Source organism: Odontesthes bonariensis, chromosome 8, assembly GCF_027942865.1.
Source record: "Odontesthes bonariensis isolate fOdoBon6 chromosome 8, fOdoBon6.hap1, whole genome shotgun sequence".
NCBI lineage: Eukaryota > Metazoa > Chordata > Actinopteri > Atheriniformes > Atherinopsidae > Odontesthes > Odontesthes bonariensis.
This window is the reverse complement of record NC_134513.1, coordinates 10389783-10449576: the sequence shown is the minus strand read 5'-3', so window position 1 is coordinate 10449576 and position 59794 is coordinate 10389783. Positions and strand designations below refer to the sequence as shown.

The window sequence follows — 59794 nt, the reverse complement described above, 5'->3', positions numbered from 1 at the left end:
GATCATGTAAAACGGAGGGTATATACTGCCACCTGGGGGATACATTAATCAATTGCAGATTTTATAAACTGAAATTTGTGCATACGTTTTTCCAGTGTAAGGATGTACCAGTTGTAAGGACCCTTGAAAAAATATATCGTTCGTCGTGTTCAGTAAAAAAAATAATTAAAAAATAAATGCATACGAAAGGGATGATCTATCAAATAAAACATACAAGAAAAAACATACAAGTAAACTCATAATTACGGATAAATGGTCAATTCAGTGTAATTACTAATTACTAACAATTTCCCACAACAAGTGTGCTTACCGTGTTGTATGAATTTTGTTCCCTGTATGTCACATCCGTAAACAAAACAGTCCCACGTGAACGTATGAGAATGGGTGGAACGTACCATTTCAACTAAGAGCGATAACGTCTATATTATTAGCATAACCTTTTTTCCAATTTATTTTGTTAAGCTATATTTACATACCTGTTTGTAAAATTGAACACAAGTTCTAAAGAAAATTCTTTCCAAAAAGATTCTTATAATTCCTGTTTTTGTATTAGTTTGGCCTTCAATTCCCCCTATGAGTGAGATGGTTTTCCCTGTTTGTTCTCAGAGAAGAGTTGGACTAGAGAAGGACCTTTAAACGTCGAGTAGAGCAGAAAGGGTCGTTGCTGGGACTTTATTACAGAGCTGTACTTGTTTTTGTACCAGTCTCCGTTTTCGGAGACTTGAATAAGGTAAAAGTCATTTGTTTTAAACACATTTAACGGTTGCGAATAGTTAACTCGCTCTTTTGCTAACTTTACCGTTAAGTCTCGCTTGATTGTGGAGCGGAAATATTGGAGTTAGAAGTACAGTCAAGTAGGTATAGACAGCAAGTCTGTGTAAATATGCTAGAGGAAAGTCACAATAGCCATGATTAATATTCGGCTATATAACTAGAGGGTTTGTAAAAGTACTAAAGACAAACATATAAGGTAAACAGAAGTGTTGAGTTTGACAGTTAGCTTCGGCATATCTGTCAAGCAGAGCAGTATGCAACTAGGCCAGTGTTAACACTGGTTCTATCCTTAAGGTACTGCCCTTCAGGTTTTCCTTGTTTGTCTGCTCCAGCACACCCTCAAATAAATGGGCCTGCTTTCAGCTCTTTAATCTTAACCGAAGGCCGAAGAGATATTCTTTTGAATCCGGTGTGCTGACGCAGATAAACATAGAAAACACGCTATTATGTCATGATAAAATTAAATGTGGTATTCTGAATATACACGGGCTGCTTGTTTTGGTCAGCAGCTTTGATCACGTGTACCCACTTCTTACGCGTGTATGGATTTCTTTTTTTTTTTATCCGCGTGCAAAGGTATGTAGCCAAATGTTTTCCTTTGAGGGTGATAGACGGGCCTCAACAGCCAATAACGAGAGTTTCCGTGTAGCTAGCCCCGCCTTCCTGATCCATTGCTTTGTTTACATCGTACTGCAGTCAAATCCGTATCTTTCAGGGCTGTCTTTGTCTCTGCGGGGGTTATTATAACCGTATGTAGTCTATAAAATGGGTATCATGAGTATGGAAACTACATTTAACTTTCTGAATATGTCTATTTTAGTGACATGTCTAGTTTTATCATCCTGTTTTTGCATTTTTATATTGCTCTAACATAATGATGCTTTTTATTCTCAGACTGCTTACAGAGGCTTTATCATGAAGCAGCACATTACAGAGCACACCTAATCCGTAATCAGTTTTCTGGACTCCACCGCTTTAATCCCTCGAGATCAGTATTTCCCAACCGCAGTCTTCAAGCTACACAGCTCTGCATGCTTTCCATGTTTTCCTTCTCGAGCATTCCTGATTCCAATGAATGGGTCTTCATCGACCTTCTGCAGAGCTTGAAGTGCTGACCCCATTGTTTGAATCAGGTGTACTGGAGCAAGAACACATGGAAAACACGCAGGGCTATGTACCTTGAGGACCAGGATTGGGAAACACTGCTGTCGGTTATCAGAATCAGAATAACTTTATTAATTAATCCCTTGCAGGAAATTATTTTGTTGCAGTGCTCTTATTACAGGAAAAAGAAAGATTAATAAGAATAAGATAGGGAAAAAATAAAAATAAAAATATCGATATGTCCAAAAATACAATAAACAGTATTTACAATGCTACTCAGTAGCTAATTATTATTGTTAATTGTTGTTATTGTTATTAGGCTGGCTGCATTGCTTTAACCTAGCTGTCAAGTCTAGCAGATGATGTAGTTGCTGACATAGCAGGAGCACACATTAGTCGCACACTCCCCCCACCCTTCATTCTCACTCCTGAGCTATCTTTAAACTGCAAAAGCTGCGTGTGGGTTCATTTTTGGCAGAGATAACTGAGACGAGGCACAGAGACACTCAAGGGTCATCCTGCCAGCTCTGTATGTATGAGATAATGTTAGAAAGGCAAAGGCCTCGGTTTGCAGGTGTTACAGTGGTAAAGGACTTAATCCAGCCAAGTATGGGGATAGTTTGAAGTTATAGGATGATGGGGATGATGTGCACACCCCCCTGTTCTTTATCATGCTGGTTTGTTTCTGTGGAAGACATCCAACACATGGTCATGTGTAACAGGATCATTTTGACCATTAATAAGCCCTTTGCTGTTCATGTTGCCTTGGAGACGTAACTGATCTTCATAGACAGATCCAGTGTCCCTCTTACCTCAAGGGACACAGGCCTTTGTATAAACCTTGGTAAAAATAAGGTCCTATTGTGTCCAGACTTTATATACTGTCGTAAACAATCACTTACCTCATGCAGGGCCAGTGAGTTTGATAAGTGTTTACTTAGAAACTCAGTGCGGTAAGGTTGCTATCTCTGTTACCATGGTCACTCGCCAGCCAGCTGTGTTTTGCAGGCGTTTTGTTTCAAACACTGCCTGAGCAACAAAAAATATGCTCTCTCACACTCTCTGACAGTCACACTTTCTACAGTACAGTAAAGGTAAAGTTGTTCAGGCGACTTTTCTTGATTTACGGCACCACAACATTTTATGTGTGTTTTTTTTTTTTTATAATGAAGGAATGTGTTAGCCATTGCGAGCACAGACAACTGTAGAGCTCTGCGGCACCGAGAACGAAGCCTTTTGGTAACACAAACACTACTCAGTAGGATGAAATTCTGTTTGTTTTGGTCTCTTATTTCTAAGATTTATTCACAAATATCCCTTTTAATTGTTCGACCGTTTTGCTGTTTCCGTTGGAAACTGTGACTAAGATTTTTCTCATAGTTTTCCAGCAACTTTCCAACTTCTATTCTAAACTTGTTTTAAAAGGAATTCCTGAAAAAAGAAAAACGGGATAAATGTCCAATGATTTGAAGCTACTGAACAGTCTGAGTGAGACACATCTTTTTGTTTTTTTTAACAACTTCTCATGTGCAGCTGTAAGCCAAGATGCCTCTAAATGATGAGCGACCCACATCCACATCCAGTGGGGAGGACCAAAGCAGTGATGTGGAGTCGTGCTGCGACAGCATGAGGTCGGCCAGTGACCAGGACGGCTCGCGTGACAGCTTCAACAGCGACAGCTCCAGCAAGCATTGCACGCCTTCCTGTGAGTTCGACTCATCATAAACTCATCGACAATCCTCTCTCTCAGTGTGTCCACGTTTGTGTCCGCGATTGTTTTCCTTTCTCAGAAAAGGGTTTCTAGTTGGCCTGATTTCTGCAAGGACGTCACTTTAAACTTTAATTAGATTTACAATATTGTATTTGTGTGTGTTGTTCAGTTTCAACAAATGTAATCGCATTACCATTGCTGTCATGCAGTTTTGATAATCAGATGTTTACGAACTTACCAAGTTTGTTCTATATTTGTTTCCCACAGCAAGCCCACCCAAAACCTTAACTTTAGATGAGGTCATGGAGGCCGGAAGAGAGCTGTTCAATCTCAAAATTGCACATGAGATTGTCATGAACAACAATATCCTTATGAACAGCAGACCACGGGACAGGTATTCACTGAGACATGCATGAAACTTTACCTGTCTGTGTAAGGTCTTCTAGCTTAGTATGGCGCTTACCAACATCTGGGGGGTTAAATATTAATAGGTAAATGCCCCACAGTTGGTGGCCCTGATTGTTCTCTCATGTGCAATGTAATGTAGCAGATTGAGGGGGAACATTTAAATTACGTAACGTAAAAAAGAGCCATTCGAACCTCAAATGGCAGAAAAAATGTGGGAGCAATGACTGAAATACTGTGCAACAGTTCTGTCAGTTTCATCCTGACATTTTGTTGAAGAGATGAATGGAGACAAGTCTAATGACTGTGCAAAATGATTGCGGTCATCTGAGATAATTGGGATCAGGTAATTATGTAATATTCGTGACAGGCCTACTATATCTTGTATGAATGTAATTATTTCCTGTGTTGTAAAAATAAAAAAGGTAATCTTCTTGGACTAAAACTGTCAACACCAAGAATACATTTTTAATGAATCTAGTCATGTATTGTCTTAAATTTATAGGTGCAAATTGTTTTATGTGAACCATTCCTATTAATATATGAGCACTTCGTGGTCTCTTTAATTTGACAACTGGGGGAATGAAGCCACAAGTCTATTCAATAGATGGAAAAATGTATTCATTTGAACTAAAATCCCTCCATGTTTTTTTCAGTTTATGGAATGAGGTGAGAGATAATCTCCACAAAGCCTTCTGGGACATCCTTGAGACTGAGCTGAACGATGACCCACCAGAGTATCAATTTGCAATCAAATTACTGGAAGAGATTAGAGAGGTTAGCACGCACAATCTAGTGTTAACAGCTTCATACTGTACATCAATTTAAAGGACCCCAATGCTCTGACTAAACACGATAATTACTTTAGAATATATTAGATTAGAAGTTTTTAAGATGGTATGCTTTTTTGCATGATCTATTTAGCATTTTGCACAACTTTTAAAACTGATTTCCCCTCCTTTGTGACTGGTACTGGTGGAAAACATCCAATTAAATAATAACTCATGACATTGAATTAAACTTTCCTTCAATGGACAGATCTTACTGTCATTCCTTAACCCGGGGGCCAACCGGATGCGGACCCAGATCATGGAGGTGCTGGACATGGACCTGATTCGTCAGCAGGCTGACAATGATGCTGTAGACATCCAGGGGCTTGTCTCATACGTCATCACCACCATGGGCAAGCTGTGTGCTCCCATGAGGGACAAGGACATCAAGAAGCTACGGGAAAGCACAGAGAACATAGTCACAGTCTTGAAGTAACTACAAGCTTTTGGTTTAATGCATTTAAAGACATTTCAGTGCTTAGTTCAAACAGTTATATCAAATTTGTCTGGGAGAATACATAAACAGGGTTAGATTTTATTGTTTGTTGTTTTATTTGGGGTTTTTTTGTACACATTAGGGAGATATTCTGTGTGCTGGACCTGATGAAGGCGGACTTTCTAACCCATAACATTGAAATGCTAAAGCCTGTGCTGCAGAGGAACTGTGTTGAATACGAGAGGGAAACATTTCAGAGCATCTTGGACAAAACACCCAGTGAGTAAAAAGATGATGCATTGTAAGAATATGCAGTGCAGGGATAAACCATCAGTGCACTTCAAAGTGAAAACTGAAATACTGCTACTATACTAAACTGCTGTGAAACTTTCTTCAGCTGGTTTAAACCGCACCACCTCCTGGATCCAGTCTGCACTGGAGGAGCTTCTGTCAGCCACAGAAAAAAGCAATGACTGTGGGCAAGGACAGCGAGCCATGCCTGGTCCTTTCAAGCTCCTCAACGCTGCCTATTTCCACATCCTCACATGGGACTACTCAAAGAGCCCAGTACCTGAGGTATTGAGATGTACTTGTATCTGTAATTAAATGAAAGAGGTTCTTGTTACACGGCAGTGTCTCTGCTCAATGTATGGGTAAGTTCATTAAAAAAAAATTCTGTGTTGCCATCCAGCTATTTCTTTTTATTCCATTTTCTTTGAATTTTGAAATTAACATACAGAGTATGTTGGTTCTACTTTAGACTTGGATTACAGATGAGGCCCGTCTGCAGGAGATTCAGTGGCAGCTTAAGCAGTGTCAGGCCGTGAATGAGGTGCTGCTCATTGTGTACAGCACCGTTGGAGAGCCTGTCCAGGGTCTTCCTTCCCTCTCTGACCGCCTGAAGACGATGATCAGCGTGCTGTTGGATGGGATGCACAGACCGTCAGTTCCCTTTCATTATATACCTTTTGTTTAAACATTTAACTGACCATTAAATGCTAAATACAATCTTCCTTACATTAAAAATAAGCCTAAAACTGATTTCACAATTCTCCCTTGAACGATAGGGACTTTAACCTAGAAGAGTCACTAGAGGGCGTCAGTGCTCAGATCTGCTGTGAGCTCAACAAGTCTTTGACAGAGAGAGACTACCCTGCACTGACCCCGGAGCTGCGGGCCACGCTCACAGGACAGATCTGCAGCATCACCCAGAAGGACAATCCCATTCGCACTCTAGTTGGTAAGAGATAGTGAAGTGGACTGTTTGAAAAACCCACCTGGTTGGGCATTGCCTAATCTTGTTTTATCTGCTTCCCTCCTTTGCAGAGGATCGCGTTCAGCAATATTTTATGGCGCTCATCTCTGACCCCAAACCTCAACTCAAACTTGAACAGGTACCAGCCGGATTGACTGCTATCAAGTCTGAACTGGCACTGATTGCAAAAAAGTTCATCTCCCTAATCAACTACAACAGGACTGTCTATGGACCCTTCTATGTGGACATCATCAAGAAGCTGTTGTTCAGCAGCAGTCCACCAACAGCAAGCTTTCCTCAGGAAAAGGCTCACGACTCAGCATCACGTGAATAAAAGAACAATATGGCTCCTGGATTTGAAAAACATTACTTTCAGTGTCAGACATAGCTAGAACTGTGGAGATGGGGTGTGTCTGTAGACCAGCAATGCAGAAGATGCAAATGTTTTTGGAAAAGTAGCAGAGTTGCATTTCACATTCTTTGACTACACAGTGTTTGTCGTGTTTTGTTACTACTACATACAAATATTGTTCTATATGGTAAAATTGTGCATAGCAAGTGCCACATTTGAAAATATTAGTGCAAATCTTGATAGAGCCTTTTATTCATAGAGTTCACACATTTATTGTTGTACCTTACTGTTTTGTTAACCAGCCAGAGAACTAAACTCGATTCTGGGTTTTCACCTCTCAGAGAAAAGTAGTGAAACCTGTCTGCATGAGTAGTCTTTTGTTGAAGTTTGGTCATTTTAGTTCTTACTTGAGTAATTGTTGTATTTGTCAAATATTCTATATTTCCTCTGTACTGTTGCTGATCTGCCAGCGGAGTACTTGTTGTATTATTATTATTTTTTATTTTTTATGCTTGTTACATTGTGAGGTGCAGCAGTTTTTACAGTATTGTTGCGTTTGCTGTTAGAACGTGTTGGGAAAACAAAGGTGCTGAACCCAAAAGTGATTTTGTCAAAAGATTTCTAAATGTGAAGTTTTGGTTCATTAATGTTCCACTAATAAAACTTGAAAATTAAGCATGAATTTTTCTTATTATTTCTTTTTTATATATAAAACTAAAAAATACAATAAATAAACAAAACTTTTTAAACAAATATGTTAAACTAGAAGATACAACCTGTGAAATGTATCCTTTGATTTTACATAAATCAAACAGAACCTCATTGAGGGATTTCCCTGAGAAAGTTGTTGGCGTTAAGGAATTTAATAATTGTCTCCATCATGGGAAGAAAATCTTGATTTCTATCATTTCACAAGTAACAGATGACACAATTAAAAAAAATCGAATTCCCATATTTTTTTCTTTTCTTTTCTTTTTGTTATTCAGAAATTAGTATCGTCTTGCAGGTCTGATGTCAAGCTTTTGCCCCATTGCATAGTCAATGTATTTAGAGCTACTCATAATTGCATTATCAGTGCAGCATTGTGTTGTGAGATGAACAACATGCTCTCATTCCTGTCGTCAGGCAACACCGCTACCTTTACGTGTAGTCGGAATTTTAAAGAATTACGTAGTACAATTGTAGTTGGAATGTTTAGACATTCGACATTTTGGCAAAATTTGTAATTCATCGGCGTAAAGTATTGAAACGTTATCTTGAATATTGATAGAAAATACTGCGCACAAAATTTTGACAAATTAACAAGAGAGTAGAAAAAGGATGCACACATGTCCTACTTTAGGTCACAATAGCGCCTTATAGCGATATATTCAGGTATTTTGCAATTTAAAAATACATATTGCTTGTAGTATAATATTGTCTGAAGGTGATGGTTTTGTAAATTGTCAGCTAAGTGAAAAAAAAAATGTAAAAAGTAAACCTAATATTACCAAAAGTAGAGCAGTATTTGAATGCATCAGTTTGCCCGGTTACAGATTCGTTAACCGGATGATCTCACACGTCACGTGGTTTAAAAGTCTCCAGGCGATTGGCTGCCTCGGAGCGAAGTAGTTGTTTTTCTTCTGAAGCAGGAAGTTCATCTCCTAAAATTGGGCGTGTAATATCACTGTTTTATAGAAATAAATGGTCTTTTCACACATACAGTTCTTTAAAACGTGACTTTTCGTGACAGAAGTATATTTCACCAAACAGTTTCCTCGTTAAACAGAAGGAGCTAGTCGTGAGTACCTTTTTTTATATACTTTCTTTGTTTGTCTCTCTTTTAAATTAGAGTGGTGAACTAGTCGAGATAAGACAGGCACTGGCATGCGCGCTCAGTATGCCAGACAGAATCTTACGACACACCAAAGCAATAAGTTTATCCCGAAATGCAGTATCTATATTTTTGTTCGCATTAACTAACAGGCTTAGCAAAACTACTTGAAGCAACTTGTCGATACTAATAGAAGTTGATCAGTGGTTAAAAAACTGAACTTTTGCCTCTGTGATCACCTCATTTGACCCTTTTATTTTCACTTCCTGTTCCCTGAGGTAAATTAAGCGAATAAAGAAAATGGATGGATGGGTATCTTCTTATTCCTCTTATTCGTTTAGTATTATTTCCACATAGTTACAGGATCTCTTTATAAACTGTGTTCACGCTATTTTGTGTAGCTGTATTTAGGATTGCAACCGACAGTTAACTTCAGCATCAGTTGATCTGACAATCACAGTAATTTCTCGGTTTCTTAATTAACATGGAAATCATCATCACAAATTCCCTTTAAGAATTACACCAACCCAGGTAAAGAAAATGTTTTAACGTAAGTCCAGCACATCAGAGGAAATAAAAATGGATCATATATGGTGTGAAAGACACTACAGAATCTGCCTATTCCCCACTGGACCAAGAGCTGGCACACCAAAAGCAGGCCAGTGCCAGAAGACAGTCTAGCATGGCCTGATTCAGCTGACTCTTTTTTTTTTTTTACAAGAGTTAAAAGTAGAGATTACAGAGAAGAAAGTGTAAGAAAAAAAAACAAACATCCACAGGTCAATAAACCTCCATGCATCTTTCTTTAATGATTTTCAGAATCTGCATGGTTGATTTCTTGTGCGGAGATGGTGCTGGAGGAAGGAGCTCGGAGCTGTCTAGTGCGCTTTCGCCGCAAACTGGAGCAGGACATCAAGCCTGCCTACCTAATGGACCACATGATCAGTGATGGTGTCATAAGTCTGGACGAGGAGGAAAAGATCAAGACTCAGGTGAGCCTTAGCAAACAGGGAAAAAACTGCGTTACTTTGAGCTCATAGTATTCAACTCTCTTATGTTTTGTTTTTTTGTTTTCTCCTAATGAGTTTTAAGTTGACTTTACCTTTTTAATTTAAACTTGCATGTTTTGAAATTAATAGTACCAATAAAAAAAGTTTGATGTTATTACTCTGTATTACTATCAAGCTGACCCCGAACACAACTTTCCTACATCACTCTACCATTTATTGCTTTGATAATGCTGCTCTGACCTTGGGACCGTAACTACTTATTTCCTTGTTTGTTATCAAATTTTACTGACTTGCTGTTTGGAAAAGCCTCACTTTCAGCCTACTGTAAAACTGTAAAACAGAAAATCTTTTGTTTCAGTGTTTGATTCAAGAAATATAAGAGAAGGTGAGTGTAATCTTTTAAGTAGCATAGTACATAGTATACAACAGAGGTGAGTACACCGTTATCTATTGTAATATCACTTTTGTCTAATGATAGAAATTGTATCACGTCACAGTAATTGTCAGTAATTCACAATCAAAGACTAGCAAAATCAGTTTGCTATATCAGGATCTCCTTCTTCACCCCCAACAACTATGGAATCAGTGCAACACACTGACTTCATGTGTCCACTTTACTTTTTAATATAAGACTATTCTGCCAAGTTTCTGGAGATGTTGAGTCCCCTTGTTTGTTGGACATTATTTTTGCCTTGTATAGTGACGTATATAGAAATTTCACCTCCCTCCCACCCGTTGCATTCAAGCAGCCACGTATCATCACAGTACCACCTCTGTGCTTTACTGTCAGGTCAGTGGATTCACATGGGTGGTACTGACTACTCACGCCAAACACGCTGGACCCCATCAGAGCCAACAAATGAATCTTTTCTCATCTCACCTGACCAAACCACAAGCTTCCTGTATTCATCTGGCTTCTTTTCATGTTCTTTTCAAATTGGGGGAGGGTTTGTTGTAGGTCCTAATCCACTCATAGTGTTTGATGTTATACAGTCCTTTGCATTGTTTGAACTATCACAGAAACTGGTGTTCACTAATAACTGCCGTGCTGAGCCCTCGCATGTCTAATGTCCAGAATCTTTTTTCCCCATGTGGTGCCATGATGCAGACCTGCAGATAGGCAGAGCCCATAGGCCCAAAACTGGGGAAGTCATGGTGATCACGGATGATCATTTTATAACAATATTCATGTCAGTTAGCCTAATTGAAAATCAGTGGTTTTCTCGTCACAGACGTGATGACACGTGTATTGAGCAAGTATTTGTCCCTGATTGTCTAGAATTGCAAGTGTGTTACTTGTCAGCAGAGAAATAATGTGCGATTATTGAGAGGCAATACAGTTTTGAATCATTTGATATTTAGGAAATTTTCTTGAACAGGGCTTCGCTCACTTCTGTTTTATTCTTTTTAATCATTATTAGAGTTTAAAGACTTCCTCAGATATTTCTCTAGTATACTTATTGTAAATCAGTTGATGTTTTCACCAGGTAATGTGAGAGTTTTAAAAAAGCAACATATTAAAAGCATGGTCCATCTGTCTTTTCTGATATTTGTCTTTGCAGCCCACCAGGAAGGATCAGGCTGTAGCTCTGCTTGAACTCTTGCTGAGGAAGGACAATCATTCCTACATATCTTTCTACAATGCATTGGTTAAAGAGGCATACGATGATTTGGCCATTCTGCTCCACGATGACCTCCCACCTGTCTCATTTAATGGACAAAAGGGCTTTTCTGACAGCTTCACATCTTATGGTGAGAAGTGGGAAGTTGTGGCTTGGGAGTGTTGAGGTTTGCAAAGTTTTAGTATCAGTGGGTAGGAGTCCACGAAAGTTATCTCAAACGTGTGGCTCCTGTTTTGGTTACCAGTTAATTTTTCCTTTTATTGGACACCTTCGAGTATTTTTTTCTGGAAAATGTTGGACACATTCGCAGTTAAAATACCTGAGTAGAATTCATGTCACTCTCCTTCTGGTTTGCCTAACAGTCCAGACTATGCTGAGTGAAGGTGGAGTAACGCAAAGACCCGTCGTGTTTGTCAGCAGACCAGAGCTGGTGAATCGAGTCAGAGAAAAACTTTATCAGCTCCAGAAGAACCCTGGCTGGGTTACAGTCTTTGGCATGGCTGGCTCAGGCAAGTCTGTCCTTGCCTCTGAGGCTGTCAGACACCATGGACTCATTGAAGGTGAATGATATTTTCTTGTCAACATATGGACCTAGTGATCCAGAAATAGTGCTTTGTATTAAAAAATAACAGGATGATGTGTGTTGAAATAATGTTTTTTTTTATTATCTAATATTCATCTATTCCCACTTTGCAGCCTCTCATTTCTCCCTTGCTTGACTTCTGTCTGTTTCTTCTCCTTCCACCTCCCCCTTGCCTGCAGAGTGTTTTCCTGGAGGGATCCATTGGCTGTCCATCGGCCAGCTGGACAAGCCAGACCTGCTGGTGAAGATCCAGTCATTGTGTTTTCGTCTGGAGCAGGGCCTGGATTCACAGTCACTCCACCGGCCCCCCAACTCGCTGGATGAAGCCAAAGAGCGTCTGCGCTTCCTCATGCTGCGCAAACATCCGAGGTTAGCTAGATATTATCAGTGCTGCCAGTTCAGGATGCAGAATTGTGACACAACGGAAAACAGTTCAAGTTGATTTTAACTTGAAATAACACGAATGTGAAAACTGAAATGAGAGCTTGGTAACTTGTGTAAGAGTTACGTGTTGTCATACTTGCTGAAACTGTCTTAACATCTGTACAGCAATGCACAATATGTGGAAAAAACAGGTTCTTCTGTTTCCTCCCTGTGCTTATGATGGGATTTTCATGAATCCACTGTGTCAGAGTAACTATGTTAGTTGCTGCCAGTTTCCACCTCTTTTAAAGGTTTAATCTTCAGTCGGTGATGACGTTTCTATAAAATAATTAAGAATAATTTTTCATTGAAGGTTACCTTTTTATTCGGCGTTTGTTTCAGTCAACAGCAGATGTTTCAGTAGATGTCTTTTTAAGGCCAGATTATTCTGTGGTTAACATCTTTTTCTGTTTTTAAAAACAATTTCTTAAGGTCTCTACTGATTCTAGATGACATCTGGGACAGTACAGTGCTGAAAACGTTTGATATCCAATGTCGGATTCTTCTCACCACCAGAAACAGAAGTCTTGCTGATTCTGTCAGCGGTATGTACCATGTTGTGACCATCGCTGTGTGCAAAATACTTTCTTATACCGTTAAAAAAAGGCCTTTAAGCGTGTTAAGTGTTTGCACTGCTGTTGTAGGTGCTAAACATGAGGTGGAAGTGGAGAGTGGTCTGGATGAGAAAAAGGCACTGGAGATTCTGGCTCTATACACCGACATGAAGCCAAAGGGACTACCTGAGGAAGCTCGCAGTATTGTTAAAGAATGTAAAGGTCTGTAAATTGACAGTATTTATATATATATATAAGTTAAGTCCATTTTTAAGTGAGTCTTTAACATATAAAAACAATAGCTTAGATCATGTTGTTGTGTTGTGATTGTTATTAAAAGAGCAGTCATTTTTTTCATATGTGAGGTTTCAGATCTAGTGTTTTCAGGGTCAAGCCAAAAATTGTGTTGTTTTTTTTTTTGCCTCCTGTCAGGCTCTCCTCTGGTGGTGTCTCTGATTGGCGCTCTGCTCAAAGAAAAACCCAACCGTTGGTCTTACTACCTTCGCCAGCTGCAACAGAAGCAGTTCAAGCGCATAAGGAAGTCCTCCTCTTATGACTATGACGCCCTGGATCAGGCCATGGCTGCCAGTATTGAAGTCCTTCCTCACGACCATCAAAAGCTCTACAAGGACCTCACTGTGCTACAACAAGACATCAAAATCCCCGCTAAGGTTAGCCTCTAGTACAAATTATACTTTTGTTACATGCCCGGTGTCTGAAGGACATAATAGTGGTCTTCTTTATGCTTTCCAGGAGGGTTTTATATCAACTTCATCCTGCTTGGGGCTAACAAAGTAAATAACTCTTATAATGTTGTGTCCTCTTCCAGGTGCTTTCTGTTTTGTGGGATCTACAGCCAGAGGAGGTGGAAGACATCCTCCAGGAGTTTGTCAACAAGTCTCTGCTTTTTGTGGACACTCACACTAAACCCCAGCTGTACTACCTTCATGACCTGCAGCTGGACTTCCTGGTGGAGCAGAACCGCAATCAGCTCGAGGTCGGTCTGGCTTTGCATTTTGAACTCGCGAGCAGTTAATTAAGCAGAAAGACCATGTTTGCGGTCGCAGTTTTACAACACAACAGTTTTACAACACAACAGTTTTACAACACAACAGTTTTACAACTTGATTCTTTCTTTCATTCTACTGCTTTCCTGCAAAATATACACGGTGAATGTACTGTGTGTGTTTACGGTACGCATTTCAGAACCTTCATTTGAATGTGGTGCATCAGTACCAGCATTTCTACAGAGATGTTCCTCCCACCTCTGGAGATGAGGAGTGTCTTTATTGGATCAGATTTTTGACCTACCATATGGCCAAAGCCAATCTCTCTAAGGTAAAACACACACACACACACACACACATTTCAGTCCTTTTCTAAGTTTAAGGGAACGCAGCACCTTATCCTTACTCCTACTGAAAACTAGCCTTGAGGGCTCAAACAGTCCTTAAAGCTTTTAAGACCCTCCATTTTAGTCCCCCAAAGCACTCTGATCCCTCAGTGATCTTCCAGCTTTCGAATCCCACAAATATACTGAATGTATATAGTGCGGCCCTTTATACATCATGTATACAGACCTGTTGAGACACTTGTGCATGAGACAGAATTTATAGCACTGTTTTATTTCTACAGTCTGTGTATATTTTTCTTTTTGCTCACTGTGTCTCTGTGTCTTTCTCCGGTTTCCTGATGACTTTTTTTTTTCTAGGAGCTTTACTCCCTTATGTTCTCATTGGACTGGGTCAGCATCAAGGCCAAGATAATGGGTCCAGCACATCTCATCAATGACTATGTGGAGTATGGATCCATTTTGGACAAAGAGGTCAGCAGACATGAAATGGGTTATGAAATTAAAAAGATTTGGTTTAGTATTAGTGTTTTGGTTTTGGTTGTTCTAGAGTCACAAGAAAGACTACCTGAAGGGTGTGAGTGCTACCCATTCCCCTTCTTTAAATTGTGATCTGTGCTCATGAACGTCTCTCCTGAGAGAACACGCAAGTTTACAAGTTCAGCTGTCTTTGTTGCATTTGACCTAAAACTTTGCAAATTTAATTAAGATCGCAACCCTCTTTTATTTTCCCCCAAGTTGTTTCAGATCATCTCATTCACAAAGATAACTTTATTGTCCTTCAGTGTTTTGGCTGTCCCTTGTTCCCTTTCCAATTTTCATAATTGCGGTGCAGCAGATTTGATTAGTGGCAAATGGTTTATTAGACAAAAGCAGAGGCGCATGGGCCTGTGATGCGTAACTCCCACACCTGTTTTGCAAGGACATGCATCATAAGAAGGCAGCGCTCGGCTCTGGAATGTCTAAAGTAGCAGTAGATTTTGATTTGCAAGCCTGAGTTACAATTTATTCTTTTATCGGGTGTGCGTATGTGCTGTCAAATTTTCACTGCTAACTTTCAAAAATCTATCTGATAAACTGGTTAAGCTTTAGGATGATGAATGTGTAAACAGGCATTGCAATAATCATCTCCTAAAAATCAGATAATTAAAAGACTAAACGTTTGCTTTTGGAGTATTTGAGCAGTAGTTTCCCTCCAGTGTTACTAACTGCTTTCTGCCCTTTTAGAGCAGTGAAGTGCGCAGTCAGTTCCAGGAGTTTTTGTCTCTGAGTGGCCACTACCTGGAGCAGCGTCCTTTCCCTGATGTCGTGCAGCTTGCTCTCTCTCAGCCGCACACCTCTGAGGTCTACAAACAAGCTCGAGTGCATGCGCTGAACCGGGCGAACAACGGGAAACTCTACTTCGACCTAATGTATGAAAAAGAGCATTTTAATAATGGGTTTTGTAAGAATAAAAGAAAACGTTGCTTCAAGCTGGCCGTCCGTTCTAAGGATCAGCTGTGTTTTTGACAATTCCTTCTGTGTTTTTTTTTCCAAATGCAGAAATAAGAGCGGTGTAGACAGTCTGTCCCGTTTGGTGATCCACCCTCACCAGGGCTCCATTTACTCCGCCTGCTTTTCCCATGACGGAACCAAAATCGCCTCATGCGGAGCAAGCAAGACTCTTAAGGTATTTGGGCAGAAAATGCATAATTTTGTATATGAAATTATCATGGGCAAAAATTGCCCATGGTAACAAATTACTGGAGAAAATGAAAAGCAATCCACCTCTACATGTAGAAAAAGTTTAAATACAGCATTGTTGTTAGATGGACTGTACCTCGTCAAAATGATGACTTAAGGGGTTATTTACTCTGCAATTCTTCGCTTTAATGGTGACGTTTTAGTCCTCTGGAATCTCTTGTAAGTTTAAGTAAAATGATGTTTCTAATATGATAATATAGTACTTTTGCATCTCTGTATTGTTATTAATCAGCTGTCATGTACCTATGTGCTCAGATGTTTAAAACTACCTCAGGTGAGAAGCTCATGGAGCTCCCGGCCCACGATGATGAGGTGCTCTGTTGTGCCTTCTCCCCCGATGACCATCTCCTAGCAACCTGCTCCAGCGATAGGAAAGTCAAGGTGTGCAATTCACTGGCCCTTGATGACAAACTTTATCACAGAAACAAATAATATCAACAAAAAAAAAAGCAAATGAGAAATAGCACAGCATGAGACGTTAAATACAAAGTTTTATTGTTCTGTGATTAAAGTTTTGATGTGTCTTTTTAGGTGTGGAATGCAGAGCAAGCAAAGCTGCTGAGGGTGTTTGAGGAGGAGCATGAGGAGCAGGTCAACCACTGTGTTTTCACCAACACAGCTCGACTCCTTCTGCTGGCTACCTGCTCCAACGACAAGTTTTTGAATGTCAAGGTGTTTGCTTATGCTTTATATTAAATAGTTTTGTTCCTGTATGACCTCACTTCTCTTATTTTATTCTATTTCATTGTGTCTTACATCACACTCATCTTCTTTCTATAGCTGTGGAATCTCAACAAGCCATCCTCCCAGAACACCATGTTTGGCCACTTTGAGCCTGTGAACCACTGCTGTTTCTCCCCTGATGATAGTTATGTGTCCACTTCCTCCAACGACGGCACTGTTAAGGTGACTGCTCTTCAGTTTGTGTCTCTTAAAGCTGTTCTTAAGTTAATGCTCATTAAACTTTACACTATTCATATGAGTTGGATGGCTAGCATATTTGCTATTATTTGGCCATACTATTTCAATTTCAAACAGAACAACACATCTTAAATATTAAAGTTGTATTGCTGTGGTTCAATTTGCCCCTGTTTTACCGGTGTAACATTCTTTTATGTACACCTGGCAAATAGAATAACTGCTTTCCTGCATGATAGCTTGTTTATCAAATTTACCGTACTTTCTGTACTACGTGCCTTCCCTGACAGTTATTGTGTGTCCCTGCATCCATGCAGCTGTTTCAGGTATCAGCTGCCAACGAGTGGAAGACAATCGATGTGAAGAGCATGTTTACAGACAACGATGATGAGGAGGTCCTAGTCAAGTGCAGCACCTGGACTGCTGACGGCAAACGCATCGTATGTGCTGCCAGAAATGCTGTTTTGGTGAGTATTTAACATGCAAATGAAATATGAGAGAGTGTGTGTTCACATTTTACTTCGGTGTTTATTGACTTGATATAAATGGTTTCAAATTTGGAGCAGCACCCTGCCATTGTTTTTCATTAAAGGACGCAGGAAAGAATGGGTACTTCTTTCTTCTAGACAGTGAAAAGAGTGTGTGTCCTGGTTATGGATATGTCCGACTCCTCCCCACTTAAGTTTTTCAAAATCATACAATGAAGTACTGCTATCAGTCTGTTTGCCTTCTCGTCACCTTCATTCTGGGAAACAGCCCAACTTTTGGAGATGCCTAAGCTTTTAAGCAAATTTGCCTCAGATTTGGATCTTAATCAGTCATTATGCCATTAAGTTTTTTATTGAAATTACATCCTGTTACATTTATGGCTTCTTAAACACCTTTATTAACAATCTTTTTTTTTTTTTTTTTTCTGTCCTTCTGTTGGTGTTTCTCAGGTTTTCGATGTGGAGACATCAGAAATGTTGTTGGAGATCAAGACCAATCGTCTGAGCACAGTGCAATACTGTCACGCCTGTCCTACCAGTAACCTGCTGGCAATAGCATTCTCAAACTATGCCGTGGAGGTATAACGCATTCTCACACACAGAATTCATACTTTGTTCTAAAGTGGACAAAATGTCACGTGTAAAATCTCTGTCAATCTACTCTTTCTGACTTATTTTACATTATTGTCAGTTAAAAAAAACAATATTTTACAATAAAAGTGTGAGTTTTAATGTCTTTCATGTGCCTAAAATAGATTTTGTGGATCACTTTGAAATATTGTGTGTGTGTGTGTGTCTTCCAGCTGTGGGATCTCGAAGAGAGTAAGAAGAGGGCTGACTGCAGTGGCCACCTGAGTTGGGTCCACCGTGTGCAGTTTTCTCATGACGGCTCACAGCTGCTCTCCTGCTCGGATGATCAGACCGTTAGGGTAAGACTAAATGTGTATTTGATGTATCTATATCACGTTGCCAGAGATGATGTCAGTACTGATCTAATTACTTCCTCTGATGGTAAAATCATGCTGTTATTGAACATCCCAAGTTTACTAATTGAGCTCTGTTTACCCCCTGCCAGCTGTTACTTTTCAGTGGCTAACGACGAAGGCTCAGGGGTGATGTTGCCTTAATGTAAAATAAAAAAAGTGATCTTAACTTTACTTTGTTTGAATGTCAGCCATGTATTTTCCTTCATATGTGATGTTTTTATATCGAGGTGACAACACTTTGTTTTTGTTTAGATGCTAGTGAACCTCAATACTTTGACCTGAACAATCTACAGGACAATCCAAAGCAACCACTGTGAATTCTGTGCATGCTACTTGCAATGACTTTATTTCACTGAGTACAGTGTTGTAATAAAACATGTTGCTAAATATGAGTGTCCCACCAAAAAGAAAATCTAACTCATATGACTCACTGCAAACTAAATAAGCCTGCCAATTAAATGGGATGCAATGTCTTGCTTCTTCTCTGGAAGTTTACATTTAGTTCTCTTCAGACTTCACAGGTCTTTTGTTTCTTGTTTTGTAGTTATGGGAGACCAAAAAGGTCCACACGTCCTCAGCCATCTGTCTGAAGAGAGACTCTGATGTTATCTTCAACAGCGAGGAAATCATAGTGTCGGCCGCAGACCACTGCAACAGACTGCAGGTAAGTTGCAGAGAAAATAGATATACAGAGGTGGACTACACGTTTAAAGCAGGAATATGAAGGTGGGATGTGTGTTACTCTGTGTGCTCGCGTGTGTCAGGTGCGCGATGGCAAAACGGGATCGGTGCTGTTTCAGTCGGAGGAGAAGTCATCCAGGATCCGATGTACCTGTTTGTGCAGGCAGCCGTCTGCTGTGGCGCTGGGCCAAGAGAACGGCACCGTGCAGGTAAAACAGGCAGCCATAATGTGTGTTCAGATACCTGATAAAGCGATATCACAGGAATGAAATATGCAGTCATTCAAAAATCCATTCTTAATGAAATATCTCATCCAAACAGTAAGTAAACAACACAAGGTCCGCAGTGACGGCTAACTGCATATGCAAGTGCTAATACTGGCTCTATTATTGTCCAAACCACTTTACTGTTATGTGTTTTCACCCTCCGCCTCACTTAATTGCGTTTCTGACAGTAGGCCTACCGCCAAGTGATGTCATCGTAGCTGTCTCATTGTGCAGAAGAAGTAGCTCACTATTTCCACTTTGTTCTCAAAGTTGTTAGAACAACTGGAGTTCAATCGAGTTTCTGTACTCCATGGCGCATTCTTTCTGGGGAGTAACTGTACATTTATGTGCACCACTTTCAGCATTACTTCACCCAAAAGTAAAAAACATAAAATCAATACAATCCGAAAAGCTTCCTTGCTCCAACTCAGATTTAACACGGCTATATAAACACTCAGTGTGAGTGTGACTGATCAAGGCGAATAATTCTGACATCCCTGCACAAAATGTTTTAACATCTTTAAATAGTACCGACAACTCCTAATCAAGCAAAGATGCAAATTAGCATAATTATTGTAAATTCTGACACTGGTTTGTGTGTGTATTTGTAGTAGAAGTGAGCCTTTTGCTCATTTATGCCTGTCAGTATATGCGTGTGTGAGTGTGTAAATCTCCCGCGGAAGGTGTTTTTTAAGGCCGTGTTGAGTCATGAGATGTGACATCACTTCTTTCATCTTTTATCTGTCCTGTCATTAACACGTCGGGTCATCTCCAGCAGCCTCTTTCATCTTCTTTATCTTCCACTGGCCTTAGTTATTTCTCTTTTTTTACCTGTGATTTATATTCGACACACTCTCTGCTCCTGCTCTGATTTGATATCTCTCCATCTGTGCCACAGACTTTTCTTTTATTCTCTCTTTTGTTTTCCTTTATCTCTCCTCCTCCTCCTCCTCCTCCTCCTCCTCTGTTCTGATCTCTTTGCTCCGCTGCTCTAAGTCTTAAATAGTTTTTAGGCAGTTACTTTTCCATATTTAAAATCCAAACTCAAGCGTCCCCTGAGACGTGAGTCCTGAGGACGGGCCAGTGTCCGACAGCAGAGAGCAGCTCTAATTAATTAAGAGGTTCTAATGTCTTAATGAACAGAGGAGTTAATGTGCCTCTCCTCTTGGTTCTGGTCTCAGAGATAAGTGATGGCGGGGGGGATCAATGTAACAGCAGCATGTTGAACTCACTGCTCATATAAGTCCGCAGATGGAAAAAACGGTCAGTCGCTATTCGAATGAACGACCAAGTGTCCTGAGTTTCCAGAGCCCAAGAATCTGTAAAATACACGTAAAACTCAACAAGTACAGGATACACATAAGACTAATTCTGCCCTATAAATACATGCATTAAAAACACACTCTTAGAATTTTGGTATGATCATTTTCCTGACTTTTCACACACAGTGGGTTTTAAAAGAAAAACTGTGTCCGTGGACCAAATAATGCGTCTCTCATAATAAGGTGTTGGAGGAAGTTTGGTTTTGTCATTTCTGACCAAAACATAAGTATTAAATTGGTTTTGATATTGAACATTTTACTTGTTACTCAGCTTTCTTTCTGACCTTTATGAACCGAACATTATCTTCAGTCCTCTATGTATGTCTTAATTATTTTCATCCAACACGAGGATTTGAAACTATATGTTCATTTAACCTGTAATAGTCTTTCTGTGGGAAAATATTTAGACAATTTTGGTCCTTTCACTACTCGTTTCCACTGAGCTTTTGCCGTTGCTGTCCCTTGTGCTAACACCAGGTGGCGCCCTGTAACAAAGTCCTGGAGTCTGTGATTACTGCTGCACATTCATTTTTTTCCCCTCCCTTATCATTTATAACCATTGTATTGGGAGAAAATCAGTAATAATCTTGCGAATGCCTCGGATGCCGGCTTTGTTATGCTAAAGTAAAAAAAAAAAAAAAAGTTGACAGCTTTGTGAAAAAGTGTGCAGCAGATAGACACTTAATGACTGAAAGAGTGCAATTTTGTGTTTGTGTGTGTGTTGTGTGCCAGGAGTCAGGGCTGACAGTTAGTCAGGTGCTAAGGACCATTGGCTGCAGGATCCAACGACTGCTGACCTCCTACTGGGGGTTGGTGCTGGCAGTAGCTTATTGCACAGGCAGCGTGCAGGTATTGTATGGTAGGGAAAGGGTTTGAGTTTCAGAGCAATCAAGTGTCACTAATTCCTTTTTGTGACTGTGTATGTGTGCGCATATTATTCTGCATGTGTATTTTAGGAGTAATAATAGAATTGGCTGCGAGTTATTGTTTGCATCAGATACCTCGTGCCATCAAGCTGGATTAGCCTCTTTACTGACTAACTCGTCCTTTAATTTGTCTTTCTTCTTTGTTTCTTTGACTCTGCATCAGCTCCGCAGTGAGTCACTGGCTCATTTAATCCCTTGGTTGTGGAATTACGCAAGTATAAAAGCAGGCTGATGTAAAGAGCAAAGATACGAGCCCTTGTTTTTATTTATTTTCCTTCTAAATTCTTTTTACTCTGACGTATTACTTCTTGCACAGTGCCAGAAATCATTGAGCCAGATGTGTAACGCTGGCCGAGACGTCCTCGCTCAGCCTTTGAAACCTATCATGAAGCTTGACAGACATGGTTGCCGTGTCCTTAGGCTTGTTCTGCTCAGACATTTCAACCCTGTCATCTGAGACCTGACTATTTTAGTGTTAAAATTCCAAGTGTGGTTTGGCTTACTTAAATCCTCTCAAAGCTACAGGTGCTGTTCTGCGTTTGTTATGTTTTATCTGATCACTGCAGTGAGGCTCATTTTTTTTGCGAGTTAATTTTTGTTATTTTAAGTAATCAATTATTGAATGTGACTGGGTACTTTGGGACGTTTGTGCATTAATAAGTTATTTATCTTCAAGATGGCCAGGAATGTGGGGAAAGAGGGCAGTGAACTGATATGACACAAAGGTCCAGTCAGCTGGGATTTGAACCAGGGACTCAGTTGCTGAGGGGATTTTTGCCCATACGGCATGCTTCCGGGACTTGGGTATCAGGTCAACACAAATTCATATTTTTGATCAATAAAACCAATTAAAATGTATGTTTGAGTTTTCTGCAGAATATTATTGGCACAGATCTTCATTCTAATATTGTACAGGCACGCCAACAGCTTTGTGTGATCCTAGGACCCAATTTATGCCTTTAACTTATGCATGACAGCAAAGCGTACTTCATGTGTTGAAATGAGGTAAATGGAATACCTGTTTCCCTCTTTCTGCATATGCCGAAGCTCTGCATGTACATGTAATATTTCCTCCAGGCTGATATGTTTAGGACTGGCATCTGTAGTGGCCGTGTGTGTGTGTGTGTGTGTGTGTGTGTGTGTGTGTGTGTGTGTCTGCAAGCGCTTTGAATTCATAAATCTGTCTTGAACCAAATATTTCCATTCTCAAAACCCTTCACTAAAAACCTCAAATGTCACCCTCATGGTTGCTCTGCAGGAAAAAGTCTCCTTGTCAACAAAAGTTGCTCTCAGGGGGCTGTGACTGCCTGTTTTCAAAAAATAAAAAATCTGTTGAAGAGATGTTTTAGTCAGGACAGAAGTGTTGGGCCAAGAAACAAACTTTGCCATTCAAAGAGCCACCCTACCAGTGTGACTGGATGTTTGTGGAACCTCATTTAGGACCTGTTTTAAATCTCCAGGCGATAGTGTACCATGCAGGTATACCTCTGTACAGCTGCAAAACCAACTTTGAAAACTCTGTAAAGATTTTCAACTCAAGATGTTGTTATAACATGGTGCCTCTGCAAAAACCCAGTGATAACAGACGATGTTCTCAAACTTTGACCTTTTTGACCAACTTTTACGAGACACCTCAAACTGGAGGTATGCGTTGAAAATGATCTCATACCTCACTTTGTAGCATAGAACACGTGTGGCCAAACGCTGTCTTTACCGTACTTAAAATTGTGCTCGAGTCCCAGCTCTTGCTGTTCACTTGAATATCTGTGCTTTTACTATTTGTTTGTTTCGTCCTTCCAGGTGTTGGAGTTTCCCTCCGGGAAGCTTCTAGCATCTCTGCGGGGACACACTAAGCCTGTGCTTCACTGCCAGTTCAGCCAGAACGGCCAAACGCTCATCACATCCTCTGAGGACACCACCATAAGGGTAGGCGAGACTCCTCTCCTCCCTCTGTTGCTCTTTTTCTCTCTTCATACTTTTTGTTTCTTTGTTTTTGCATTGTAATTGTTTCTCCTCCTCCCATTCATCTCTCTGTCCCTCACCCATCCCTTACCTTCTTTTCCTCCCTAATTGATGGCATATTCTTTCACCTGCTCCCCCAACCTGCTTCCCATTTTTCTTCTTAGCTATTGATTATTCTTCTCCCTCTGTTCCCATTCTTCACCTTGAGTAAAAATACCTGCTGTTGTGAATCATTCACCCTGGCAGTGTTTCGGGTCTCTGTGGTGTTTTCACCTTCCCCTACCTGTTACACCTTACCAGCTCCTCTGGGGGCCTTTTCACCTCTCTATTCTTCATCCCTCTCTTCTGTCTCCTCTCCTTCCTTTTCTGTCTTTTTGCCTCTGGCTACAGCTCTTTATCTCCCTCCTGCTCCTGTGCTGACCGCATGCAACTGTCTGTGTTTGTGTGTGAATACTGTATGTGTGTGTGTATCAGGCGGTTATGCTCTGTCAACCCCACCATTCATGCTCTGTTGCTTATTTCCCCTTTCCTCCACCCCCTGCTCATCTCTTTCTTCTCCTTCTTCTTCATCTTTTCTTTTTGCCCACAGACCTGTCCACTGCAGCACTTCCTTCTTTCCCCAACAGCACAGCACCTCATTCTGTATTCGTGTGGTTGCTGCCTACAGCATCACTATTCTCACACCATCCCCGGGTTATTCAGAAACTATTCAGATTCATTCTGTTTGACAGGTGCTGGCCAGGAAATGGAAGTGTGTATTTAGATGTTAATGCAAACGCAGAGTGAATGTGAATGACACCAATGTTTTAGTTTGTATTGGACTTTAACCTTCAGACCAATAACTGGGGGAAAGGTGCAACATTGCACACAAAAACAATGATTGAAGGATGATTCAACCCAAATTCAAGCTCAGATTCTTTGCTGTTCCTGCAGGTTTAATGGCTTAAATGCACAATACAGGTACTCTGGAGGCGAAGGGTCTAGGGTTTTAACAGATATGTTGGCTTCTACCCAGCACAACTGCATTATAGATGGAAAAGCATGACATGGTGTGATTTACAGCCCCATCATAACAGTGTCATACAGCTGCATTTCTGCATTCAGGACTTTACTTAAATATTTTAGCTATATATACAAGAGGCCACACTGCCTCATTCATTGATGAGTGCTTTCTTGTCATTACATTACTGTGCAAAGGTCAAGGCCTCGACATTTTGTGCTGTTCTTGTTCTGTCTCAGTACTCGGAGGAAAATAACTGATGCAATCTGCTTTTGTTTCCTTGATTATTTCTATTTTTAATTCACTACATGTGTTATAGAGATTGGGAAATGCAAAATAGAATGCATTAGATAAAAAAGTATCTGCACAGTAATGACATTAACAGGTTTTTTCACAGATGACCGCTAAGACATTTGACTTCATAGCAGGAGACTCTTGGCATAAAATGTGTTCACATGACTGTTAATACTCTCGAGTGTCCTCTGGACGGATTGCACAAGAGGCAGCGTACAGCGCAAGATGTACGCTACGTAAATGTTCGCAGCACTTTGACAACGGCAAATGAGCTTCACATAAAATGATCACTGTTTTTGTGTTCGCATCCATACAGTGTGGATAGATACCCACAGCTCTGCTGGCCCATTTCAGGGCTCCACTGCATGTATGAAGTACGAAAAATGCTTAAGATTAGGCTGATGATATACTTGCTTTTTAAACTCGCATTTGCAGAAGCAGCAAAATTCCGCGGCGGAAGCAGAATCTGAATATCCCGATGGTCCGTAATAAACTAGATGAATGTCGAGATGTGTATATATCTGCACAGCGATTTCCACAGTGCGATTTCTGCATCACATGCTGCCTCCTGCGCCCTCCAGATAACCGTTTCCTGCACCTGCACCTGCACCTGCACGTGTCCAGTCGGGAGGGCTCATCTCCGGCAGAAAGCTTGTTGCTGGGATGTGTTTGTGTGAATGGCAAATGTAGAAAAAAAGATTGGATCAACTTGTCCACACATTCTGCTGAATATCTCTGGTGTTCATGTGAGAACAAGTTGAAAATGGGGATCGTTGAGCCTTTTTCACAGTTTTAGCTCGAGCACTTTTACAGATCTTCACTCTGCTTGGTGTGAGTGTGGAATTTGTTAGAATGTTTCAGAAATTGTCAGACACACCCTTTCAGTTCTTGTGCTCGATATATTTGGGGAGTTGGTTATAGGGCTATTCGACAATTTGAACTGTACTAGTAGCTAAGAGACTGCTCTCTCTGTTCCCCCTTATAGGTGTGGAGGTGGCAATCAGGGGAGTGTAAAGTGCTTCAGGGTCACCGAGAGCAAGTCAGAAGCTTCTCTCTTCTCCACGTCTCACCAAACGAATCAAGACTGTTGTCATGGTCCTTTGATGGTACCGTGAAGGTGAAACTCATCCACTCGCACCACATCGAACAGCAGAGTGAACCAAACTGTAAATAACCTGTCTCTCCTTTGCTCACTGTCAGATGTGGGACACAGAAAATGGCGAGAAACTGCAGGACATCGAGGCTCATCAAGGTGCCATTCTGTCCTGTCATGTCTCCCCAGACAGCTGCCTCTTTGCCACCGCCTCTGCTGACAGGACCGCTAAGGTTTAACACTTACACAAACACACATACTCGTGAGATGAGATATGTCTATTTGTGCCTCCAGTAACAGCTTGACCTATTACACATCAGCTTCTCCTCTCAGAGCTCCTTCTGAAAGGATTACCTACGGCATACACACATGGATGTGTTGCTAAACAGGATATCTGAGGTTAAAAGTTCCTCCTGTAGAGAGGCAGGAGACTTTTGAGATTAGCATGCAGCAGATGGCTTTCGGCCTGGTGAGTTACTGACAGGTCAGTCCGTCCTCCTACATGCAACTCGTGGTCCTGCTGGCCAAACAGCCCCGCAGGCCGGCTGACCATAAATGACCCAACTCTGTCAGGATGTAACTTTTGCCAGGTTTCTGTTTACCCATACCACTGCGCCTGACTTTGGCCTGACTTTGGTAAGACTTTGGTCTGGGCTGAGTGAGATGCATTTTTTTACACATGACTCTTACACAATTCCTTACCCTTCATCCACTTCACTGCATACACCAGGAACTGTGCTTGCGACTGCATCCTCGTGACGCTGACTTCTTTTAGGTGTCATTCATTTTTCTACTGTGTGAATATGAATATCCATCTGTTTTTCAGCCGTGAATGAGAGTTGTTGTCCCATTATAGAAGCAATTCAAAGCTAATCTGTCTGGCATTTGTTAAGTCATGTGATCAAGAGCCACTGCCACAGAGTTTCACACAGGAATTTACATTTGGTCAACAGTCAACCTGGCTTCTGTCAACAAATGATAGAGGGGAGACATTGTGTGTTTTATGGATTTGGCAGAGACTGTAAATTAGGTGTGTGTATTGTTGGGTTGGTCAGCAGCCAGTCACATAGTCCTTGCTCTTCAGAACGAATCAGGGCTGTGCAAACTCAAAGCCACAGTGAAGTCCGTGGTTTCCATCCATCTAGAGGTCAAACCAAAATGCTTGGCTTTAAGTGTCTTTGTGGAGCGCCACAAAAAGAAGAGGAGTGCTCTGTTCTGTTCCTTTTCTTATCCTTCCCACCCCTTTTTTCCATCTATCCTCTTCTCCTGACCTTCAGATGAATGGAGCTTTGTGTGCAGAGATAGTTAGCTGTCTGCCAAATGAAGTGTCTAATTATGAGCCAAGTTATTTTCTGTGCAACACAGGATGTGACCGGGACAGATGGGGGAAAATAGTAAGAGAGAAAAAGGAAAGAAGGAGTTTAAAAAAGAACAATGGATGAGAGATCGACAGTGGGAAACGTGTGACAGAGATCACCCAATAACAGACAGCTATTTTCACTTCTATCATGAACATACACAGCACACACTTTGCCCTCTGAATCTGCAATTCAGCTTCCTTATTTACAAAAGGTATGCTGATTTAGTTGTGACCAAATCAATATTTTCTTTCATGATTGGTTCCCCAATTTCCTTTTTTCATTCTTTTTTTCTCTTAGTTGTGGCGCTGCGAGCCCTTGCAGTGTGTCTACACGCTGAGGGGTCACCAAGAGTGTGTTCGAAGCTGCCGATTCTCATGGGATGGCCAGCGCCTCGCAACAGGAGACGACAATGGAGAAATCCGGGTGTGTTTTCACAGCATTCAGCCTTGACTTTTTTTTTTACTTTGGCCACTGAAACTGTTATGGTAGAAGGGATCCAGAGTAGAAAGATTTAGGGGTTTTATGGGAAAAGGGCAAGGTAAAGAAAGAAGTTTAGGGAATGATGGAAATAAATTTTGGGTGTCAACACACTACGAGAAGCGGTGACAACGCCTTAAGCCTTCTAATTTGCTGCACAATATACAATAAACATGACCACAGACGACATTCATTTCCAGAAATTACCTCCTAATTACATGTCACAACTCATTTGGATGAAGTGCTGACTAATACATTATGATTACTTCAGTGCATAAAGAAAGAATGAGATAAAGGGGAGGAGGCAGTTCTCCATCTCAGGAGGAGGTGGAGTGTAAGCAATTGAGATGAAGAGAGCGGGAAGCGGATATGTCTGACTGTAGGAGGTGAAGGAGAGGACTCAGGATGCCAAACTGGATCTCCAAGTTTCAGTCTGAACTGTTTGTGCCTAACATTCATCGTAACTCTGAAGTTAAGCTGTCTTATAGCAACAAGCCTGCAGCGGAAAGTGACGCAGCATCAGTAAATCAAAGGTCAATGCCCTGTGGTGACCTGTGAGCTGAGCGGCTCCATTATTTAGAAAATACTGAATCCATCAGGTCCAGTTACATAAACCACTCTGAAATCTCACCCCTGTTTCTATGGAAACAAATGTGAGTCAGGCATGCTAAGAAATAAATATAGCTGCACATGTGATAAACATAGCAGTTGCATAACAGCTGCAAACAGATATGATGCACTGCACAAGTAATGCTTCATTTATAAAGCATTATTTCATTTTATGTAGTAAATCCCGCATCACATAGTATCTGAGTTCGTTTCTCACTGTCTGTACACCATCTGTTCCAGAGCAATATCTGGATGCGTCGGCCATGTTATGTTTTAAGGGTGGATGGAAGCCCATAACATTTCTTGCACACCATAATATGTTCGTTCAGGAGAATGAATGATCAAAAACGTATGACTTGCAAAGGGAAGAAACAATGTAAGATGTTTACATATTTGAATGCTTATGCTTCGGTCTTCTGCACCTTTGTCAGCTGAAGTTCATGCAACAGCACACATGCAGGCTACAAACACACAACTGGGAATGTACCATCAACAGGAGAAGACCAGAATGTCTTGAATTGAATTTCTTTGCTTTAGGCTTAAAGTGCAACCAAACACAAGCCGTGGGCAGCCTTGTAAACAACGATAAAATCCTAACTTTTCAGCAATCTTTCCACACACTCTCAGATATCCCAATTCCCAGGGATGATAAGATGCCTGATTTTGATAACACTTTTGTAGACACAAAATTATTCGGACTGGATGCTAGTACAAAGAGATGTATATCTTTTTCTATATATATACTGTATATATATGATCAAACTTCCCATTTGGGCAGTTACACAGTTCCTCTTGTGATTTGTTAAAGAGAAAATTCAATTTTCCTTTGATAAAAATCAGTTTTAAACTATAAATTCAATTAATTGATTTATCGCTCAGGCCTAATATTAACAAGATATGGGTACCTTAAAGAGGTTGATTATGCCTTTTTTGGTTGGTCATGTAAAAGTTGTACAAAGTTACCCAAAGTCCGCACCAAAGAGGAATTATTCTTCCAATTAGCTGTCTTTGAACTGGCCGAAACTCCATGTTTGTATTCCAGGCTTCTCTTCCCTCACTTGTCTACATCGACATGAAACACATTTGCAGAACCTCTAAAAGAATGGGACAAAAGCTACGTTGCGGAACACCATTTTGAACAATCCCATGACCAGTCAGAGCAGACTGGGTCTCTCAGGACGGGGGACTTTAAAAGACAGGAGCTAAAATGTGGCAAAACGTGCATGTTAAATAAATTGATGATTCTAAATTGACTGTAGGGGTGAGTGTAAGAGTGCATGTTGTTTGCCTCATTTGCCTCTGTTTTGGCCCTGTGATAGATTGGTGACCTGTCCAGAGTGTTAATAAGCAACATTTTTCATTTGATGATTTCTTATCCATGGATGACTTTCCACCACAGCTCTGGAGTGTCAAAGATGGCTCCTTACTGAAGATTTGTTCCCGGGACAGTAAGGACGGCATGGATTCCCTCCACGGAGGCTGGGTGACAGATCTGCACTTCTCCCCAGACGACTCTCTTCTGGTCTCAACTGGAGGCTACATTAAGGTAAGCTAACACATACTTCAAATTCAGGCTCAACCTCGCGTGGAATCAGTTTAGGGGATGAAGAAAAACAGTTTGTTCTTCAGCATTTGGAATTTAGCTCCTGCAGTGTCCTGTATGCGTCTGTTTCCTTTTTGTTGCAGTTAGATTGTTGATACATGCCACCGTGTGTCGTCATCTTACCGCTGTTCATGTCAAAACCAAATAGTACCAACACCGCATTTAACAGACAAGAAAACACTGCAAGCTTTGAGTCATGAGCTTTTCCTTTTGTCCTCCACGCTTTCGTTTTGCCTTTGCCTTTGCCTTGTTTGCTAATTTGATAAATCAGACAAAGGAATCGATAAGCAACGAATGTATCCTGCTGTATGTGAGTTAGAGAGGTTTACTGGGGCTTTTTTAGATTTTAGATTTGTTTTTTCGAGGTAACTGGCCTGTTTGACCCCACAAATGCAAAGTGTTTGTGTGTAAAAGCATTCTGCACCTTTTCCTCCCCATTGATAACCTTGGATATTGCTGCTCAGCTATTGTGTTATACCTTGTGCTGCACAAACATCTCTGACCTATTAAAGCATGACACTGAGACCATAGGAGTAACCAGCCTGCAGGAAAAAGTAGCCAGCTGGAGTCTGAGGGTAGGCTTTCCTGGAGTGAAAGCTCAATTTTAGTGGATCTAGCTCTCTCTACAGCTGTTATTCCATCACAACCGCAGATCTTTATGTCTGCATATATTAATGAGTTTGTCTTGCCAGCTGCAGATGATGTTGTTGAGGATAATTAGGCTTTGTTGGTGCCCACATATTCTAAATCGTGATCATAACGGATCTCTAATATAAAGAGGGATTAGACCCTCAGAAATCACACCACTGTGACATTGAGGAAGACATGCCACCGAGTTTGAAAGTGTACATGCAAACTTCTCACAGTTCTGTTACACTAAACCTACAGTAAAAAAATAAATCTGCTTTAGACAGCTTGTCAAAAGACTAGAAAGTAACATTTTATTTCTCTTATTTTGCTGCTTTCTTGTCACAATCCCCACAATCTCTCATTATGGAGCTTGGTCAACCATGGCAGGTCATGGCCCATGGTGACACATCTCCGCTGCGTCTCACCTCGCTGTAGAAACGGAAGGAAGTGCTCATGAGCCCCACTCACTTAAAATGTGTTAATGGTACACATTTCCGCTTGGTTTTAGTTGTTTTTATTTGTGCCTCAGACCATAACCGCTGTGAAACTATCAGAGATTAAAGTTTTATTGCTCTGTTTCAACTGCTTTCTTGTCACAATCTGAGCTCTGTCTCCTCACTCCTTCTGGAGCTCTCCATATGTAGGTTTGAGGCTGAATGTTGTGTTTACAAACAGTAACAACTATCCCTGTGGTACAATGTAAAGTTTACAGATTTTAGGAGCTTTTGTGGTTATTAAGCCTGAGATGAATGAGACAGAAAGGTGGAAGAAAACCCCACTATATATGTAGTCTCAAAAGTACTAATTCCCTATCATCACTGCTTCTGGGGCTGCAGTTTTTTCACTTGAACTCTGTTTAACCTCTGGTTCCTGCGGTTGAAATGAGCAGAGGAGTTGACCAATCTAAAATACCTGGTTCCTGGAAAAGGTTCCAGAAATGCAGCTTTCGTGTGTGGGCTTGCATAGTGTGAAGGTTCGTGGGGAAAATTGAAACTTGAACTACGGCTTCTGTTTGTGGCTACGCTTTCTTATCACCCAGACGACATGATTAATTACTGCAGCCGACAGGTTATTTTCAGTAGTGCAGAGCTGTTGCTCACAGGGACGAACAACATTAACATCTGACTTAGGAGGTGAAGCAATTGCTAACTTCCAAGCTAGTGGACCTAAAAATGACATTACAAGTAAACGTTAAGAATGAAATGTGCATGAGAGAAACTGAGATTTTGTTTTCTTAGGTAGGTCAAGATCATTCTGTACAGGGTAGCTTACCACACTGTTGGTGCATGAATATTACTTACATCAGCAGATGTCAGACGCACAACCATAACCACTGAACGAGTGAAGAGTTCCGCTTTCTACTCCACAAGACAACCGCAACCTCTGACCAGGCTTGTGGTCAAACAACGTAAGACCACTAGATCTTTTTATACGAAACAACAAGGCCAAAACGAGCAACATAAAACTCATGTTCCTCCAGGTTTGCAGTGAACAATATCCTCCTGTCCTTTTGGATCTTTTTCTAATCAATTTTTTTTGTACATAGGATTATACATACTGCTTGCTTTGTTCAGAATTATGAAGTGTTCATGGGTGTGTAAGATGGATGATTTCTGATTGAGAGATTTTTGATGGTTTATTGTAAAAAGCAATAGAAAGACGGCCTGATTCATCCGCCATTGTTGCGCAGCTGGAGATTAACATAAAACCACTCAGTCCCTCAGAGAAAGCTATCAGTGCCATCTTGTGATGTGACTGGAATAGTGTGTGCCTCTTTGTTACCTTGGCTTTTACAGCAGAAAGGGTCACAAAGCGGGCAGTCTCAGCTGAGCTCTGATTGGCTATTTGTTGAGCAATGATGTAATTCTCCCAGGAGAACGCTCTGATCGATGAGGCTTTATATCTCATATTACTCCTGATGCTGTGTGTGGGGGGGCTGTTGTTTGAGAGAGAGAGAGTGTGTGTGTGTGTGTGTGTGTGTGTGTGTGTGTGTGTGTGTGTGTGTGTGTGTGTGAATGTGTGTATGTATGTGGCTTTTATTTATACCTGCGTGTGGGTTGATGGAGATGTTTGTTGATAGCAGTGGATGCTGTTGTTAAGGCTTTTTATAGACAGATGGCAAGTCCCCATTGTAATTTCATCTATGCTAGGTTTCTGTTGACAAGATCATAAACCCTGGAAAATTAGTTTAAACGTAATAACAGCCCACGTGAAGATATTTAGCAAACTCTTTGACTAAAAAAGCCTGAGTGTCCCTCTTTATATAATTCGAAAAAGCTAAAACATCAGCTCAAAATGAACATTATGAGCATTTTAAGAGCAGCTGAGATTTTTCAGATGATGAATCCAACTGTGTTCTCTCCCGGAAAGAAAAACATCTAAAGTTGTCTCTCTTGGAAGGAGACTGACTTTCTCATCCGAACATATCTGACTCAATAGAATCCTTTTGAGTTGGGCTGTATTTGTACATCTGTTAAACAAACCCCGCTCTGCTTTTTTGCTTCTGAACTTTAAAGACATGGCGGCTTAACTCGGAGCAATAACATTGTGCTCATGAGCTTTATCTTGTGACACATCATGATGAAGGTCGTAATTACTCTGATAATTAGATCACTCCATTACTCCACTTCATAGACCTTCTTCCTGCTTCAGCGAAGCATGTTAGCTTGATGGATCAGTGTGTGGACGTGAGGACAGGTGACGGATTATTCAGCCGGACATCTATGAGAGGCCTTCCTGTCTGTCACAGTAATTACCATGACAGCGTGTGCCTCTTATGACAGATAATATAGCCAACAGAGTAAGAGAGCACAAGGATAATCAAATTGTCTGTCTGTCTTAATGATTATTGCCAGCGTGTCTTCATGCTTGCCTTTCCTGCACTCAAAACATGTCTTCAGTTTCGTGTCTGTGAGTATGTAATTGAAATCACCTCTCATAACTCTGCTCTTCGTTATCTTCATATCTTCGTTTCAGATAAAACAGTGGAAGTGAAATCTCCATATAAATATCAAGCAAGATTATCAGTGTGGTTAACAAGATTATTTACGAAAGCGATTCATGGAACCATGATTTTTTTCTTCTCTTTTTTCCATTGTAATTATTTTTCTGTCAGTCTTGAGGAAGAGGTTTGGCAGCCTTCTGAACGTCTCCGTAAGGGTATTTGGTTTGCATGCATCCTCAGCTGGTGTAGGGGACAGATTTTCATTATGGAGGATCAAAGGGATTGAGTTAGATGTGCATTTGGATCATAGATGTAGACTGATTGATATTGAAGTTTGGCCTTAATACTTTAAAAGCTCAAAATAACGGCTTGAGGAGAATGCTAAGTATGGGGAATCTTTTCAGAGAAAGGAATTTAGACATTTTAAACCGCAGAAACTGATGATAAATGTGTGGTATTGAACGATGGAGTGTCAAAAAGTTATGAAATCACTTTTGATCTTGTTTTGGCCTTTGTATTTACAGTTGAACATTCTGCATTTGAATGAGAAATGACTCATCTTCCTGTTTAACTTTAATATCCCTGGCAAACATCAAAATATGTGAACTTAAAAGATCCGAAACTGTTGACAGAAACTTGTTTCATTTAGTTGGAGAAGCAATGGTGTATTGAAACAAGGTGTATTCCTTGACACTACTTGGTTACAGGTATGACAAAACAAACTTTTGACCACACAACCCAGTTGTGTTGGAGACTAATTTTATGTTTCAGCCTTTTGCTAGTTGCCTATAGTCTGTTTTGGTCTCAGGTCTGATCTGAGTATTTATTTCAAATGAACAATGTCACTATATAATAATAATAATAATAATAATAATAGATCATAGATAAATAACTTCTACATTTTCTCTGAAAGTGCAGCAGGCTACAGGGCAATATTGTTGTCAATTCAGTTCAATGCAATTCAATTCAACAGTACTTTATTAATCCACAAAGTGAAGTAATATTGCTGCAGTATTAGTTCTAATTAATTATGTCCTATTGTAATGGATAGATAACAAAATACAATATAAATCTGCTGACAAGCATGTAGAAAGTGTAGCAGAGAGGAAGGTGTGGTAGACATCTTCAGAGGTCACCATCGGTGGGTTGGGTCGTTGGTTTTGTAGCTTAGCAACAACTTAGCTGATGAGCGCACGTGCAGCATTGGCAGGTAACACAGGTGAACTCTCTGTAGACAACATGGACGGGAACCTATAGCCAACAGTTCAACATCTGGGGTGCAGAGATGCTCCTCTTCAGTGACATGTCCAGGGTTATGCCATCTGTTGTCAACAAGTACTGTAATCCTGCTCCTTTGGTGTTACCTCTCTGTCTGCAGTCTCGATCTGTCGATATAGTCTTAAAGCTGAGTAGAGAGGTGTTAGAGCTGTTCATGCAGCCATGTTTTGGTAGAAAAAACAACCATTGCTTTCCTGATATTTCTGTGTTCTCATTAGGGGTCCAAGCTCGTCCATTTTTTGCCAGTGATCGCACACTTCCGATGATTATCAAGGGAAGTTCTGGTTTAAACTTCCTTCTCTCTTTGCTCAGTTTATCAGTGCATCTCCTCTTGACATCGAGATATCTCCTCTCCAACTCTTCTCGATTTGGAATCTTGTTCCAGGCATTACTTGGGCTTTGGAAAGCTTCGTTAGCTGCTACAACAGGTTAACAACATTCCTGCTGCCATGGTTGTGCATCGTAGCAGATCTAAAATAAATAAATAAATAAAAAAGCCACTTTACAGCAGAAGTCCTTTTAGCAGCAGAGAAATCTGTGTTTTCACAGGAAAAGACTCGGTAGAAAATCTCAAGAACACACAGCATGTCCAGAGCTGCTGTAGCATGCTGCCTGCCTCTGTGGCAGTGCCATTCTGCCAACCCCAACCCCAACCCCAACCCCTAATAATTATGTAAATCGCAATCTTAAAATAAAATGCAGTCCAATTGCAAAAGATTTGGTCCCCCTTTATGCATCAGCTATAGCTACGAGTTTTAACATTTCCCCTCTTGGGATGGTGGACTGTTTTTAATATCATAACACCTATTTTGCTTTTATGCCATTGATATATATCAAGAAAAAAATGGCAGCCTCAGAAAGGCAGCTTAAAGTCTTATGTAACCATAGTTATTAACCAAAAATGATACAGTACGAGGCTGAAACCAGACCTAGAAGTGCCTTTAATCTGCATTTTCTCAAATGGCCAGCAGGGGGAGACTGCTCTGATCTGAAGAAGACTAATGATTGTTATAGAACTATATAAGAAAATTATTCTTATTTCTAACTCATTTAATTTCCTTTTAAAACATTTTCCTAATGACTTAATGGCCTCATTAAGGCCGATATTTAGAGTTAGATAGATTATAAAGCCCTGCTATGCTCTACGGTGTGGTTTTATGCCTATGTGCATAAGTTCTCAGTCAGATCCACACCTTGCATATCATGGGAGGGTTTTAAAAACCCAAGATTGCTACAAGCCAAACTTGAGGCTTCAGTATGGTTGCCTGTTTGCAAAACAGAAGTGGAGTTTTTTTTACCGAAAAGCCCCTGAAGTGGATCAAATGTCAGTCACTTGATATCTCAAATGGGAAAAATCAATAGGACTTTCATTGTCAGGGTCAGATACAATAGCTCCTCCTGCTTTAAAATGCGAGTCAAATATTGTATGAAACATGATTGGCGCGCACAAGTACACAACAACAGCTTTTTTCAGCTGAGCCTCGCTTGTTTCAGTTTAGGGAGAACTGCAGAGAAAAGTAGAGGTCCATACAACGTGTTCATGGTTGCAAGGTTAGAGAGGATTAATAAGTTCACAGCTTTAAATGTTTTCTGATGCAAGACATTGACATGAAAATGTGTCATAAACACAAACCCTTTTAAGCATTTTTTGTGTGATAACCAACTAAAAACTGATAACGTAGACCGCTTGAAACTCTCTGCTTACTCTGAGATCCATACTGTTCTGATGAGGTAATGAGAACGCTCAAACCCTCATCGCTGTGACTGTGTTCTTGAAAGACCGTTGGTGTTTTATTGCAGCCAAGGCGCAACACTTCTGTTCTTCTTATCAGATTCAGTGGAGGGTTTTCAGCCATGAGATCCTCTCTGAGCATCAGAAGCCCTTCTACAGAGCGACTCTGCATGTTGCTGTTGCTGCTAAGCAGAATGATGTTGTTACTGGTCTGATAAGAGCCCGACGAGTGACAGCGGGTGATGTCCCCCATGGCTCTCGCGCTCAGATGGCTGGTTGATATGATGCAACGTGAGGCCTGTAGCGTTAGGAGTTCTCATTGTTTGCCTCTTTCTGTTTGTCTCTTTGGCTCCCTGTGTGGAAGGAGGCTTTCTTGTTTGTCCCAGTGACTTTTTTTTTTATCTTAAGTCGTCTCTGTCAGTGCATCTCTCCCAAGCTTTTTTTCCCCTTTTCTAATGCGTCTCAGCCTTTCTTGTTCTCACTGTGTGTTTTATGACTCCCTTCTTCTCTGTATGATTGGGTGAATTGTGTCAGTGTAATTAAAAGCAGCAGGCCATTGCATGGGGGGTGTGTGCTTGTGTAATTCCCTGTTGTGAGAAGGCACCGTTGTAGTGTTTAATTAAATGCTTCTTATGCTCCTTATCATCAAATGCTGATTATGTCGGTGCATTCGATTGTGTGTAAAAAAAACATATATATATATATATACACCTGCCTGCAAGAGAAAATGTGTGTGTTTTGGTTTGTGTGTGTCCGATTGTGATGTAGTGGTGCAGTCCACCCCTCTGAGAGAGGCTGTTACATCCTACACTGACTCACATCATTCGTCCTGGCTCCCTGTGCTCTGGGTCCTGCTGTACCTGTCTCACGCCTGGCCTTGGCACACACCAAAACCCAAGAACACACACTCACAAACTCTCCAAACGATCATCCGTCACAGTGCCGCTGTCCAAGAGGGAGGCGCAGGTGTGAAAAGGCTCATTCTGACTGCATGAACACACACTCGCCCAGCAGCCCCAAATAATTCACACCGTCATGTCGCAAACAAAACAAATACACTGCAATGTCCCCCTTTAACTACTGACACAGATCTTTGTGGCTGTGCCTGATTTTTATATGAAAAGCAGTCCGACTCTAAGGAGTGTTGATGAGAAAGGCTGTCATGTTCAGCCTAACTCTGGGTGCACTCAGGTTTTGTCTGATTTCACTAAGCCAGCTGTCAAAAGGCAGGCGGAGGAGCCATCTCCTCAGCAGGGACGTGAGACTTGCTCTGTCTGGTTAATCCGTCTAAATCAGTTGGCTGAAACTCGTTGATGCAGCCACTGAATTTTTGGAATGTTCTAAAGTTCTTTTCGATGACTGTAAATTGATCGCTGGAATCCTTGTTATGATGGAACCCACAGTTTGCTGCTCGCCCCTGGAGTATGAATCTGGAGTGAAACTGTTTCCTCTGCGTCCATCTTCCCTAAAATCTTTTGGCTTTTTCAACAAAGATTTCACATATCTGCAACATTTACGCGCCTCCCAACAGTGATGATTGCAAACAGTGTCTGAAGTCTCCTTCAGGATGATTTGTTGAATGATAAAAAAAAATTGACATCCAGTCATAATACAGACAGATCACGCACTTTCCCCCTTGGTGCTGTAAGATAGACAGCTCAAAGGTTGTCTTATTTTCATTCACATTCTTCTCACTAATTAGAGATGAAAGCTTAATCACATACTTTATTAATGTTGTATTTGCCATTTTTGACTACCTCTTTTGAGTGAGCTAACTAAGGATCGGAAGCACTTTTCCTTTCAAATCACCCAGTCGTAATTATAGAATGCGCTGCTCAGCCAGCATGCATGCAGTGATGCATGGCGACACGGATGTTCTGTACAAATGTTTGATGCACAAGTGGTGGAGTGTGAAAATCCACAATATGACGTTTGCTCAAACCACTTCATTCAGTACAGTTACATGCACAGTTCAGTTTACTGTAGCTATAGTTTGAGTTGGACTCGACTATTCGCCTTTAATGTACATTTAACGGTGTAAAATGAAGGTTTGTCACACAGGTATATTGTAGTTTCTGCAGTACACACGTGCCTTATGGCTAAATGCAGTCAGACTGTAGATTTCTGTATATTCTTCAGCTCCGTAAATTGAAAACAGTGATCACACTTCATTTTCTTTATATTTTCTTTTTCTCGTCCTGTCTGTCTTGCGCATAGTCACGCACACACCCACACCTTTACACACACACTTCCAAACATTGTAAGCCCAGATGGACGGGAGTGTTTAGGATGACATTTCTCCCCTCCCATCCCTGTTGTCAGACTTCACCTATCAAACAAGTCTGTGATGGAAGAAAAAGAGAGAAACACAATTTCCCCTTATCTCATCTTCTTACACTCGCATCACTTTTATTCTCCACTTTTCTGTCTTGAGTTCCCACGAGGCCTGTTCTTCCTGTTTTTGTTATCTCGCCGTTTCACACTTTCAAGTCTTTTTTCTTCCTGCTGTCATTTTCGCTGTTCGTCCACTTTGGCAACCTTTAAATGTAAAGCTTGCTTCTTGTGCCGTTGATTCTTAACACTCCTGCATGGAGGTTTCTTACATGATCCCTTTTTTGTAAAAATCCATTTCTAAATGCTGCGGATTGCTTTAAACCCATCACTGTCTTGGCTGCCTTCTCAGCCTGAGCCATGATTATAAGCCGCATATCATCACTCTAAGTAAGACTCAAAGCAACGTGTGGTGGCAGGGAGTCGAGATGAAATGAAGGCGTGAAGGTTGCATTGACCTTCACTCAAAAGACAGTTGATGGATAGACAACCTGACAAAGATTAAGAGAAAGATGAGGAGCGAGCAGCGTGAGCAAAAATGAAAAAAAGATGAAGTAGAGCATGAATGCTATCACCTTTCTGAGGGATGGAATATCTAGTCCAGATCTAGGATGAGACTGACTGAGCCAGGAGTAGATGCGAGTTAGTTTGTGATGTACTGACGTGGAAAAATAACGTGTGTGTTTGACAGAAAAAGCTGCGATCAGAGCAAGAATGGAAGTCATTTCTTTAACACATGTGCTCTTTGCAAAATTATTATTATGTGCCGCCATTCTGTCCTAGTCTGGCCTAAAGTAACACGCGAGAATTTTCAGAGACGTTTCGGGCCTAAGGCTGTGCATAACAAAAGTTTGTGTGCTTAATGAACTTGTCTAGTGTTGCTTTAACAGCTGCTGTCAGCTGATCCTTGATGGAAATGTTAAACTGCAACACACCCTACGTACTATATTGTCGTTGATAAAGTGGCCTGGAAAAACCTATTGTAAAACTACAACGTAGAGAATCAGAATGGCAAAAATAAAGTGAACAAAAGGCAATTGTATAGAGATTCCTTTTTACTAGAAAGATCACATGAACAGTTTCCGAAGTGAAACATGCAGTTTGTTTCATTCTTTTTGCAGCTGTCGAAGCAGCTACAAAGGACGGCTACTAACTTAATGATTATTTTGTCAGTTTAACAGCATCTCTCCAAAACGTCTGAAAATAATGAAAATCTCAGAACTGCTTATTCTACGAGTAGGACTAAGTGTTTCAATCCCTAACGATTCTGCACAGCACTTACCTGGATGGAGATGTGTTCAAGTGTTTTGGGGTGTTTTGTTTTGTTTGTTTGTTTTTTTTTAAATATTTTTATTAGGAGGCAAAGCACATCAAAACAGGAATCAATGCCAAATCCACATTGAGTACCTCACCATCACTGCACACCAATCAGCAAAATAGACACACCAATATCACAGAAATACGGTGCATCTTGATGAATTAAGAGCAAGGCATACAGTCTACCTCCTAGGATGATTTTTCATTTTGGGGTGTTTAAAGGAGAACAGAGGTTAGGAGAGATGACAGGAATAGTAGTAGAGAGGAGAGTGGGAGAGGGGGTGAGGAAGTCGGGGCCGAGGAAGTCTACTTCGCGTCGGCTTGGGCAGTACACTGTACCTCCCCCTGCTTCCACTCCGAGGAGGGAACAGGAAATGTGTAAGTAATGTGTTTGTTTGCACAACAGTTTTAAGCAGTAAAATGCAACCACAAGAATGCGTGATTTAAGTGGTAAACATAGACATTTTGCATTTAATCCTCAGATGCCATTAGAAAAGCTCTCCTTCTCTCCCCAGTTACTAAAACTTTACAAAATAGACTAATGTTCCGAAAATAAATGCAAATCTGACACTCAAACTAGAGTTTAAAAGCAAACCTTATTGCTTCTTTTGAAAATATCATTAAAAGCCTTTATTTATTAACAAAATCAGCTCTGTGTTGGTTGAAATGCAGCCTCTGTGTTCTTTGTTACCCAACCACAAACTAAGTGCAATAAACGCCACAAAATGAAGTGCTTTGTCGATAGTCTACAAGTACATTGAGCCAGACTTCTTTATTAAAAGCTGAAACCTTTTTGGCTTCTTGAGACACAGCTGGCTTTTCTGCTTTCTCGCTGCATTATTCGGTTAAAGTGCTTTGAAGACTATTTGCAGCAGCAACTGAGTTTCATCTCTGTGTAACACTTGAATACAGTGAGTCTTTTAAGTTGTGTCGCAACAGAAATTAAAGCAATCTGGGGTATTAAAGCTTCTGCAGGTTGGTCGCACCCTCTGGCTTTTACTTTGATCCCTCCTCCTTCAAATTTTGTCCAGAAAGGGAAATGAAAGCTTTTGACAGCTGCTGCCTTCTGACAGGACAGGTATGTAAATAAGCCCGTGTTTAACACATGCCACTGTGTTGGTTCTGGCAGCATCCAGGGTTTTGATACTGTTGAGCTCTTTTCTTTGGTCATGCTGTTCCAGAAATGGGTTTCCTGCTGTGCTGCTCCAATGTAGAAGCAGGCCTGCCTCTAAAAATACCTTTAACACACTCAAAAAATGCGAAAGATCCTCTGAAAGTGCATCTTTTTTTGCCTTTTCCTGTTCCAGAGATTACAAAAAGGCGTATCTTAGCATGCATATGCTGTTCCTCATGCTGCCACAATACACCCAGATGTTTGCTGTATGCCCTTGACTGTCCTTTGGCGTTTGTTTCTGCATAAGAGAAAGCAAAAGTGAAGAACTTTGAAAGAGTAATGCTTGGAATGAAAATGCCCTGGATTCAGTTCTCTTGTTGTCAAGCTTGGGGAATAAACACAAGCTGGTGAAATATTTGATCTGGCAGTTGTTAATTTTCTCTCTGGCTGGAGAAGAAGGGTCTTTCTCAGTGTTCGGTGCCCACCAAGATGGAATGAGGCAGAGTGGAGATGGTGCTGTAGATCAGGGTGGGTGAAAACTGGAGCAAGATGGCGTATGCTTTGTGTAATGCATGGATTCTCAGTAACCGACTTACTTTTACCTTAGCACAAATCATTTTCACCCTTTTAAGCTTTCTCTTCATTTTGATCTAAAGCTCAGAATCACTCCAACCCCTAGATAAAGTTTATTGGAAGTATTGTAAAGCACTTGGGCTCTCTACTATGGAGGCATGCTATTGTAAAACATATAGACTGTGGTTTTTGTTGAAATAAGCAAAGCCTTCCCTGAAAAGACATAATCCAAGTGTCAGCTTATGTTGCTCCAACACCCATATCTATCATTCAGCATGAATGCTATCCGTCGTAAGTAAACTAACACACTCCCATATACCAGAAAAAAAATATTTGTAAGCCCACAGGTCAGATTTCCTCCTAAATTCCACAAGCAGACTAAGGTCCCTTAAAAATAGGTGGATCTTGGTCGGTCAGTCACCAAAATATTGGTGCATTTAAACTGAAATATGAATGCTTATTTAAGCAGTTGGTTCTTGATTTAAAGCTTGCCTTGTTCTTCTTAACATATTAGCTCTGCTGCACATTACAGTTAGCCCACCGTTTCCTATCAGCATATCTTTATTTGAATGTGCAACACAGGCAGTGCTCTTGGTGCCATTTTGAATCCTTTATGCTTTTCAGAAATTCTTCGTGTCGTCTTAACTTGTTAAACATACCACCATATATGACGTACATGGATCCAATAAGTTCATTTAGCCCAACAAAATGTATTGCTATGTTAACAAAATGAATATCAGAAAAACTGTCCAATTATGCCGTGATCCAATCAATTTGTCTTCAATCGAGCATGATACTCTTGATTTTCTTTTGATCAATTTCACTCTTCGGATTGAAGATGCATGTATAAAACAACAATAAGACACTAAAGATGGCAAGAGGACAAATCTGCCTAATATGAGGACAGGGAATATACATATTCCCTCCCTGTTCAATCTGTGTTCATTTCCATTTACCCTCTTGTTTTATCCGTGGTGAACAATGAGATGATGGTAGAAATGCAGGTGAGAGAAGGTGATTAAAGACGGATGATGTGTGAGGGAGACGTGTGCAGCGGATTGCCTGAGCATCAATATTTCAGAAGATGGAACCTTGGATGAATAATTCAGCGTCAGAGTCGCACTGCGTCCCGCTGCGCTAGACTTCTGACCTGGTCACTAACGCACACTCTCTCACACTGAATCCCTCACTTTTTCTTTGTAAAATGAAGGTGGCTTTGCAAAAAAAAAAAAAAAGAATCTCCTCCAGCTGGTATACCCTCTTACGTTAATCTCCTTCTGCTCGTGCCTCCATCCTTTGTGGTCTGAGTGGAGATTTTATACATATGGTATATATATATATTTATAAAGCTTAGAAACTGTACCTACTCCCTCTGGACTCTGCAGTTGAGCTATTTATGTTAGAGGAAGATGAATTACCTCTCTCAGCCATTCTGAAAGACCCAACTGTGCTTTCACTCGCACATAAGCATTGTTCTGGCCTTCACAAGAATACACAAGACAGGTTTTGCAGTTATATAAGCGACGCTGACTTTCCCTCGGGCAGCCTAAATAAGCAGACCTATTTAGTCTGCAATATTAGATGTGTCTGGTGCTGCTCTGATGTTAGCTGGAATGAATAAAGGTTACTCACTCTGGCACGGTGATGATATCATTTTTGACCAGTACAGATCACATTAGAAGCAGAATTTGCCTCAGAAGTCCCTTATCCAGGTTGATGTTAAAGTACCTTTGAGCTTTTTATGTGTAATTCCATATGTCCATATGTGTTCAATTAGACCGCATTTAATAGATTGGTGAAATATGATGTCAGAGAAAAATATCTCCATGTTTGCCGTCTTTGTCTGTCCTGGCGTTTTGGTGAAAGAAAAGTGGCCGAAAATAAAAGTTTTTGGACGTCGAGAATGCGATTCAACCAATTTTCAAACAAAGCTCCCACGTTGTGTTCCTGGTTGCATTTTTGATTTACAGACTCCAGTTGTGCATCTTGCATATTTACAGCTGCTTTTGTGACATATAGAATAAGTAATAGGGACTGAACTGTTTGAAAAGTGGACTACATTTAGCTGAAACTATCCACAGCCATCTACCAGCATGGAAACAAAGATGACAGCGGGAAAGCAGATGTGGTCACGACTGTCTGTCCCAAGCTGCTGTTGTACTTATTATGTGAAAAACAGAAATGATCACAATAAAGTCAGAGATGCCAACTCGTGGAAGCAGATACAGTGTTGTTGGTGAGTGCTTTTGTCACAGAGTGTGTTGTAAGCTTGTTGTAGCTGTGCCAACTATAATGTGTGAAGTGAAGCTGGGAAGCAATTCATGGCAGCACACTGTCATGTAGGCACACTCCCTAAGGCATGGGTTAGCTGTTTCAGTGCATCAATGGGCGAATAAGCAGGAATTCACTGATACTGCGACGATAGTCTTGTTTGATAAGCCTAAAAGTTTAATAGCTGAAACAAAAAGTGTACTAAGCCTTTTCGTTCCTCTGTAGTCTGGATCCAAACACTGTAATTTTCCCATATTTAGCAGAATTTTTAACCAGATTTTCTCAACAAATTTCCACCTAATCCCACCTGTGTGGGCTGTTCTTGCATTTTAATTCATGTAATTTATGCCTTAACATGGTCACACACTGTAGAGTCATTTAGCGTCTATGTGCATCACTAACTCCCATAAATCAATCGTCCCACCGTGATGATGTTGATATCAGCAGAACAGCCATCTGCTCTGAAGATATGGCTGCAGTGTTGCACACAAACACAGAACACCACTGTGTAATCCCATATGAGAGCAAACAGTTTGAAGAATCTATACATCTTTATTCTGCACTGGCTCTTTTGCTCTGTTCATCTGAATTATTATTATCATTTACTCTTCGTCCAGGTGTCGCTTTTCTCTCTTTTTCAAATGTTCTCTTTCTTGAGCAAAAACATCTCTGCTGTCCTCCTGAAACAAACTCATGAGAATTGCATTCCATCTAGTCAAGTCTCTTTATCATCCCTTTGTGTAAATTATTCATAACATAGGGCTTCTCTGGCCTCGTAGTAAAAGCACCCTCATTGAAACCAGCATCCTTTTCACACTTTCTGTCCACACCTCTCCCTCCATTTCCACCATTCAGCCAGTCAGCTGTTTTGAACATTTCTTTTGCAACTCTCTCTAACTCCAGCTGGTTATTTAAAAAAATAAAATAAAATAAAAAAAATAGTTAACAGAGATTCAGTGTAGTTGTTCTTTGACTCTAGTTGTTCTCTCCCTCATCTGCTTCAGGCAGTCTGATTGGTCGGTTATTACGTTTACGTACGAGTGTGTGTGTGCAGCAGGCAAAGTATTATTCTTTTGTTTGTGCTGTCAGTGCTTTGGCAGCCAGCGGCCATCTTCTATTCCATTCAGGCACGATTACACTTTGAGCTGGTGTCACCCTCTCTCTTCTGATCCACCTTCGTTATCCTCTGAACAAATTGATCCACCTTTATTTTGCCTCTTTTTCCATCCAGTTGCACATCTGTTCTTCTTATTCTGTGGAGACAAATAAGACTTCATCTATGGTGAATGATCTCCTCACTGGGTTAGTTTTCAGCTCCTCTGTACTTAATTTTAGCTTCAACACTTGCTGGTGTTGTGTGTCTAACCCTTGTCTTCATCCACAAATAATTAGACTGAATTCGTCATCATTGACCTTTTAATACCAAGTTTCAACCGTCAGATAAAACGGGGTGAGTCATAAGCAACAGTGAATACTCCTGGATGTCAAAACCACCCAATTATGGGCTTTCCTGCGGTGTTCTATGGTGGAAATGCAACATTTTGCCTCCACTAACACATTATTACATGACTTTTTCTACTTTTTATGTTTCAAAGTGAACAAATAGCAGTTCCATCATCCACACCAAAGACCGTATATGTAGTTTATACTTTACATTAAAGGTGAGATGCCTGTTTTAACCATCATCTGGTAAGTGTATTGAAAAGTGGAAGAGTTCAAAAGTTGATAAAAGTGGACTGAATCAACCCAATCAAAAACATCAATTTGTGTGACATCCACATTTTATCCAACATATACCGAGAGGGAGACAGTTTATCTTCACAGATAACAGTGTTTAGGCCTTTTCAAATATGCCTTTCAAGCCAGGATTGATGCACCTTCCTTCCTTCACACTATATCATGTGTGAAAGTCAAGAGGCGGCATGGAGGGGGAGGGAAGGGGGTGGGAGGTCAGAGTTGATTGACGGCTGATACGCCTCTGAGCCAGCAGGGAAGGGGGTAACAGAGGTCCATCAGGCTATGTGTTTAAGGGCAAGCCTGCACTGCAGAACACGGCACTCTAACCAACAACAGCAGCAGCGTCACTCGGCTGATTTCACGACGTGACGTGTGTAACCACACAGATGCATGGCTGAGCCGGCCCCGTTTGGCATGTGCGAATTATCAAAGATTAATGAAGACATCTTTTTTTTTCACCAATAAGGTGAAACCTGTATGTGAGAAGGACTTCTGTCTCGTTTCCCTTTGCAGACTGAAGTCTTAATATCACCGTTTGAGTGTTTAAATGCTGTTTTACTCATATTTGTGTCTATATTTGTGATCGTAGACTCTGACAGATATTTATGAGCCGCACAGCAAAGGATTTATCCTAGCGGTTTCAAATGGGATCTATCAACCCCAGCTGGTGATACTAAAGTGGAGAGTGTAATGGCTGCTCTATGCAGTGAATTGGGCATTGTTCACAAGTGCAAATGGCTAAATTAAAACTTTAAACACCTGAAAACAGGTGTAATGCTAAGTTCATATGATTATACTACCACGTCCATGTTGAAGCTCAGTTTTTTTTATTGTTCTATCTTGCATGTTGCAAACCAGATTCTACACAGGCTCTGGATTTTTAAAGATAGTGTTCACGATATTTTACTTGATCTGGATGGTTTCCATAACGCTGCTCCAAGCAGCCACCTGTAGTAACGCTAAGTGCGTCTTTTGACGCATGAACAAAACTATCCGTATAATGTGTTGGTATAAAGAGAAACCGTTTTTTTTTTTGTCTAAATACATGAAAACACGTCTAACTGAACTAGAATAAAGTTGTATACAAAAAAACAGAACAAGTGATGATAGGATAGACTCCTTTTCCATTTGGCACTGCAATGTTATGCCCTCTTTCACAGGCGTTGATTGTGCGTCATGGTTGGCATTTAGAGATCATAAGATGATTGTATGAGCAGTGGTTTTTTTCCAGCCACCACCAAGATGAGGACACACATCAGGGGGTCCTGCCATGGCTGCTGGTTCTGAATGTCATTTTGGTTTATAAAAGTCTTTCAATGAGTGGATAGAGCAGGTAGGGGGTCTGATGATAGCTGTAGTCACCCTGGCACACGACTGCACTCACACTTATTTCTGTAGATACTCCATCAGCTCGCAGAGGCACATTTGTGATGCTAAAAAACGTCACTTCATGTCACTATGCTGCATGTTTGTGAACATTCCCCCGTCATCCAAGAAGATTATGTTAAACATGAACCCTGCAGAAATATGAAATGAATTAGTTTAACTAAATGTCACGCGCGTCCTCGTTTAGTTTCAAGGGCAGCAGCAAATTACATAGCAGAGCTTTGATGTTCAAGTAAACATCACACAGATTAATCATGGTACTGTATACATAAACATTAAAGAACGGCTGCGAGTGTGTACAAATAGCAATTATGTAAAACAGCCTTTGTATGTATAGGGTTTCTTTTGCTAATGTATTTCAAAATTCTAGTGCAAGATAAGGAATCATTTGCTACCTTATTCTTGGGAGATTGTAGTTGAAAGGGTAGAAAATTACAAATGTATGTGGGGGAGAGCGTGATTTATTTTTGCTCAGTGAATTATTAAAGACTGTAGGTCAGTGGGCCTCATGACTTTTACCCTTTTTTAAGCATTCAAAGGGGCTTATTTTCAGATCTGGTGTTGGATAAGAAAAATGTTTAAGATATTAACTTTGTCTTGACCTCCTTTTTACTTAATGTAAACCTGGTTCAAGACCTGTAGAAACCCCCTCATATCACGACAGATGTTTCATACTAATGATGTTTCATACCTTGAAAATTGGTACAGTTTTGCACCTTTTTAAAAGAATGATTTTGCCCTCCTGGTGATAAAAATGTACCTTTATGTTCTGGTACAGAAATATAGCCATTGTAGCCATTCCATCTACAGTCTATTTAGAATGACCGGTTAACCTAACATTTATGTGTTAGGCCTTGTTCACACCAACACAGGCATTTCGATAACTGAAACTGAACATGTTTATGTGAACTGGAAAACTTGGGTCTAAAGCTGGAGTTACAGCTGACGGGTCTGTCACGGCGGTGGCGGACCGCGTTGACGTTTCTGGCATGGCGCTTCCCTTGAAAAGACGGCGCAGCGCGGTGTCGTGCACCAGTCGATTTTTTGTAACTTGGCGGCGCCAACAACGACAGACCGGATGGACCATTTTGAGACCAGGCTCAGTCAGGAGGTGCGTTTGTACAGACACCTGTACGACACTGCAGTGAAATAGCACAGGGAGCACGTAAACTCCCAAAACTTGTGGACAGAGATTGGCAGAACTTTGGGGAAAGAGGGAGAGTTCTGTAAGAATGTGTGGAATAAGCTATGGGACAGATGCGTGAAGGCAAAGAAGAGGGCAGAGACTCCAAGTGGTGATGCCGGGGGCTTCAGACCTTCACCTCTTTTAACTGAATTAAAAAATTAAAATGATCCGAATACTGCAGCAGTAATCATTAATGACTATTCCTGCTCTTGACCATAGATATGCTGTTGACAGCGGCATTGTTTTCTTCTCGACTTTTGTGGTTGTAGAGTAGCGGTAACCTTCACGTAGCAGCGACACCTCTGTGACGGAGAAAATTACTGGTGCAACGACTTGCACCACTATACATTACCGGCACGAAATCGTGACATCATCAACACCGCTCGCGCTAGCAGACACGGCAATCATGCTAGAGCCTTTAGGCTTGCAACGCCAGGTTGTGCACCCCCATCTCCTTGGCTTATTGTCCAAAACACGGCAACCAAGATAGCTCTGGTGCTAACCCTCCATCAGGACTTTTTACATGTTTGTACATATCTGAACAGTTACAGGCAGAATTTTATTAAGAAACGGAGGCATCACAACACGTTATGGCGTACACTGACAACACAGATCCTGACCGCTGCATCATTGGCTTCGTAAACGGTGCCTTCCAGATGTGTTCTTCATATAAATATTTGGTGTTTGGTTTTCTCTCACAGTGTACGGCTAAGTGTACTCAAACTGGAGTACCAGGAGGAAAACATGCAAACTTGAGCCGACAGTTGACCCGTAATCTTCCTGTTGCATGGCAACAGTGGGCCGCCATGCATCCTACACCTATCCTATAGGAGTTTTGATGATCTATTTAACTATATCTTAAAGTTGTGTAACCTGTATCTTAAAAATAGATTTTCTTTTTTTTCTTTCTCCCCAACACAAACTTTTTTTTTAATGCCTTATTGGGTAACATCCTAATGAGCTCCTCTTCGAGCTCTCTCTGTGTTCTATAAGCCAGACATCTGTTGATGCTGTATGTCTATATGTAGAGGCTGAGAGGATGGCCTTCTTTTTTAACCACACACACACAAACGCAGCAGCTTAAGCTTTACAGCTAAACAAATCACTAAATACTCAACCCATCGACATGATTCGTGTCTTTTATTAAGCTGCAAGAGGTGCAACATCTTGTTTGATGTGACATTATAATGCTAAATATTGTCAAAGTTGAATGTGCACCTACTCCTAGCCAAGCCATAAATGATTGACTTGATGTGGCTTTGATGATTCATCCCAGTGAGTTGGAGCTTCACTGGAAAATGTCAGCTTTAAACCGAGATTAAACAGAATCGCTCAGGAGAGTTGATGGTGTGTGTGTGTGTGTGTGTGTGTGTGTGTGTGTGTTATACTGTTGAATTCATCATAGTCCCTTGTGCAGCCATCACAAAGCTCTTAGTCTGTCTGAGTTTTTCTGCCATGTGCATTCATATCTGCTACAGTTGTTCATGCAGTTTACGTGTGGTGACCTGTTTTTAGACGTGTTTGAGTTCAACAGTCATTTATTAAGCTGTGCTCATAGTTGAAGCACCTCAGATGTAAGTGTCCTCAACAGCAAAATACAGGTGTTGAGAGGTATGCACAACAATGGAATTAAGTATCTCATCTTAAAAATGGCAATAAAAATGTTTCCCAGAATGTAAATCTAGTGCTTCACCATCTGTGTTTGTGTGAGGTTTCTTGATCCCTCAACCGTAAACACTGACAGTGGTTTCTCTTTCTTTGTCTTCCATCCAGTGGTGGGACGTGGAGAGAGGTGAGGCACTTCAGACCTTTTACCCAACGGGGTGCGCTCTGAAAAAAATCCACGTGTCATCCGACTTCTCCACCTTCGTCACCATCGACAGCATCGGCATCCTCTACGTCCTCCAGAGGGTGGCGTGATGACCGTGCGGCTGGAAATGCTGCAAAAGCAAAAGAAGACGACAACAGCATACCACTATCCTGAACAATATTACGGTTTCATGCAAAAAAACAAAAAAACCTTAAAGCTGTGGAGTATAAAGAACAAGTTTACATTTGCACTGCACTATCTTTGCATTCAGGGGTTCTCTAATTCACCACATTACAATGGAGCATTACACACATACTCCTTCAAGTTCTTTAGAGTCAAATGACTACAATACTTTAGAGGTTTACATCAGCTTTAGATGAAAACAGCTCCTGCACCTGTTTAGAGTGCAGAGTCTCTCTATATATATGTTTAAAAAAAAGGGGGACGCAAAAAGAAGTGAATTGAGAAAGCAAGACACTAAAAAAAACACATGGATCCTCGTGATCAGGAATAAGCACATCATCATTAGTGAGAAGAGAAATGTGAAGACTAAATGCTGAGTTAAGGCTAAACGCCATTACATTTGCTTTGAGAGACTTCCCACTCTGCGTGTCATCGATATGAGCCATCTTGCACATAGCAAAATGTGATGTTTCTTTTTTTTTTTTTTACTTTTCATGTTATCATTTCTGGGAAAATCCTCTGCATCTGCTCTAAAGCTCGGCTTCTGTGTATAAACAAGTCCTTTTGAGGCTTTTCATGTCCACCACAGCCTCCGTCTTAAAGGGATTTATGGCGGGAATGGGAGCATGTTTTGTGTAAATGAGTTATGCCTTCTCGATCCACCAGCACACATAGAACTTTTGGTGCAATTTGATGAGCATTAAAAATGGATGGTATGATGAATTTTAATGATTGAAACATTTAAAATTGTATCCAATCAAAGCCAGAGACTATTAGTTTTAGTACTTTTGAACTTAGATCAAAAGTAAATGTTTTTTACAAAAAAAAGTGATTTACAATTTCTAATCAATTTCCACAAGTGCTTTAGCAACTATGTTCAAAATATTTTATACCAGTACATGTTTGCTATACCTCACACTTTATATGGACATCTTTTTAATCCATTTGTTGTCCTACTACTGAGCCTTTTCCTTGTTCGGAGCACTTCTAAGTGGGAGTCAAAATTTTTTAGCAAGCTTTTGTACAATGTGGCTTTGATGAGGGGAATTGAATACAGATCCCGACTTCATGTGCTTATTCTTATTCATGGGATGGAGAGCAAAGGGTCTCCTCTCCTGCTGCAGTCTATCAAAACTGGCTCATTAATCCAGGTCCAGCAGGAGGAATGAGTACAAAAACACAATGAATCAGTTGAAGCACGGATACATTTTGACATTTTGAAACAACGCTGGAGTCATTGTCACTCTCTGCTCTTCCTGATTGGTGCTTTAAAGTTCAATCAATACGTGTCCTTCCTAGATGGAAGTGTATAGGAAATAGATGTGTGGAAATATTGATGCATGCTAATGATGTATGGGTACAGTTTTATGGTGTGGTGCAATGTGAGTCTAATTTATAAAAGAATAAATTGCATTTGCTACTTTCTGTTGAAACCTGTAAGATTATTGCCTTCTTGATTGTTATGCTGTTATGCTTTTGGAGGCGGACCCCATCCTGAAAACACACCCAGGATACTGCGAGCAAAAATCGTGTGTCGTCGGGGTAAATTACTTGCATGAGGCTAAGGCTTGTGAACAAGTTGAATAGGGCTCAAAGACCAGAGGAAAGGATGAAAATGGATACAGATACAGAAAAATTGACCATATCAAGCTTAACTTTCACTAACCAGATTTATGGTCTGGGGAAACTGGCTTTTTGTTGGGACATTCACACTTTTAAAGTTGTTGAGGTCACATGTGGGTGCCATTAGCCAACTCTGTGGGTCATTTAGGTCATTGTCACCTGTGAGCTGACCTGCCTGACCAATGTGTGTTTGTAACAAGGTGTGAATAGTTGTGAAACCACCTGGGGAGGAGAGTTTAACTGCATTAAGTGTTATTCAGGGGATACCTGAGAACACTTTTTTTTCCCCCCATTTAGGTGCTATTTACACATACCCGGGTATTTTGATAAACGAAGACCTTTCCCTTCGTTTGTGCCTTTCGTTTATACACAAACGGAGTTTTTTCCTCCGAAAACGAAGCATAAAAAAAACTCCGGCAAAAGTGGAGATTTTTTAAAAACTCCGTTTAGCGTTTGTATGTAAACTGGTTGAAAGAGACAAAAACGGAGTTTTGGGCAATTGAGAATGAGGAGTTGTCGTCATAGTACAGAGCCCCGCCCCTATCCGCCATGTTGGCAGGATGCTAGTGTGAAAACGCCATTCTCTCCGTCCATTGTTTATCTGGCAAGCATGGAGGTACTAGCAGCATTTCTGTTGTTGAGAGCTATACTCGCTTATGTGATTTTGAAAATTACAGTCATACAATTTTCAGGGCTTTAGCAGTTTTATAGTCCAGCGCAACGTTTAAAAGTAACTCAGTCTCGCTGTCAGTCCACACACATGAGCCTGGCGCCATACTTTCTTCTTGAAAAGGATTCGGAAGTTCTTCCTGTCAGCGGTTCTCTATTAGGCTTCTGATTGGCTTGTGTGGAATTCTCATTGTTCTAACACTGCCACCGTCAGGCTTGGCGTAATTTAACAGCTCTTGATAGCGTATTTATGCTGATCAATGTAGACGTGTTTTTTTTTAAAAACGGGGCTGTGTGCACCTAGTTATTTTTGCAAACGAAGGTTAGAAAATATGCGTTTATCAAAATACCCGGGTATGTGTAAACAGCACCTTAGTGTAGGTGGCTTATTTTTCCCTTTGCGTAAATCATCTGTCTTCCCTGTCTGGATCGTGGCCTTTGCAGTCCTCAGAGGAGTGGCCCTTATCCTTGAGAGGTATTTGAACCAGAGGCTTAACCTCAGGAGCCGGCTCTCCTATGTTGAACCATGGCTTGCCAGGTCAGGTCTCGATGCTGCTTTTGACACCTGACCACATTATTTTACCAAAGAAAACGCTATTAAGATAGAAGGAAACGCAAGAAAGTGATTTAAGTCGTATTCATCAGATAGATTCCAGTATTTGTAAATTATGAGTCTTGCACAAATGTTAGTTCCTAGATTGCGTGGCATAAATGCTCTTTGCTTTGCAGATGACGATCAGTTATTTTTTTAAGCCAAATGAAACCAATCAGTTAGTTAAACTAAACAAACATCTAAAACACATTAAGGCCTTCTGCTCACGTCAAAAACAACCTTTATTCATCGAATCTTCCAAAAGTACAACAGAGGCAGAGCCCTCAGTTATCATGTCCCTCTCCTTTGCAACTAGCTTCCTGTTTGGTTTTGGCATGCATCCTCGCTGCAATTTAAGATTAGGCTTGAAAACTTGTCAACTCATGTTTCTAATCTAACCTTCTTGCTCAGTGTTGGTAGAGGTATTGTTTTTTGTTCCTCAGAGCTCCTCTTTTTTTCTCTTTCTGTCCCCTTGCTGGAACCGACTGAGGCAGATGGGCTTTTTGTTGTTTTTGTCATCTGATTTTGAACCGAGTTGTGAGAAGTTTCAAATATAGCAGTGTAGAGGAAGCTAAATCAGTAACAGAATATGCATGACAAAAACTCATTAGATATTGTTCCAGCTACACACAGCAGCTGACAAAAGTTGTGCTCCTTCTCATAAATATATTGTTTTGTTGTCTTAATTTCACTCTCTGGGGTAAGCGGATCATTACATGCTGAAGCCAAAATGGCTGATTTTGGGAATCTATCACAGAAAAAAAATCAGTCAAGTTTCAATCTTGATAAAAACACATAAATCATGCAGTGTATGTGATATGTAAACCGTGTGGTTTATTATTCATGAATATGAGGGTTAAAGTGGTTGTTAAAGCTGCATTAATGAGGACTTAAATGAGGAAGTTAAACTCAAAAAAGTTAAAAATGTGTGTAAACCATCTGGTTTATGTAACATGAGCCCCGAGGCGCATATTTGTTATAGGTGCCCTTCTCCTTTCGACCATGAATTTGTCTCCAGCTGTGTAGCTGACATATATTTTACCTAATTTCTTGACATGTAGTTATTTTGCTTCTTTTTGTGATACACACACATAAAACACTAAAATGTGGTGGGTAATAATAATAATAATAAGTCTATGATTTCAGACAGCAAAGAAATCAAAAAGGATTTCCAGTTAAACAAAAAGTGCATACACACAGAATTTGTCCTCCGCTTTTAACCCATCCAGGTTGGCACTTGTTCACACACACATGCACACGCACAAGGTAACACACTCATAGAGACAGATGCCAACCTGGAGCGGTGGGCAGCCATTCACAGCGCCCGGGGAGCATGGAGGTAAGGTGCCTTGCTCAAGGGCACCTTGGCCGTGACAAGGAGGTGGACTGACACCCCTCCAGCTGTCAGTTCCACCAATCAAATCGAACCTGCCAACCTTCCGGTTATTGGACGACCGACTCTAACCACTAAGCCACGGCCGCCTCCAATATGATATTATTAATATTAATAGGACACTCGTGGCTTCACATTTACAATCATTTGTAAGTGTTGAAAACAATTATTGAATAAACTGTCAATAAATTGAACATGATGAGCTGCATGCAGATGAATCGGCGGTACATGTGTTTACTCTCCCCACCACACGGTGGCAGTGCTGCTCACGCGGCGCAGTTAGCCGGGTGCGTGTACAGTTTGGAATTCTTCGAGTGCAAGCGGTACCTGAGATGCTAGACCGAAACAAGTAAAAGCTAAATGTTTGCGTTGTTTGACAAAATGTGACAAGCAGGAAGTTAGCAAAAACTATTGGAAGCCAGGGAAAGAACAGACGCCGACGAGAACTGCAGGTTGAAAACATCGAGGTGTTTGAAGAAAGTAAGCTAAAAGGCGAACAGTCAGTCTGCGCTCACGGTATAAGCGGCTAACTTACAGCAGCCGCCATTGCTATGCAATCAACTCACCTGCTCACACCTGTTGGCTCCACGTTGCTCTTCGTTTTTGCTACATCAAGGATGAACACACGCCAAGAAGATTATGTTTTACATAAAATGAGAAGTTGGACCGTTCTGCGGAAAAGAAAACCAAGAATGAACACCTGCTTCAAGGTAAGACTACTTGTTGTGATTATTTACTTTTAATGCTGAGCCACAAGGTCAACGTAGTCGCGGATTTGCACGTCCCTGATGTGGAACGTAATTGTACATTTACTGCAATACTCTTTGGGGTTACTAGAGGTTTACCCGAGTCTTTGATCACAATAGGACTTTCTGGACTATTATTTAAGCTGCATTTATCTGACGCGTTTAATTACTAGTAACACCAGATTTTCACCGTCCGGCACTGTACATGTAAACTGATCTATGTTTTTTTGTGGTCATGGGATGACAAATTGAAGCTTATTTATCTCCAAGACATGTATTTAAATTGGGAAAAAAATACTTTCTTTATCCCAAAGGTAAGTTCTATAATGTATATGTCTGTCCATCTGATCATGTTGCTAGACTGTTTAACTGAGAAGTTTTTTCTTGCTATCATGTCTTTAAAGCAGTTTTTGATAGAGCCTTATGTATTTTTTGTGTTGGTTAACAGCAATAATGGTAAAATTAGGGACTTTGTCCGGTTTCCATGTTCATTTACTTAAATATTCATGAAGGCATAATTAGGACTGCATTTATGGGGCCACCACGAATGATGACTTCCATATATTTTGTAAATATACGTAACACAGACAAACAAGAAAACTAATCTGTGTCTAAAACCTAGAAATAACTCTGATGTTATGTCACAATTTAATATTGTTGATTTAAAAATCCTAGAGGAAACAGGTCGGCATCTGAAATCAACAACTTGCACTCTGGACATAATACCATTCGACTTTTTAAAAAATGTTTTTACCTCAGTAGAAAGTGATCTCCTACAAATAGTTAACAGCTCACTGGCATCAGGCATTTTTCCCAAGTCACTAAAGACAGCTGCCATTAAGCCACTCCTAAAGAAGAGAACTCTAGACGCCTCTATGATGAACAACTACAGACCTGTCTCTGATCTCTCTTTTATATCTAAGATTAAGATTGAGAAAGTCGTATTTAACCAGCTCAACAACTTTCAATCAGGCTTCAGACGTCATCACAGCACTGAAACAGCTCTGTTCAAAGTGTTAAACGACATCAGGTTGAATACTGATTCTGGTAATGTTTCAGTCCTGGTTCTGTTGGACCTCAGCGCTGCGTTTGATACTGTAGATCACAGAATCCTGTTGCACAGGCTGGAAAACTGGGTTGGACTTTCTGGAGCGGTCCTTAACTGGTTCAGGTCCTACTTAGAAGGCCGGAGTTATTTTGTTACTATTGGCAGCTATGAATCTGAGCGAGTGGCCATGACTTGTGGAGTTCCCCAGGGGTCAATTCTTGGACCTCTTCTGTTTAACTTGTATATGCTCCCTTTGGCTCAGATATTGCAGAATTTTAACATCAATTATCACAGTTATGCAGACGATACACAACTTTATGTGTCTCTGTCACCGGACAACTGCAGCCCAGCAGACGTTCTGTGTCAGTGTCTGGAGGAAGTAAACACCTGGATGAGAGAGAATTTTCTACATTTAAATGAAGACAAAACTGAGATCATTCTGTTTGGGAGCAAAGAGAAGAGGGTCAGTGTTGGTAAATATCTTGAGACTCGGGACCTTACAATCACTGACCAAGTTCGTAACCTCGGAGTGTTGATAGACTCAGATCTGACTTTCAGCAGCCACATCAAAGCTGTCACCAAGGCAGCTTTTTACCACCTCAGAAATATCAACAGAATTAAAGGTTTCCTCTCCCAAAAACACCAGGAGAAACTCATCCATGCATTCATCTCCAGTAGACTCGATTACTGTAACGCTCTTTTAACTGGACTTCCCAAAAAGAGCATTAAACATCTGCAGCTCACCCAGAACGCTGCTGCTAGAGTTTTAACCCGGACTAAGAGATCTGAACACATCACACCAGTTTTAAAATCTTTACACTGGCTTCCAGTCAGTCACAGAATAGATTTTAAAAGCCTGCTGATGGTTTACAAATCCCAGAACAGTTGAGGCCCAAAATACATCTGTGATATGTTCAGAGAATATAAACCCAGCAGAGCTCTTAGATCCAAGGACTCAGGTCAGCTGGTCCAGTCCAGAGTCCAGACTAAACATGGAGAAGCAGCATTTAGCTGTTATGCTGCAAACAAGTGGAACAAACTGCCAGTGGAGATTAAACTTTCACCAAATGTAGTAGGGCCGGCACGGTATATGTATTCGTACCGAACCGTCACGGTTCGGTACGCGCATTTCCACGCAGAATACACACGGTACGGAAGTTTTCTGAACGCGGAACTGTTATTTTGCAAGAGTTTCCTTCAGGACCCATTTAAACACTGCCACATGCAAGGTCTGATTGGTCCGTAGAGATATACGCTTTCGGACAGAGTAGTTATAAGAACGCAGTTATCAGAACTGTCCTACTCGAATTTCATTCTGATAACTGTCCTTCCCCAGCGGAGCTGTTTCAGTCTGCATTCGCACATGAGTCGGGACCTGATAGGGACTGATGCGCAGCCGTCCGCGTCAGTGACGTGTTAGCCGTTTAACGCTACATTCAACAACAAAACGGAACAAAACAAAACCCGAGAAGAAAAAACACCACAAAGAAGCTAATATGGAGAGCGAGGAGGCCACCGTGTTCATGGTATGCATGACGGTGATATTAATCGTGGACAATCACATCAGGCGTCTAATATCGAGGCTGGAAAAGCACACAGTCAGGATCAAGCGCAGGCGTTACTACTTCGTTTCATGAAGGAAGAAAGGAGAGCAGAGCGCCGCAGACAAAGGAGACAACGTGTAAGTTTAACTTATTAAACACGCGCCGGTTCTGTCTGTGTGGTATGATGAAACATTTCAGCCGTGATAGCATGACATGGGGCGTAGCTACCGACCACCACACACCTACGTCAGATGTGTTCTATAGAACCATGAAAAGACCCGACCAATTACGTCTCCCAAATGTATTACAACAACCCCTGGATACGAATACATGCAGAGCAAAACAAATTACCGAAGCAATTGGAATTTACATCGCATCTGCTATGCACCCATATTCCACTGTAGAAGAGGCAGGATTCAGATATCTATACATGTGCTCGAACCTCGCGACACGCCTCCTTCGGCACTGTACCGAAAATGTACTGAACCGTAGGGTCCGTACCGAGGTACGTACCGAACCGTGAGTTTTTTTTGTACCGTTCCACCCCTAAAATGTAGACATTTTTAAATCCAGGTTAAAAACATTTATGCTCTCATGTGTCTATGCATGAAATCTGCACGCTATCTTTTAACTTATCTAGACTGTTGCTTGTTTTTAAATTAATTTAAATTATTTAATTTGTTTCTCTTTATATTCTTTTGTGTATTTTTAATGCTTCTTGCACTCCCTGCTGCAATGCTTTTATTTTATGTAAAGCACTTTGAATTGTTTGTACATGTGCTATATAAATAAATTTGATATGATAAATTTTGAGTGTCTTTGAAGGTCCAGGAGTGTTATTTCATAGTATTTTTACAACATCAATACAAGTGTATTCTTTTTTTTCTGGAAACATTTGTCCACATGTGCATAATTGTATAATTAATCTTACCTGCCAGCACTTAGTGGAGGAGAAGTTACACTAGCTATTCAAGCTATCTGTATTTGCCTTCTAGCCAAATTGCATGGCTGCGGAATTAGCTCGACTTTCCCTGTTATTCATTGCATCACTAAGCTTTGCTAAGTTGCATATATTTTTTGCTGAAATTGTTAAAGATGTCCTGATCAGATTTTTTTTGCCTCCGAGTCATTTGATTTTGAGTATCTGCTGATACCAAATCCCGATCCGATACTTCTATTGTACATTTAAAAAGGAAGAACGGCGAAGAAACAGATCCAGGAGGTTTTTATTTATTTATTTTATTCACTTGTTTAATCATTTAACACTTATAAACAGAGCACTTATGTGAGGCAACTTGAACAAAAAAAGTAATCAAGTAATAAACAAATTCTTCACATTAGAGTTTGGTGCAACAATGTCTAATATAAAAAGAGCAGCAGCTCAACTTGAAATACCTGGCAGGCATGTCAACAAATAAGCAAATAAAAGTGCCACAGTGTAATAAAGTAAGCCAATAATGTGCTTTTTGGAACTGCAATCCTAATTCTTACTCTCCTCTGGCTTCACAGAAGGAAATGTATGTTTTTCTTGATGAAAACCAACATCTCTGCCTTGTCAGATTTGTGCCTGTTCCTGTTCTCATCAAGGATGTTAGCGATGTGCTTGCCACCTCTTGAAATCCCAAGTTTGCATATCTCACAGTTTGCAATCGCAACGTTTTTGTCATCCGCTTTAAAATAATTCTACACTGCAGATATTCGACTGTTTGACTCTATACCATCATATTACAGTAAA

At 40.7% G+C, this 59794-nt stretch overlaps 2 protein-coding genes across 3 annotated transcripts; both read left to right on the top strand.

Moving 5' to 3' along the window:
• The first annotated feature begins 606 nt into the window (after positions 1-606).
• tcp11l2 (t-complex 11, testis-specific-like 2) lies at positions 607-7542 on the top strand. Its single transcript, XM_075471674.1, has 10 exons — positions 607-730; positions 3412-3583; positions 3857-3983; positions 4651-4771; positions 5033-5256; positions 5403-5539; positions 5658-5836; positions 6021-6202; positions 6328-6500; positions 6587-7542. The coding sequence occupies exons 2-10, from the start codon at positions 3424-3426 to the stop codon at positions 6847-6849; spliced, it is 1566 nt and encodes a 521-aa protein (XP_075327789.1). The 5' UTR covers positions 607-730; positions 3412-3423; the 3' UTR covers positions 6850-7542.
• Positions 7543-8490: 948 nt separating this feature from the next.
• Positions 8491-51877, top strand: apaf1 (apoptotic peptidase activating factor 1). Of its 2 annotated transcripts, XM_075471673.1 has the most exons (28): positions 8491-8647; positions 9500-9672; positions 11253-11442; positions 11675-11872; positions 12075-12264; positions 12751-12863; positions 12963-13094; positions 13305-13543; positions 13702-13869; positions 14079-14210; positions 14584-14697; positions 15451-15635; positions 15766-15892; positions 16222-16347; positions 16498-16638; positions 16747-16872; positions 17202-17351; positions 17823-17951; positions 18176-18301; positions 18903-19022; positions 19123-19248; positions 21360-21476; positions 23354-23479; positions 25795-25926; positions 26010-26135; positions 27561-27686; positions 29749-29895; positions 50225-51877. In XM_075471673.1, the coding sequence occupies exons 2-28, from the start codon at positions 9529-9531 to the stop codon at positions 50369-50371; spliced, it is 3897 nt and encodes a 1298-aa protein (XP_075327788.1). In that variant the 5' UTR covers positions 8491-8647; positions 9500-9528; the 3' UTR covers positions 50372-51877. The 2 variants fall into 2 exon arrangements, with proteins under 2 accessions (XP_075327788.1, XP_075327787.1); XM_075471672.1 differs by lacking the exon at positions 21360-21476.
• The last annotated feature ends 7917 nt before the right edge of the window (positions 51878-59794 follow it).

Excerpts from the sequence above, each read along its gene's own strand:
- tcp11l2 (XM_075471674.1), top strand. The coding sequence starts at position 3,424 with ATGCCTCTAAATGATGAGCGACCCACATCCACATCCAGTGGGGAGGAC. Across the intron at positions 3,984-4,650 it reads AACAGCAGACCACGGGACAG|TTTATGGAATGAGGTGAGAG; the intron begins GTATTCACTGAG and ends TGTTTTTTTCAG. Across the intron at positions 4,772-5,032 it reads TACTGGAAGAGATTAGAGAG|ATCTTACTGTCATTCCTTAA; the intron begins GTTAGCACGCAC and ends TTCAATGGACAG.
- apaf1 (XM_075471673.1), top strand. The coding sequence starts at position 9,529 with ATGGTGCTGGAGGAAGGAGCTCGGAGCTGTCTAGTGCGCTTTCGCCGC. Across the intron at positions 11,873-12,074 it reads ACACCATGGACTCATTGAAG|AGTGTTTTCCTGGAGGGATC; the intron begins GTGAATGATATT and ends CCTTGCCTGCAG. Across the intron at positions 29,896-50,224 it reads CAACTGGAGGCTACATTAAG|TGGTGGGACGTGGAGAGAGG; the intron begins GTAAGCTAACAC and ends TCTTCCATCCAG.